Consider the following 72,089-nt stretch of genomic DNA (forward strand, 5'->3'; position numbering starts at 1 on the left):
TTGTTAGGTAATCCATGTAATACAGCCTCAACCGATATGAGTGTATTGTAAGGGTAGCCATGTACAGTGTAATACAGCCTCAACCGACACGAGTGTATTGTAAGGGTAGCCATGTAATACAGCGTCAACCGACACAATTGTATTGTAAGGGTAGCCATGTAATACAGCCTCAACCGACACGAGTGTATTGTAAGGGTAGCCATGTACAGTGTAATACAGCCTCAACCGACACGAGTGTATTGTAAGGGTAGCCATGTAATACAGCGTCAACCGACACAATTGTATTGTAAGGGTAGCCATGTAATACAGCCTCAACCGACACGAGTGTATTGTAAGGGTAGCCATGTAAAACGGCCTCAACCGACACGAGTGTATTGTAATGGTAGCCATGTAATACAACCTCAACCGACACGGGTGTATTGTAAGGGTACCCATGTAATGCAGTCTCAATCGACATGAGTGTATTGTAAGGGTAGCCATGTAATACGGCCTCAACCGACACGAGTGTATTGTAAGTGTAGCCATGTTATACAGCCTCAACCGACACGAGTGTATTGTAAGGGTAGCCATGTAATACGGCCTCAACCGACACGAGTGTATTGTAAGTGTAGCCATGTGATACAGTCTCAGACGACACGAGTGTATTGTAAGGGTAGCCATGTGATACGGCCTCAACCGACATGAGTGTATTGTAAGGGTAGCCATGTAATACGGCCTCAACCGACACGGGTGTATTGTAAGGGTAGCCATGTAATTCAGTCTCAGACGACACAAGTGTATTGTAAGGGTAGCCATGTAATACAGCCTCAACCGACACGAGTGTATTGTAAGGGTAGCCATGTAATACAGCCTCAACCGACACGAGTGTATTGTAAGGGTAGCCATGTAATACAGCCTCAAATGACATGAGTGTATTGTAAGGGTAGCCATGTACTACAGCCTCAGCCGACATGAGTGTATTGTAAGGGTAGCCATGTAATACGGCCTCAACCGACACGGGTGTATTGTAAGGGTACCCATGTAATGCAGTCTCAATCGACACGAGTGTATTGTAAGTGTAGCCATGTTATACAGCCTCAACCGACACGAGTGTATTGTAAGCGTGAGCCATGTAATACAGCCTCAAACGACATGAGTGTATTGTAAGGGTAGCCATGTACTACAGCCTCAGCCGACTGAGTGTATTGTAAGGGTAGCCATGTAATACAGCCTCAACCGACATGAGTGTATTGTAAGGGTAGCCATGTAATACAGCCTCAACCGACTGAGTGTATTGTAAGGGTAGCCATGTAATACAGCCTCAACCGACATGAGTGTATTGTAAGGGTAGCCATGTAATACAGCCTCAACCGACACGAGTGTATTGTAAGGGTAGCCATGTAATACAGCCTCAACCGACACGAGTGTATTGTAAGGGTAGCCATGTAATGCAGTCTCAATCGACATGAGTGTATTGTAAGGGTAGCCATGTAATACGGCCTCAACCGACACGAGTGTATTATAAGGGTAGCCATGTGATACAGCCCCAACCGACATGAGTGTATTGTAAGAGCTATAACAGTATTACAGCCGTAGGTATGATGACAATGTTATCCTCAACTTTGTCTTACAGACGGAGCAGCAGATATACTGAGACTAACCTGCTTATCTACGGTCAAGAATGATTATTGTAAGTAAACATCCAACTTTACATTGCTGAAAAGATAGCAAGGATATATACAGTGATCATCGTCTTCGTCAATCAATCAAACTATTAAAATTAGAAAAAATGCATTCAATCCATATATTTACATTAGAATAATTTATGAAAATAAAAAATATTGAAAGGTTACTATGTTATATTGAGAAACGAGATTAATGAAACAGCTGGATGAAAAAGTCGTTCCACAACGTCGGTTTTGAGGCTTTCGCCTTCCGGTCGATATTTTTTTTTTTTTTTTTTTTTTTTGCAAATGACAAACGATAAACAAGAGATAAAGTTAAAATAAGATTTGATTGACTTATTACAGTAAACTTTAGTTGATTCTATATCAAGAAACAACACATTAAAGATTATACATTAAGATATTGTGGGGGATTTTATTTACATTGATATGAAACTGACGTGATGTTTGAAATCAGCTGATCTATGCACGAGAATCGTTGTATTCATGGTGTATTCATTGGCAAATGTTTGTTTTCGTCAGTTAGTTGATTCTTATAGTGACGAAACACTCAGGATGTAAATATATACCAATGTAGCTTAGATTGCAACACTTAATTTAATAGAGTTACAGAAAAGAAAGGAGGCACTCTGTTATGTTTACTCGTGGAGAATTTATAACCTTATTATTTATTTTGTTTTAGCGGACTGGACCGTAACAAAATTCACAGAATGATCATTACGGTCGCATTCTTCTATCTAGGATTCGATGTTGATACTTTTAATGAAAATAAAATCTGATCAGCTATACTGCTTCGTTTGCTTATTAATTATAGGGAACGTTCAGTGTGGTAAATGCTTTTTCTGATAGAAAAAGTATAATACCTTTTCACGATTGACAGCTCTACCCCCATATCCAACTTTATTTAATCATGTTGATATCACTGTCTTCTGATTATGTGAAGTCACCCGAGAAAGCATCCTTACAATTATTTTTCCGTTTTTTTTTGTCCATGACTTTATAAAACCAAAATATATTGAGAATAATGCTAGAATTAGTAAGAAAAAACAACATTCTCTTATAGACATACTATTGAGGGCGATCTCTGTGTGTAATATACCCATACCAGAGAACACATTTAGTAATATTTTCCTAAGAGTGCGTTACGTGACACACACGGTCACGTATATAAAAGGGAACTACGCTGATTTAAGATGTAATCCACTAGTTCGGGTTTCGTTTCAGGCTACAAGACGTAGCTATCATCAATATACATTTAAGGAATGATATTTATTTTTTGTTAATTTCTGGAGTGTAAACTGTAATTTTGGTACAGGTTTTTCAGCAAGATGCGCGATATCATTCCTTATATTTACATTTCGACTGACAATATCTTTTAAATTGAGTGTTCCGATAGAAAAAAACCTTTATTAAAGATTACCATTAATGAAGTTTCCATTAAATCCCTTTACCATTAGTTAAGTTTCCACATAGATTACATTACCATTATTTAAGTTTCCACATTGATTCCATTACCATTATTTGAATTTCCACATATATTCCATTACCATTAGTAAAGTTTCCACATAGATTTCTTTACCATTAGTTAGGTTTACACACATATTCAATAACGTTTACACACATATTCAATAACGATAAGTTAAGTTTCCACATACCATTTACCATTAGTTTACCATTAGTTAAGGTTCAACATACTAGATTCAATTACCATTAGTTAAGGTTCAACATACTAGATTCAATTACCATTAATTAAGTTTCCACATAGATTTCATTACTATTTTTTAAGTTTCCACATATATTTCATTACCATTAGTTAAGTTTACACATAGATTCCATTACCATTAGTTAAGTTTACACATAGATTCCATTACCATTAGTTAGGTTTCCGCTTAAAATTCCATTACCATTATTTAAGTTTCCACATAGATTCCATTACCATTAGTTAAGTTTCAACATACTAGATTCAATTACCATTATTTAAGTTTCCACATAGATTCCATTTACCATTAGTTAAGTTTCAACATACATAGATTCAATTACCATTATTTAAGTTTCCACAAAGATTTCATTACAATTAGTTAAGTTTCAACATACTAGATTCAATTACCATTATTTAAGTTTCCACATAGATTCCATTACCATCAGTTAAGTTTCTACATAGATTCCATTACCATTAGTTAAGTTTCCACATAGATTCCATTACCATTAGTTAAGTTTCCACATAGATTCCATTACCATTAGTTAAGTTTCCACATAGAATCCATTACCATTAGTTAAGTTTCAATATAGATTCCATTACCATTAGTTAAGTTGCCCATGCCACATAGATTCCATTACCATCAGTTAAGTTTCTACATAGATTCCATTACCATTAGATATGTTTCCACATAGATTCCATTACCATTAGTTAAGTTTCAACATACTAGATTCAATTACCATTATTTAAGTTTCCACAAAGATTTCATTACAATTAGTTAAGTTTCAACATACTAGATTCAATTACCATTATTTAAGTTTCCACATAGATTCCATTACCATCAGTTAAGTTTCTACATAGATTGCATTACTTTTAGTTAAGTTTCCACATAGATTCCATTACCATTAGTTAAGTTTCCACACAGATTTCATTACCATTAGTTAAGTTTCCACATAGATTCCATTACCATTAGTTTAGTTTCCACATAGATTCCACTACCATTAGTTAAGTTTCCACATAGATTCCATTACCATTAGTTTAGTTTCCACATAGATTTCATTATCATTAGTTAAGTTTACACACAGATTCCATTATCATTAGTTAAGTTTACACACAGATTCCATTACAATTAATTAAGTTTCCACATAGATTTCATTACCATTAGTTAAGTTTCCACATAGATTCCATTACCATCAGTTAAGCTTACACATAGATTTCATTACCATTAGTTAAGTTTCTACATAGATTTCATTACCATTAGTTAAGTTTCCACATAGCTTCCATTACCATTAGTTAAGTTTCAACATACTAGATTCAATTACCATTATTTAAGTTTCCACATAGTATTTCATTACCATTAGTTAAGTTTTCAACATACTAGATTCAATTACCATTATTTAAGTTTCCACACAGATTCCATTATCATTAGTTAAGTTTACACACAGATTCCATTACAATTAATTAAGTTTCCACATAGATTTCATTACCATTAGTTAAGTTTCCACATAGATTTCATTACCATTAGTTAAGTTTACACACAGATTCCATTACCATTAGTTAAGTTTCCACATAGATTCCATTACCATTAGTTAAGTTTCCACATAGATTCCATTACCATTAGTTAAGTTTCCACATAGATTCCATTACCATTAGTTAAGTTTCTACATATATTCCATTACCATTAGTTAACTTTCCACATACTAGATTCAATTACCATTAATTAAGTTTCCACAAAGATTCCATTACCATTAGTTAATTTCCACTAGATTCCATTACCATTAGTTAACTTTCCACATTACATTCAATTACCATTATTTAAGTTTCCACATAGATTCCATTATCATCAGTTAAGTTTCTACATAGATTCCATTACTTTTAGTTAAGCTTACACATAGATTCCATTACCATTAGTTAAGTTTCCACATAGATTCCATTACCATTAGTTAAGTTTCCACATAGATTCCATTACCATTAGTTAAGTTTCCACACAGATTTCATTACCATTAGTTAAGTTTCCACATAGATTCCATTACCATTAGTTAAGTTTCCACATAGATTCCATTACCATTAGTTAAGTTTCCACATAGATTCCATTACCATTAGTTAAGTTTCCACATAGATTCCATTACCATTAGTTAAGTTTACACACAGATTCCATTACCATTAGTTAAGTTTCCACATAGATTTCATTACCATTAGTTAAGTTTCCACATAGATTCCATTACCATTAGTTAAGTTTCAACATACTAGATTCCGGTCAATTACCATTAGTGAAGTTTCCACACAGATTCCATTACCATTAGTGAAGTTTCCACATAGATTCCATAACCATTAGTGAAGTTTACACACAGATTCCATTACCATTAGTTGAGTTGCCACATAGATTCCATTACCATCAGTTAAGTTTCCACACAGATTCCATTACAATTAGTTAAGTTTTCACATAGATTCCACTACCATTAGTTAAGTTTCCACATAGATTCCATTACCATTAGTTAAGTTTTAACATACTAGATTCAATTACCATTATTTAAGTTTCCACATAGATTCCATTACCATCAGTTAAGTTTCTACATAGATTCCATTACCATTAATTAAGTTTCCACAAAGATTCCATTACCATTAGTTAAGTTTCAACATACTAGATTCAATTACCATTATTTAAGTTTCCACATAGATTCCGGGATAAAATTATTTCACAGTGGGTTTACAGGTTCGATTTCCTAAAATGGAACACCTGCTAAACAAGGGGTTGATAAATACATGTATTGTCATGTGTTCCACGAAAATGTGCATCACTTTTTATAGTAGGTGTTCATGTACGTGAAGTTGTTACATTTTGTATGTAATGGTACGTCTATTTTTATATGAAACCTGTTCGTTGAGTTGTGTCTAGGTATGTCAGGATGTGACGTGTGAAGCATGAGAGTTGGCACGTGACAAAGGGCGTGTTTGCGTGTGTATTTAAGTAGTGTGTAAGAGGGGAGTGGCGAATTAGCCAGTAAGACAACGGACAAAATCTACGGGTTTACGTTGCACGATATTATATCGAAAGACACGTCCTTTAATGACCCTGGCTGTAAATAAACCGTTAAACTAAAAAAACAACCAAAACTCAGATCGTTTTTCGGTTATTTAGTTTGAATAACCATTATTCAGTTTGAATAACCGTTCTTCAGTTTGAATAACCTATGAAGTGCTGACACCGGATTCATTATTCAAAATTGAAAACCAAATAATGGATACGTTTGCTGGCACCGGATTCGTCATTCAAACTCAAAACAATTTATCGTGGTATTTTTTGGAGGTTATGCAATTATGTGTTCGTCTATTTTTTATATTTTGAAATTTTTATTTAAGGTTCTGGCACCGGGTTCGTTATTCGAATCCCGAATCCGGTGCTAAATTCAGGTTTTCTTAGCCGTTACAGCTAGGTACGGTGGAAGTTTTGAGTCGGGAACTTTCCACTCTTTTCCTATATAGTACTTTGTAAAGTATGATATTTACCGATTTTTGATCTACACCTCTAAATCGGCTTAAGATGGTCCCTTTGTTTAGTAGCTGTAAATGCAGATTCGCTTCAATTTTAGCTCACGGTGTCCCCGCTATGTACATAAGAAAAAGAGAGAAACTTGTTCGATTAGCGAATGAACTTAATCTGCCAATAGGATTCTTTTTAAAAGGTAAGACAATCGGTTTTTTGGTAAAATATTGAAAAAAAAACAATTTCAATGAGATATTAGAGTGAAAAAAGCGAACATAAAACATGTCTTCGAGTAAGACATTAGCTAAGATTATGATAACTGTTCGATGACGTAGACATTATAGCTTAACATAAGAAGATACTTAAAGATGCTCCACCGCTGACAAATGGTATATTTTCACCATCAAAAACAGGAGCAGACGATTTAGTATATTTCTTCAGTTACAGAAGTTATTTACTTTACAACATTACCACCAATGAAAAGTTTGAGCTTCTAATTGTACTTCAAGTTAAAAATATGAAAAATAATTAAAATCAGTTGCACTATATCATACATGGAATGAAGTAATGATTGCACATGCACAAAAGGCGAAATAATTATTTTATGTTTTTTTTGTGTTAATTAGGCATATATATATACGATTAAACACCAATTGTTGTTCAAATGATGAATATCATTTATGCTCTGTCGGCGGTGGAGCATCTTTAAGTCGCATTCAATATCTGTGGTGGATCTATCCGAAAAGATACAAATATTTTTTTTACAAAATATTGATTGATTTTTGAACACTGTAACATATCAGGAAACGTTTTATTCGGCATCCTTTTATCGTTTTTCTTTACAATATTGGATCAGAAAGAAATTGAAACCATCAAATTTTCGAAATATGAATATATTGTTAATTTTTTTTATAAAGATTCGTATGTACGATGGCCCATTTCAGCCGACATGGCAACTGCTTTACGAAACTTTAGTTGTAGACACATTTGTGGTGATTGCCATGGCAACTTTTTTTAGTAAGAAGCACTTGCCAGCATGTTTTGTCATTTTACTCGTTTGGCAACTGCTTTACTAGAGTAACTGTTTTGTCATCTTTACGCATGGCCCATTTCAGCCGTATGGACGAGTGTTTGGTTTTGAGACAATTAACACTCCACACCGATATCAAGCCGAGTTTGACGCTGTACATGTGTAATGATTAAATGACCTTTGAAACCAAAACGATATTTTACGACACTTTTCTTTATAGAATCATTGGTAGGTGACGCAGATAATGGGGTTTATAAACTGAAGCAATCTGTGGCTAATGTTAACGTTGAAATGAAAGTATAGTGGGGGAGGAGAAATAGGTTCCCATGTACCCCTCTGGCAGTTTTTCGAAACATGTTTTTTTTAGGACCGGTATGATGTTTAGTTTCATTTTATGCTTGTTGCCATTGACAACTAATGTCCCATGGGGATCATATGGCGGCCAACTTGGATTTCAGGTATCAAAAAAGGCCAAAGTGACACATTCGCATATATGCGCATAATAGAGAACCAGACAACATTCATAGGCAAATAAACACATTTTTTGATATGATTGAAACATGCTGAATACGATTAAAACATAATAATGACGTTACGTCTTCTCATTTTTGTGAAATGACGGGAAAACAATGAAATTTTCGGCTTTTTTTCCCTAAAAAATCGATAAATGTCATAATTCTTATCACAAGTAAAAAAAATGATGGACAAATCACCTTGTAACAGTCATTTCGAATTGAACCATCCCTTGTGTAAACATATGTGTACTATAAAAAGTTAGATCGCATCAATGAGGTCGGAAAAAGAAAAGGACACCCCCCCCCCTAAAAAATTATCAAAATATGGCCAAAATGACACATTCGCATATATGCGCATAGATAGCGAACCAGACAACATTCACGGGCAAATAAACACATTTTATATATGATTGAAACATGCTGAATACGATTTATTCATAATGTTGACGTAACGTCTTCTCATTTTTGTGAAATGACGGGAAAACAATGAAATTTTCTGCTTTTTTCCCCTTAAAAATCGATAAATGTCCAGGACAATTGATGGACAAAACACCTTGTAACAGTCATTTCGAATTGCACTAACACTTGTGAAAACATATGTGTACTATTAAAAGATATATCGCATGAGTGAAGTGGAAAAAATAGAGGGAATCCCCCATCTCTCATCTAAAGATATTTCCTGATCCAGTTAGTATCCAAAGGCTAGTTCACATGTTTTATCCATAATTCAGGCAGTTCCCAATAACCGTAATAATGTATTTCTTTTTAGTGAAAACAACTGGGTTCGAACTATTCTCCTTCAATTTTGGATATACTTCCCCTTGAAAAAGGTGCATCATTGTGATGCCTGCTCGCATAAGTTAAAAACTACAAATACATATAATATCTGCTGAGGAGGAACAGTCACAGACTGGGCCGCAACAACGGGATCCTAGGAAAACAGTCAATTAGAATGAGAGGACAGGGACCGTAGGTAAAAGTCATTGAAAGTAGCCTGACCACGCCAAAAGGCAGCAGACATGATGTCCTGGAACCAGGACCCATTATGGAGAGCCAAAGAAGCCGCAAGGGCTCTAACCTCATAGACCATCTCCTGGCCTTTCGCCCCAGATTGATAATTAGACTGCCCATAAGCAATCCTGATCACCTGACATTTCCATCTGGAGATGTACTGGGAGGAGAAATCCTGCTGACCCTGTTTAATGGGCAAGAATAGTACATCGCCCCCTTGTTTTATCAAGGGAAAACCTAAGCGTCCGACTGGGACAATGCAGCCGATTATTCTCCTTCGACTCAATAGAGATTGTGAATCTTTACCAAAAAGGCAGGATCAGTGAGTAGGGTAACAGAGCTATATCTGGCCCAACGAAGCACGAAAGGTGAATAGATGGATATCACTCCTCCTACGGCCTGAGGCAAAAGCAAGCAGGAAGTCAAAAGTAAAAACCTTAATGGAGACCGACACCAAAGGCTCTTAAGGAGCCCCTTTCAGTAACACAAGTGCTAGATTCCACTGTGGAGCTAACTGCCGTACCCTAGGCCTGTCCAGACTGAACCACCTAATCAAGACAGACAAAGAGTTAGAAGACCCTAATTCTGGTTTACCATGAGAATACAGTATACTGGAAATAGCCATGCGATAGCCTGCAATAGTACTAGAGGCAAGTTTGCGTTCCCTAAACAAATAGAGGGAATTCGCAATCAGCTGGGCAGAGGCCTTGACCTGATCAATTTTTCTGTCGATGCACCAATCACATACGATCTTTCATGACTGTTAGACGGCAGGTGAGGAAGACTGATTGATCGGGCGATGCGAGCTGACACGTCTTAAGAACAGACTGACTGAGCGAGGCCTCCTGAGATAGCTTCCAGGCTCTTGAATGGATCTTCCGGGACCGAGGCTGGCGTAGGAGATTGGTTCTGAGTGGGAAAATCAGAGGAATATCCACCAACAGAAACGACAAGAGCTCCGGAAACCAGGATTGTCTCGGTCACTGGGGCGCTATCAGAAGGAGGGGAAAATGATGCTCCCGAAACTTCTATTAGAACCCTGCCCACCAGGTTGAATGGAGGGAATACATAAGCATGTATCCCCTCCCAATCTAGAGATAGAGCGGCCACAGTCCAAGTCATTTCGTCTGGCACCGGAGAGACAAAAGAGGACAATTAGTGGCGAAGTGGTGAAAAGGTCTATATGAGGTCTGTTCCACACATAGCAAATGCCCTCGAAGATCGGGAGATTTAGCTGCCTTTCTGTCACAACCGGCTTGCGGCGCCTGGAAAGAGTATCCGCCAGAACAATTAACCTGTCTGAAAGATGCTTGACTAAGAGAGTCAACCGCATTTCCTGACAGAAGAGAAGAACACGAATGACGAGGGCACAAAGGACGTGGGACTTTGCCCCCACCCTTTCTCTCCAGATACGCAAAAACCGTAGAGTTGCCTGTAGTCATGCAAATCACCTTGGAATGCAGAATCTTCCGAAAAGCCTGCAGAGCCAACCGAACAGCCTTATCTCCAGCACGTTGATGTGCTCGGAGACCTGATCCCCAGACCACTCCCACACTGGCAATGGCCGTCGAGGTAAGCCCCCAACCTGTCATCTGTCACCGCTCCAACGATTCCTGGACTCGGTGGAGTATGAGGGAATCGTCGAAATAGATGTGTAAATTTATTTTCCTGAAGTGATGAAATTCTACGCCAACCTGCAGCAGTTTGATGAAAACCAAAGTAACAGTCGTGACACCGAAAGGATTTAGTTTTGTGGTAATGAGCTGTGCTATACCATCGTGTCTTCGGGACAAAAAAATCAAGGATAATAATTCGAATACAGTGGTACGTTCCGTTCTGGCACAAGCCGAAAATTTATGAAAAATTCTATGTTTCCAGTTGTTCCCTAAAAGAGAGTGGATTATTACGGTTCTAACCACATTCTAGTTGTAATTGGGGCCGCGATGGCCGATTGGTATGATGTCTCGGCATATTACCATAAGCCCTCCAACTCTGGGTAGCTAGCTTGTTCGAACCTACAAGGGCAGTTGCCAGGTATTGACTGCTGGCGGTGTTTTTTCTCCGGGAACTCCACCTTTCCTCCACAAATAAACCTGGCACATCCTTACATGACCATGGCTGTTAAAAATATAATTGTAGTTTGGAACTGTCTGAATCATAGATCAGGAAATATGTAATTTATGTAATAATAATTATGATATTTTTTTCTCTATGAGTAGTGTTGGGAGGGGGGGATGTCCACGATTCTTCTGCTAAAGAAATAAAAATATTAAAAAATATTGAAATACATATATGTTTACACAAGGGTAAGTGCAATTCAATGTGATTTGTCCATCAATTGTTTCACTTGTTATGTAATTTATGACATTAATCGATATTTTAGGGAAAAAAAGCTGAAAATTTCATTGTTTTCCCGTCATCTCACAAAAATGAGAAGACGTAACGTCATTGTTATGATTTAATCGTATTCAGCATGTTTCAATCATATTCAAAAATGTGTTTATTTGCCTCTGTGTGTTGTCTGGTTCGCTATCTATGCGCGTATATACGAATGTGTCATTTTGACCATTTCTTGATATTTTTTTATGAGGGGAGGGGGGGGGGGGTTCCCTCTCTTTTTCCGACCTCATTCATGCGATCTACCTTTAATAGTACACATATGTTTACACAAGGGTTGGTTCAATTCGAAATGACTGTTACAAGATCTTTTGTCCATCATTTTTTTACTTGTGATATAAAATTAGGACATTTATCGATATTTTAGGGAAAAAAAACTGAAAATTTTATTGATTTCCCGTCATTTCACAAAAATGAGAATACTTAACGTCATTATTATGATTTAATCGTATTCAGCATGTTTCAATCATATCAAAAAATGTGTTTATTTGCCTGTGAATGTTGTCTGGTTCTCTATCTATGCGCATATATGCGAATGTGTCATTTTGGCCATTTTCGATACCTGAAATCCAAGATGGCCGCCATATGACCCCCATGGGACATTAGTTGTCAATGGCAACAAGCATTAAATGAAACTAAACATCATACCGGTCCTAAAAAACCATGTTTCGAAAAACTGCCAGAGGGGTACATGGGAACCTATTTCTCCTCCCCCACTAGGTAAGCTTTCAGTAAAGTACCTCAATATAGTGTAAATGAAAGTTTAATATCCATGTTTATTCATCTTTAATAATATCGGATATTATGTGGAAATTTCGGTTTTCCCTAGGTAGGGGCATTTAATGAGAGATTTAGGTGAGTTAAATTGCATTAAGTTAGCTTCCCTCCTAGATTGGCTACCAGTCTCAAGAATATTGAAAAAAATTGAATTGATTATTTTTGTCTCTACTACATGTCTGATTAAGTTTACTAAGTTAACTAGGGGAAGATACTCAAGTGAAGAGGAAGTCTACTGAGAAAGTAAAATCAACAACTTAGGGTCTGGTTGCCAGTCTACTTCCCTTTCTACCAGCTATCATTTGGCTGTCCCCCTCCCAGGAAAGTAGCCCCTCCCCATCCGACTCGACAATTATAAATGTACTTTATTTACCGAATATATAACTTGTTACCATCACGGGTATGTTATTTGTATATAACCGTAATCGCCTTTGTCTTAATGAATTTCCATAAAATATCGTTTTGGTTCCAAATGTCATTTCATCAGTACAACTGTACAGCGTCAAACTCGGTTAGATATCGGTGTGGAATGTTAAAGGGAAAATTCACTCAGGCTAATTCTGTTACATAACCAAGAAGCAAAATATGGCAGAAATGTATTGTTCTATATTTCTTATGAAACATATAACATAAAATATTAACAAATTCCACATCATTGTTTAGTATTTTAATTGGTACCTTTGTAATTACAAATCGTTGATCAATACGATTAAGCAGTTACAATACAGTATGTACGCTGTACCCATACCCCAGCCAAAGTCATGCACGTTAAACAAATGAACTACATAACCACTGAGGAGGTGATAAAATGATTTTAGGCAAGACAATTCAGGTAATAAGGTAAACAAACTACTGTCAGAGCGAATTGAGCAGTTTTAGACAAAAGTTGCATTACTCTAAGAGCAAGGGACAGGGTTCGGCATACAAGATGTTCGACCACAATGTGTAATGGCGGACAGCGAGCTAGTTTGAACATTTCACACGCATTTCACCACCATGGGCTTTCCTGGCATATTACATTAAAACCGACAGATCTAATTACCACAAGAACTGGGTTTTTCCAATATATGTACAAATTTTAATGTTCTCTTAGACTGCATTGTCCCTTTAATTGTATCAAAAGCCTGACACTCGCCAATACGCCTAATTTGGGCCACAAGTAAGGATGACAATACAGTTACTCTAGCAATGCAGTTGCCAAACGAGTAATATGACAAAAAATGTCGGTAAGTGCTTTTTACTAAAGCAGTTGTCATGACAATCACCACAAATGTGTGTAAAACTACAGTTTATCTACAGTTTAGTAAAGCAGTTGCCATGTCGGCTGATATTGGCCATCATACATATGGGAGCATATACATATATATATAATACATATTTCTGAGCATTATATTCTAGGCCTAAATGGTGGAAATCCACAATACCTGATCTAGATACTTTTTATACCCAGAGAGGTACGTTAAGAGTAACGTCATTGTACCCAAATTGATACCAATACACGTAGATTTCTGTTATATGATATTTGTTGTTTGGTATGCTTCATTTGTTTCTGTTTTGTTTTCAAAAAGAGCATACAAACTTTATTTTGATGCTTTGTTTTTCTTATTACAGTGCTTATTTTTATTGTTAGAACAATTAATATCATGTCTCGAAATTTCTAGTCTTGTCACATGATGTGTACCCAAATTGATACCCAGTAAGAAAAAATGTATAAAATTAAGAAAAATCAATTTATATAGATTTTTTGTGATTTTACTTTATAAAGGGGACGTAGTTGCGTTTATTGTAACAAGTTATACTGAATACAGTTATGCATTTTACTGTAAAAATTGTACAAGTGTTTTCACAACTGTACCTCTGCTAATTTGGTATCCCGTAACACCACGTAATGACTTGTGTGATATTTCAATGATTTAAAATAAGTTTTCTGTGGCATTCACCTAAGTTTATATAGTTCCAATGTGGTGTATATGTCAAAAGACCACTATCAATTATTTTTAACGATCGTAAAAAATTTCAATGTAAAAAACTACAAACATAATTATGAATCAATCAAGTTACAAAATACTTGAATCTAGTAACAATTTCAGTAAAAATTAAGATGGAGAAATAACGCTATACAAAGAGCAATTTGCACGTGACTAAATGAAAAAATAATGTGTGGCAACTATGTTTTATCTATTTCTGTTAAGTGTTTATATCTTAAATTTCATTAGGCCTATTTAAGGAAAGTTTCTTTGAGGAGGCCTTACGCTTTGAAAACAAAACACTATTATAGTACAAATAGCAATTGTCGCACGGCCATATTTCGAGGGATTAACACGTTTGAGACAGAGTTATCAATTTCAAAGTTATCTTTCAGAGAAAATAACAGAAATAGCTACATAAAATGAAGCGCAGTTATCAATAAATGATGCATCTTTGGTATCACCACTGAGAAATGAGGTTAAATTTAACAACACAAATGTTTTAGGTATTTTTTCAATTAGGGTATCAATTTGGGTACAGTATCAATTTGGGTACAATGACGTTACATGTAGTTATGATAAAAAAAACTAAATTAAAACAGAAAAAACGTCGGCAATAATTTCCCGACGCTACCTGTATTTAAATTCATTATCACAAAGAAGAACTGATACATTTAAACCAGGTCTGTAGTCGCCTTTGTCAAAGTTTTGACTTTTAAGACTAAAGGTAAACATTTATATTTTTTATTTTGTCTTTTGTTATAAAAAGTCATCAGGAGACCGTTTTGGAAATATAAATTGTTGAATCTTTTTTCGGAGTGATTAAAACACTCCAGTGTTGTCCAGAATTTGCAATTAATTATTCAAACATAATTTGCTTTGGCGAGCACACCGATATATTTGTTATGTAACCATGTTTGTTTTATGTGTTTCTCTTGATAAAGAGGCGAACTCCCATAAAAATTCAACTATTTATGTTGTCTATACGGTTACGATTACTTTCTTGTCCAAAAAACAGGAGCAGAGAAATTAGTAGTTTCTTCACTTACAAATGTTACTTATTTTACACCATTAACACTATTAGGGATACTTACAATTAGCGGTGTACCTATACGCTTATGTATACAGAAATGCATTGGAAGGGAAGCGACCTTTATTCAAAAGCAAAATAAATCATTTCGTACTATAATATAAGACATATACATACATGATTAAATTATAATTATTGTTCAAATGATGAGTATACTCTATCGGTGGTGGAGCATCTTTAAATTTATATGCAGTCTTCATCTAATGCCTGTGCAATTTTAGATAGCAGTGCTTTTATTAAATAAAACATCCTTTCTTACAAACTGTGTATTTGTATATATCTTGCTTTATCTATCACCCATTTTTACACACTGAAGATCTTTCTTTCTCTATCGTACATTATTACACACTGTTTATCTTTGTTTCTCTATCAGCTATTCTTACACACTGTAGATCTTTCTTTCTCTGTCACACATTATTACACACTGAAGACCTTTGTTTCTCTGTCAGCTATTCTTACACACTGAAAATCTTTGTTTCTCTATCACCCATTCTTACACACTGAAGATCTTTCTTTCTCTATCACCCATTCTTACACACTGTAGATCTTTCTTAATCACCCATTCTTAGACACTGAAGATCTTTCTTTCTCTATCACACATTCTTACACACTGTAGATCTTTCTTTCTTTATCACCAATTCTTACACCCTGAAGATATTTCTTTCTCTATCACCCTTTCTTACACACTGTAGATATTTCTTTCTCTATCACCCTTTCTTACACACTGTAGATCTTTCTTTCTCTAGCACCCATTCTTACACAATGTATATCTTTGTTTATCCATCATCCTTATATACTGTAAAAGTGCATTTTTTCTTTCGAGCGAGTTTTTAACATTCTCTGTCAATAAGATAAGATCAGATTGATTGAAAAAGAATACTGATTTAGGAAAATTAATAATATTAAGATAGAATATGTTACTCACACTTGAACCTTGTTATCTTACATTCGAATAACTTCTAGTCTAATTTCAAATAATTTGTGAGTGAGTAGAACTGTAATTTCCAATGACGCTATTCATTGTTTGCTATCCCAAATTGACTTAGATTGGATGTTGTGTTGTTGATACATACAGAAAATCAGGAATGATTTAGCGCTTTCATCTCCTGTTGTTAATTTCTTACAGATGTTTGGCTGGTAGGGTAGGCGATGGACTAACACTTACTGAACGCGAAAAACTATGAAGAATACAGCTAAAATAAACAGAAGTAAATATATAAGAGTTCATTTCCTTTTCAGAATACTGAACATTATACAGTTTTGAATTTTTCATACTGCATTTGACATGCTCTCGTAATTCTCTTAAACATTATTTAACACATTACAAAAATTTGTATTGTTTCCAACTGCTTGACAATATGTTCCATGTTCTTGACAAAAGAAAAGTGATGATATCAAGGCAATGTGCATCATTATCATTAGTCCGCTAAACCTTTCTATATTCATTAGGCTCTTTTAGGTCACCCGAGACGAAGTCTCAAGTGAACTTTTCTAATCGCCTTTTGTCCGTCGTCGTCCGTCGTCGTGCGTCGTCCGTTGTGTGTTCGTAAACAATTTACAGTTTCGACCTCTTCTTCAAAACTGCTGCAGCAAATTCAATGAAATTTTGCACAAACCTTCTGAGGCATAAGATCAATCAAAATTGTGAATGATATGGATGATATGGTTTCCCCAAGGAGCTGTGGGTGGGGCCAAAAAGGGCCAAATAGGCTAAAACTTCTTAACTCACAGATGTGGTACAATAATATATTCTTCATTGATAGAAAGGTAATAAGGCCAAAAAATATGAATTATATGACCCAGGGGTTTCCAGTTTCCCCTTGAAAGGGGGTCATATTTACTAAAGTTTATATAGGAAAACCCCATTTATGAGTATTTTTTGCTCACTTTTCATAGGAAATGAGTCAAACTTGATTAGAATTATCAGCCTGAGATAGTATTTAAACATCTAATCAAAATAGGTTCTGGCTGACCCCAAGGGGCCAGAGAGAGGTGCCATAAGGGGTCAAAATGGCTTAAATTTCAAAAACTTTCTTCACCACTCAAAGAGTCTTCATAAATTGAAAGGTTTCTAGGCCCTCTACCAAAAATTGTGAAATTTCATGGCCTTGGATCTCAGATTTTCCCCTGGGTAGGGGGTCAAATTTACTATAGTTTATATTGGAAAAACGCATTGATGAGTGTTATGTACTCAATTTTCATAGAAAATGAGTTAAACTTAATAAAAATTATTAGCCTGAGGTAGTATTTGAGAGTCGTATCAATATGGGTCAAAATGGCTAAAATTTCAAAAACCTTCTTTAGCATTAAAATACTCTTCATAGATTGAAAGGTCTCTAAGTCTTCTACCAAGATTGTGAATTTCATGGCCTGGGGTCTCAGATTTTTCCCTAGGTAGGGGGTATAATTTACTATAGTTTATATAGGGAAAACATTTATAAGCATTATTTGCTCAATTTTCATAGGAGATGTCACGGAATCAAATACTCTTCATACAAAATCTAGATTAAAAGGTTAAATCATCACTACCTGATGGGCCAATATATAGTACTTATATGTCTGTTTCATTCTGTATCCGAACTCAGGTGATAGAACATGTAACAGAATATGATATTTTAGATTCAAAACATAAAAGCTAATGCTAATTATCAACAATCAGCTGTTTATTGCGATTCAAACGATGATGAAGCTTCAGTCAGTGAAAGGGACATCTATGGCAGGCGTGGTGCATCAGTTTGAACCAAAAACGTGACGTAGGTTTTAGCATCAACTTCAACAAATAGATATGTACGTATGTGTAAGATCTATATTTATCACATTACTGACCCTTAAGAAATCATACGGCCATGTCATAAATATCAGGAGGGCTGAAGTTGGTTGCGAGTTCCTAGTTCCTAGTTCCGTTTAATAAACGGAACTAGGAACCAGACCCGAGTTCCGTTTAACTTAAACGGAACTAGGAACTCGCAACCAACTTCAGCCCTCCTAAATATCATAAGACATATGATAATTGTTTCGGTAGACGGAAACGTCAAGTCGCCACTTTTATAGAAACGTCCATAAATACTGGTTATGTAATAAATAGAATCTTACAATCGTGACTACGTAATATGAAATTTATTAAACTCGTTAAATACTTCGATATGCTACCCATCTAAAAAGTTCGCGTGGCATAACAAATCATCGAGCTCGTTTATTAAATTTCATATTACATAGACATTCATGTACCAAATGTAACAAATTATCATATTGATTATCTTTGGTACGAAGGTCGCCGACTGTTCAACAGTCTAGTCGTTCCTGCGTGCAAAGAAAACAATGATATGCAGACCCTTATGTTTTTGTAAACTAATACTTAGTATATCAATGTCTGAGAGGGCAAAGGACGCTCTTTACACAAAGTTCCGAAAATCAAAGAAACATATAGAACAGTTTTGTTATAAAAATCAGCCTTTTATTTTTCTAAAGTATAGCCATCAGCGGTAAACACGATTATGTACAAATAGTTTATAAATTATACTCAACATCCGTAGTAACTTTATTACTCAGCAACATGGGAATCTTTGCTGTGATGTTGCATGACAGAATTCATCTTCATTCCAATCTGAGATGTCACAATTTTAGCTAGTTTTATGTATATTGCTATCTTCTTCTAAAGGCCATGACGATAGATCGTATACATGTTAGACGATCGTAAACAGTTATATATGCAATGCTACTAACCAGAGACCTTTTCAAAGCCTTATCTCATTGATGATGACATTGGCCTTTGACCTTTGATTTTAACTAAGACACTTGAAGAAAAAAAAATATGTACGGAAGTATGACACAGTGAACCACAATTACAATATCACATGTAAAGAATACTAGCATCAACGGTGAAAGCAATACAAACAACAATTAATTATATTAGTCACTTACATTGTCAATATAAGCATAATAAGATGTTTTTAAAAATACTGGAGAACTTCAATTTAAAAATGTTTATCTGTTTATTTCAATACAACTTAACGCTGTCACCACAGCCTTTCAATGGCAGTAAATAAACTGCCGAAGAAGCAGTGCAGCCAATCATAGTCGACAAGATATCGACATGTACTCCACAACAAACACAATACCATTAAAATGATGTCAGATCTAAAAATCTAGTTTTACATTAATCGCTGGAGTTTTCGAGGAAATTAAATCCACGATCAAGTTCATCTCCGGTTCCGTTTAGACTATGTACGCTTCCTCGATGTCCGCGCCATGTCCGGCAGCCTTCACCGTGGCAACGGCTGTCAACGCTGAGGCTAGTATATGGATAAATCCGGCCAGGATATTTATTCCGAATGGGAAGTTAGCTGAGTGTGTTCCAGTAGCCAGATCATTAGCTAGCGAGTCGTACAGGGCTGCAAACACAAATGCACCTCCGAGAGCAAACAAACCTACAATATAAGTGTAATGCATTTAGTAAAATCTAATTATATGTATATACTGTATCTCACGCACCTTGCACCCTTTTTGAGCTTGTAATGCTTGTTTGACAAGGTTGCAAAGACAATGATGCAAGAATATAACTTTGTTTCATTTTTTTGGTTTTGTACATTTTTGCTCCTGTTATTATTAATTGGCATAAGTATCAACAGTCCAACAGAGTCAACATATGTCATAATAATAATGCATACTACCACTCAGCGAGTCAACATTTCTTGATAAACGCAAAACATTCCAAAGCAAAACCATGAGAAAAATAATGAACTTGGTAAAGTCTTTTCCATAAATCTTCACTATAGCAACAAGTTTAAAGAGATCCAAGAAGTATACTAGCGCCCACCAACGAATGATCTACGTCTGAAAATGAAAAGAGTGGTCTTTTCTCTGCATTTCAAACTTTGACTACAAATTACATATGACATTTGAGAAAGATCCCTCAAGTACGTTCTGAGATATAGCAGTAACAAACCTCAACTTTGAAAATCCAAGGTGGCGACCATTTTGCCGACTGATTGGTCCCAAAATGCAATATGCACAACACAATCAGGATCCTACGGGAACCTATATACAGGTATGATATTTGAGATAGATCCTTTCAGTACTCTGAGAATTAGCGGTAACAATATTCAACAATCAAAATCCAAGATGACTGCATGTATTGTTGACCGATCGATCTCAAAGCGCATCATGTACAACTAAGGTCAATGGGGAGCTTACATATCAAATTAAAGGTAGATCCCTTTAGCTATTTATGAGGAAAGCGGTAACAAACTTCAATAACACAATTCAAAATGGCGGCTTGTTGGCTATCTTGTCATTCGATCGGTCCAAAAATTCAATTTATCATCTATGACTTTAGGTATACCTGAATATCAAATTTGAGAAAAATTCCTTAATTACTTTCTGAGGAAAAGTGGTAACAAACTTCAATTATCAGATCCAAGATGGCTGCCTGTCGGCCACTTTGTTGACCGATCGGTCTCCAACGTTTTAAAAATGCACAACTAGGGTCCTCGGGGAAATTGCATATGATTTTTAAGACAGATTACTGTAGTGGTTTCTGAGAAATAGCCGCAACAAACAAACATCGATTATCGCAAGAGATTCAGGAGGGATTTTGGCGCCCACCAAAGAATATCTATGTCTGCCATTGTAAAGAGGGATCTTTTCTCTGCTTATCAAACTCTAAGATGGCGACCTGTCGGCCATGTTGTCGACCGATCAATACCAAAATGTAATATTTACTACTAGGGTCATATAAGCTACCATTGAATTTTGTCAACGAACCAATTTAACGAGACCAGTGTGAATTTTGTAGCACTATGACAGTGAACCTGTAAAATACCTATAAAAAGATTCAAAAGACCCAAGGGGCCTGTAATATGGATGATTCAATGTTGCCCTCCTAAAATATACATCAGGGTTCTTTTGTTGACCCAAACTATATCAAATTAATGTTCAATTTTGATATCCTATTTCAAGGCTATATTTTTCTATGTGCGGCTTAAAAATTTGGAGGCCTATTTTTAGCAATATCAAATTTTCAACAAAATGGTACACCCAATTCCGGTTCTTATACAATACAAATATTTTGCAATTATTTGGACTATACTTTCAACCAAAGATGATGAATTTGGTGAGATTGTCATCTAAAGATAAAACTGTTGGAAGGTCAATTTTTAGAAACTTCAGACAAATTCTACGTCTTTGCAGGCCAATTTATAATTAATTTGCAAATCGATATTATTTGTTTTCAAACATATTCATAATAACATCACTGAAGTTTCATCTAATGTTTAAAACAATATGTATTGATAGATTTAGTGAAATAACCGCGTAAGGGTACCTCAATCAGAACATGTAAGGAAATTATGAGGTTTTTTCACTTTTTCGAATCTGCATTCCAATGGCTACCTACTTCCGATTATTGCACACCTACCCATAGTCAAAAGTTAGTCATTTCAAGGTCAAAACTTCCGTACATTGTATATGGTCAATTAATACAAAAAATCAATATCGCATTCCATGCTGTTCACAAGTAGGGTCTTAGGACAGTCTTCATATAATTTTTTTAGACAGATCTTTCCAGTACTTTCTGAGAAATAGCGGAAACAAACTTGAATTATTAAAATCCAAGATGGCTGCCTGTCGGCCATCTTGGAGGTAACTATCAAAATCAGAGATGCCTGTCTACCGGCCATCTTGTTGACCGATCAGTACCAAAATGCAAATTTGAACAACTAGGTTCCGATGTGATTTTTGAGAAATAGCCGTAACAAACGTCATTGTCAAAATCAAAAATGGCTACCTATCAGCCATCGTGTTGACTGATAGGTTCCAAAATGCAATATGCACACGTACATATGAAATTTGCGAAAGATCACTTCAATATTTTCTGGAAAATAGCGGTAACAAGAATTGTTAATGGATGGACGGAAGGACGGACGACGGAGGAAAGGCGATTTGAGTATATTAATCATAGCTTACTTTAAGTAAAAATGACTTTGTAGTTGACACCAAAATCAATTCAAAACTGTGTCTCGTTATAAGCTATCGCTATGTTTTCACAAAATTCATCAATCCGTTCTCAAGTTATCATCTGAAAATGACATCTGGACAGACAGACAGACAGACAGACAGACAAGTCTAACATTATAATCCCCTCCGGTTTCACTGACAGGGACCTGATCAACACGAACCTGCAGCCCCGAGGAGGTAGATTGCGACTGATCGGACTCCTTCCTTCCTGACAGGAAGATACAACACGTGTAGAAATAGTGCCAGGATACACAAAAAGCAGGCGAACACTTCAAATATCCGGGAGATGAACAACCATTCTGAAATAAAAAAAATTATAGATGTTAAAACCGTCTTACACAAAATAAGTACGCATTCTACCTAGAAAATGCGTAATTTTCAATAGATATATAGTCAGGTCAAACTAAACTTCGTCTTACATCAATTGATACACTCATGCAACTCGCATTGTATAAGGTCCGGTCCCACTGAAGAGCGGATTAATTACGGATGAATTTAGTTTACAAACTTTTGCCGTTCGTTGTCATCCGCAACAAAATTGGCTAAAAATAACAAATTTTCAAGTATAAATTACGGATATGTTAATAATATTCTGCGAATTTATTACGAACAAATGCGGATATTTCACGAATAAAAACGAATACGATAACGGATGCTCTCCCGTGTGGGGTACAATCGGTAAGATTACCCAACAATGCGGATACGTAACAAACAATTACGAATATATAACGCATATGTTGAGGAAACAGATCGGAAGTATAGCGATTGTTACGGAAATATAACGAATCTATTAATAATGCATTGCGCAGATGTAGCGGAAAGAACGGTTGTATTGCGCATGTTGGGCATCTGAATTACGGTAAGAAAAGAAGAGCGCTCGGGCCTTTCGATATCGCTTTTCAAACAACACGACTGCAACAAAGATAAGCAAGTTGCAACTTCCATCCTACATCCTCCAGATACAAGGAAGGTCTAGTCTGCTTCAAATTCAAATCAAAGCAAAAAACTTTTTCTTTTCTGTCTTTGAATTAATTTCATGACTTGAACATTCTGATTAATTTGTTGTTGGATACCATTGTTATGTTGTATTGGTATTATTGCCGAGGACCCATTATTACACCTGTATTTCTCGACGGACTGGAAATAATAGATAAATATGTCGATTTTTGCCATATTTATACAGTAGTTTTGGTTTACGCAACACGTTTGTTATACATTCGCAAATTATTCTCAAATCAAATGCAAAACAGACGCAATACAAATGCTGAACTCAATATACATTCGTTACAAATTATTTTGATTCGTGATGTCAACGTGATAGGTATGCTATTTATTCGTTTTACACACTGTCCCAGTTCGCTATAAAGCCGCAAAACCCTGTCAGTTGCGGATATCAACGAATAACAGCGGATATACAGCGCATATAATAAGCATGTATTGAGTATATATTGCGAGCGAATAGCGTATCTAATGCGAATGATTTCTGTAATCAAAATTTTGTGCACTTCAAAAATCCTGGGAACGGAAAAAACACGCCATTGCGGATAATTACGGACGTGTGCGGATGTTGGGCGACAGATACAAGTACGATTAAAGTGAATAGTCGGGCAAAGGAAACCAGTCTAAATGCGTTCTTTGGCCTTCCAAAAGTCATTGTATACCATAATGATGGTCAAGTTCTGCTTACGGTGTCCAGTTTTGACCATTGAAATTTTGGGGAAGCCCCGTGTAAATTTAGCACAGTTCTAAATATAAATTCGCCAAACTCTTTGAAAACGAGGCTGCGTGGAAATGTCAACATGGACATGTGTTTCTCAGTCGTGTCGGTTTCGTTTCGTGTGATAAACCACTAATGCGGTATGCAAATTGTTGTTTTGAGATGATACATTTGATTGCAAATGAAGTATTCTTACATTAATGACAATGCTTTGTAATAATTTTTCGATAAAAGCATCTTGTACATGGAAATCGACACAAATATTCGGCCGATGCAGAGATGGGGCCCCGGCAAGGGGCAATTATTGCAGCATCGCATTCGTCGTATTTTACATCAACCGAATCATGAAGGTTAAGTACAAATAATCGTAACATAATTTCCCATTTAAAACCACACGAAAACGTTCCATAGAACGTCCATGCATGTAGCTGTCAAAGATGTGAAAATAAATTAGCTCATACATTGATATTTTACAAGTACAATATATGTGTTCAATTATTCGTGTAGTTTTTTGCAGAGATTTAATTAAATTATCTATGTCTCTGTTTTTTTTTTTTTTTTTTTTTTTTTTTAAACAATATTTGAGTTCTGGAGAGAGATGACATGAATGTCCAGCTGGAAGGAAAGAAACTTTTATGATGTATATGTATCGTACAATGTATATATGTAAACGTACATTCCATGTAGCTGCTATAGAATTACAACTAGGAAATTCTCTCAAACATTGATAATATTTAATTCTTCACACTCATGTAGGCCTATGCTGTGAGAATTAACACATCATATATATTTCCAGAAAACATATAGGCCTACATGTATGTTACTTTCCTTTTCTGTTGTTTCCTGTTCTTTTTGTGCTCTGGAGAAAAAGATGATTGAGTTGAAGAAAAGTAATTAATTAAGAGAAATGTGTACCACAGTACTTTGTCTGTAGCCGAGGGGTTCTATACTGTTTTAATAGTCCAGTAATTAATAATTAAATTGAAAATTTCAAAATTAAAGATGAAATTGTAAATTCCATTTTTGAATGCAGTGGTTCCCCTCCTTTGAGAGTACACAGTGTGTATACCCTTTTTGGTTTTTAGGAATAATACCTGAATAGGAACCTGAAATAACATGACAATCAATCAGGTATGTGTGTGTTGGGGGGTGGGGGTGGGGGGGGGTGGGGGGCTAAAAGACAGAAGAATCATGAGGTTGGGAAGTTGTAACTTGAGTGGGGGGTTGAAATATATAAGAAATAGCTACAGATAACTGGAAGTGGAAGGGTGCTTTATCATTGATCTGGTCATTGCATATTTGGGGTTTACATGGCTTTTTTTTTTGGTTATTTAATTTAGTCTCATTGATTTTGGAGCAACTTTGAATCCATATGGTACTGTATATCTTTCTTTTTTCCATGTGTAGCTATTTCTTCTGTATTTCACCCTCCGCCCAAGTCACAACTTCCCAATAGGTACCACTTTTTTGTTTAGAACTCAAATCAAAGACCGATGTACATAGTACTACATACTACATTTTAGTCTATGTGTTTGTAATCACTGTTACTACAGTATTATACATAAATGGTCTATGTACAAGTTTTACATAGACAATAAATGTGAAATTTGGTTCAGACAAAAAGATTTTTAACATTTCAGATAACTTGCTAGTTTTATGGTTTTATTTATATGTTGAGTCTACTCTCTTGTAAAGTAGAATTTAGAAATGCTAAGACAATGGTATCTATATTGCTATATGTAAAAAAAATTCCTTATATTTTAAAAGTAATTGAAAAGCTATCTCACAAGCCCTGACAAACAAATGAGCCGGCATATGGATGCAAGAATTATAATCACTGGATCTAGAGGACTAATATAAACAAATATTTCTACAAAGTTAAACAATGAAAAAGTATTGCATCATAATTTTATTTAATGATTACACTTGAAAGGAACATTTAATAAATTAATACTGTTTAAATGTTCTGTTCATGATCTTCTAGGTCCATATTGGAAAAGTTTACTTTCAAGAGCACTCATATCAACATTCTTCAGTCTTCATATGATGCTAATTGTATGTATATGTATACATATACACTTGTATACAGGTCCAAGGGATGAACTTTCTGTATTCATGTCACTATGCATGCATGGTGCCTGAAAAAAAGAACCAACAATTTTTTATATCTGTTGAATATGACAAAAATTGAAATGATCAATTTCAAATATATATAAATGAATAAATGTAGGTTCATTCTACAGGTTTCTTTTATTTTAGAGAAAACATTTTATAAGTTGTGAATGTGTCACTGATGCATTTGATAGAATCAAATATTGTTTCAAAAAAGATACAAAATTCATTATCTATAGTTCCAAAAAAAAATTCAGAATAATTATAAATGATACATGGCTGCAGTACATTTCAACTCTGTAAAGTTTGTCATATACACATGAACCAGGTACAGTTGTAATAAATATACAAACAATATCTATTATTATGACCAGAAATAATACTGTATGTGTCCTCCAAATATATCTAAAGAACAAGCTAAAACCTACATGTACATATGTATATGTGTATATCAGAACATATACAATACAATTTTACCAATTAACCTACAATGTAAATCCTATATACAATGTATGTGTATAACACTACCAGAACATGTACAGAACAAAAATTTACAAATTAAAAATCTATAAATATATACATCAGAACTGTATGAATTGACCGGTAGCATAATATTATAGATTAATTGAAACAAATCTTAGCTTGATAATGCACTAGCGGTTACATTCTAACTGTACATGCATTACAACGGTACATTTTATAAATATACAGGGCATTCATTACCCCTAAAGAGGCCCCACGAAAGAACCGCTATTTACCCCAGGGTTACGTTTTACGCGATTGGGGAACAGGTATGAAACATGTGACCATATGTGACCACTCATTTATGAAAAAATACTGCTAGGGACTATTTACATAATGATCAAAATACGAAGACTCACTCACTATCAGCTGAGCAGGGAGTACCGGGTAGTAGGCCTAGGTACGTACAGTAGCGGTCCGGAGCCGCGTGCTCGTTTGAACTGTTCTCTTCACTATAACAAGTTGTATTAACACTCTCCATGCGTCGTAATGTTTACCGAGTCAGTTGTAGGGATTGTCGCTGCTCCATTGCCTTTCCTTTCGCATTTTAGGTGAGTCAGTTGTTGGTTGTTTTGGCGGAAACCTGTTGGTTCAAAACTACGGTAGCCATGTTTTGTTTACTACGGAGAGTGGTGGATGTTGCGCATGCGTTAAGATTGACCTGCACTCATAGCCGGTCGGGAGGACTTTTAGGATTCCCATAGATATTATTATTTTCTTCGCATGTACAGCGATTTTGACGGAAAGTTTTATTTTTCTTATTCATAAGAAATTATACCGGATATATTAATACCATTTTTACCGATTTTACAGTCACTTGCCCGACTATTCGCTTTAACGAATATTGCGTATGTTCAGCGAATATCAGCCAATTTTGTGCGCAATGCGTTCGCAAATCTTCCTAAACGCCAGTGGGACCGGGCCTAGATAAGTCGTCTGAAGAACAGAAATGTATGCCATTTATTTGCCAGCTACATTTATAATAGTTTCATTTTGGCGAAATACAGCACGGGCATAGCATACATTTTGGCTTCACATATCGGGAGATTTTACTATAATCTCTCACGATGGTTACAATGGTTTTTGGCGTCATTCCATGGAAAGGTTGATATTTACCGTAATCTCTTTCGATTTTTCCCATGCAGGAAATAAATTACATATAGAAAGTTCATAATCTCATAACCAGGGATTTGACTTCACATACAAGGAGATTTCACACTTACCATAACCCCCCTCGATTGTTACCAGGGATTTGACTTTACATAAGGATATTTCACACTTACCTTCATCTCCCTCGATTGTCACCAGGGATTTGACTTTACATTTAAGGATATTTCACACTAACCTTAATCTCCCTCGATTGTTACCAGGGATTTGACTTCGCATACAAGGATAGTTCACACTTACCTTAATCTCCCTCGATTGTTACCAGGGATTTGACTTCACATATGAGGAGATTTCATTACTTACCATAAACTCCCACGGTTGTTTACCAGGGGTTTGAACTTCACATATGAGATTTCACACGTACCATAATATCTCCCTCGATTTGTTACCAGAGGATTTAACTTCACATATGAGGAGATTTCACAGCTTACCATAATCTCCCTCGATTGTTACCAGGGATTTGACTTCACATTTTGGAAGACACTCTACAGTTTGGAACATGCCCACGGTCTTGGTTCTGACCACGGAATTGGCTGTAGATCCGACATATCGATATGACCACCAATTGGGGAAAAAGAAGGCTAGGTACTGTAGTGCCGACGGACACAATGGTCAGTACCCAGGGCAGCGATGTCCAAGGGGGGCTAGACGCAGGAACACCATGGTATCCACGTATCAGTAGCTGTATTCACAGAGCTGTCCACTTTATGCCACTCTTCACAAAGACAACAGAATGTTTATCCACTAATACCGTACGCGTGTTAATGTACACAAAGTGTCATCAATGCGTTTTGACAAACGATATTTTGCTTCAAAGAATTAAAAAAAACCAGCTTTATTAATAAAGCTTAATATCCCATTGAGAATCCAGCAGAAAACACAGATACATTTTACGGTGCTCTCTGTATTTTCATTGCCGCAGTTTCTTCCCTGTCCCTCGCTCCCTAAATCTGTGACGTCATCATGGACTCGTCATGTTTTGTAAACAATGCTTAGTTATACTTATCGAGCTTCTAAGTGGATCGGAAGTCAGATTAAGGCCAAACTATGTTAAATATCCGTTTGTTCGTACATACAGCCGCGTTTGTGACGAAGGGTCAAACGATGTAGAATTAAACAAATACAAACAATTTTCTTTTATATATTTTGATTTTCTGTGGCGGTAATATTTCAGGAAGAGGGTTCTCGCATTATCTTTTATTACCAACATACAATCCGGAAGCCATGAGTAATATAATCTTTTCTGCATAAACAAACGTTTTCCATTTATAAACGACGTGATTACTTACATCAATTTCTTTGTCGTGGGCCCAATACACCGGGACGCGCTCGGAGCTCGTCTGGGCGGAAGGTTGGAAACAGCTCGACATTGTTACCGTCCACTATAGTCTTTCCGGAGCACTTGGTGACGTGAGAGTAAAGCCGGAAGTACGGAGCTCGTGCAGATAGGCGCTTTGGATACTTATATCCCCCATCACGTTCTTATTTTACTCTCATACAAAACAAAAATCATCTTCAAATCTTTAGAAAGAGGGGATAAAGATTCGTCATTGGTAAACTTATCAACATAGTCCATGATAGTATACATGTACATGTATATATACACGTAGTAGTCTATTATAGTCTATCACAACGTAATCTGGATTCCTTTGTGGAACATCATGGGTATACCTGGAAATAAGGCTATCTATACTGAAAATTAAATCGATACATTTTATTCTTTACAATTATTAGTCAATTTCCAATCGAAGTAAAGCAAAACACTGGAATTAGCACCATCTCTCTTTTAAAAAACAATGACATTGACCTTTATCAAGTTAATGATAAATAAACTAAAAAAATAATACGTTACAACCACAGGGGTCTGAGAATTAGTTACAGATTATATAATCATGGACCCACCAGACACAGGGGTCTGAGAATTAGTTACAGATTATCTAATCATGGACCCACCAGACACAGGGGTCTGAGAATTAGTTACAGATTATATAATCATGGACCCACCAGAGTGCCCCAAGACCATTTTAGACGTTTTAGAGGTCTAGATAAAAAAACGATAAAAATCATACTCTACAGTGTACTATATACGAGTATAGTGCCCTGTAGAGTATGATAAAACGTCTAAAATGGTCTTATGGCACTATGGTAGGTCCATGATTATATAATCTGTAAGTAGCTATAGCTATATATAGGCCTAATGCTCAGATCCCTGTGGTTACAACCATCGGATTACCACAAGAGAGCATAGAGGTCATCCATCACGAGAATATCTCCGTTTGTCCTTCTTTGAAATATTCAATACACTAAAAAATTCAAAACTTCGCGCACATTTTGCATACCAGTAACATATGGCTACCTTCTGCCTTGTTGTGTTTGGATTTGTTCCAAATCCGATAAACAGAGGCATAGACTTAGTAGACCATACTGAGGAAGACTTCTTCAGTGATTACTAGAAATTAAGTGCCAAAAAAACAAACAAACAAACTTTACATTCGCATTTTAACAAGAGGCCCAATGGCCTTAACGGTGATCTGACTACCTTAGCAACAGTTGCACAGGAAACTAATTAGATAGGTTGTCATGATGGCCATCTTCGATTTGGGATCAACCCAAATGTAAGTGTAGTGTTTGTATCATTTGATAACAATTCATAAATGCTCCCTCGGTATACTTGAAATAAGTATGCTCCCGAGCATCTCTTGCGCAAGGAGAGTAATAAAAGCAAGTGGACACCAGCAATGGCTTTGTGACATGTGTTTAATCACGACTGATTAGATTCGAATCTGAAACCATCCCAAATGGGAATACAACAGTAAGGATCAACCCAAGATGTAACAACACTTTGCCGGGAACATGTCAGGATCATTTAAGGCAAGTTTCAGCGAATCGCACTTGAAGATTTTGAGAAATTCAAAATGTGTTTTAAAGATGGCAGCTGTGGCGGCCATCTTGGATATCAGATCGACCCCAAAAATAACAGCACTTTGTAAGGACCATGTCAGGATCATTTCCAAGTTTCAGCCAAATCGCACTGGTAGAACTGGAGGAGAAGTTCAAAATGTGAAAAGTTTACACACAGCGGACAGCCTACGGTGGATGAAACATGATGACTATAGGCCACCATGACCCTTCGGGTCAGATGACGTTTCAAAAGGTAGGGGGCCATTAAGAGACGGTTCTTTTAATGACTGAGTTGCTCGATATTTGTTATTAACATAAAATTCACAACTTATTCAACAAATCAGTGTATTAAACACACAACCAAACCAGAAGATCTAAAAAAAATGTTTAATGGAAAAAAATAATGCCAAAATATTTTTCTTGCATCAGTAGGCATTTTGAAATATTACCTTATAGTCAATTACACATCTACAAATAAATCTACAAATAAATAAAGTAAATGACTTGATATACTTATTTTACTCATATCTTTCAAAAATGGCACAGATACAGATACAATGAAATTTCCTCATGTTAATAAAAACAGCTGTAACCAGGAAAAACCAATTCTTATATACCATCTAAGAACAAAACATACCAATCTTGTATCAAGTCGTCATTGTTTTCATTTCAATCACTGCTGGATATTATGTATTACTATTATCAAACATAAAACAAACTTGTAAAATTATGTGTTATCAAGACAGCTGTCATAAATATCACCAAGTTATCATTTCGTCACACTTTAAACAAAAGGATTACTTTTATTTTGTTAAAAATGACATGAGATTAAGTTGGGAACATTTTAAGATATAAAGCATTGCATCACTACTTTTACAGATTTATCAAGGTTCTTGTTTGGGCGTTAACAGAGCTGCATGACAGTGTGAAGAAAGATAACTTTTATTTAGGGCAGATAAATCTACATCAATAAACTTCCTTAAACTCTTGTAATTTTTCAAATTTTACATACAGTATACAGTAACATGGTGAGTAGGGTTAGGTCCAGCACTAAGATCTCTCTACAGACAAAGAATAGCACCATTAATAGTTTCACCATCTTCAAGTATTCGTTACAATGTGACACGAGTGCCCTGCACTTCTGGAAGACAAATTTCAAATAATTATTACAAATACTGTTTGTATTATACAATAAACGTTGCTAACATAATTTACCTCTTTATCATACTTTTCAGAAATGTATTTAATACTAATATCAATCAATATTGTAGCTCAAAAAAAATGAAAACTCTTAAAATTAAAAATATGTAACAAATATTAACAATAATTTGTATTTATTTGTGACTTTCAGCTTAGATCAACGTTACTGGTAATAGTATATTGTGCTAGTTACCAAACCCTCTTTATAAAAAAAGACCTGCCAAAACGTATTAATTTAATTAATTTTTTTAAGGCCTACTAATAGACAATTTTGGGTGTTAACATAAAAATTCAACAACTCGTATGTTCTCAACTTTTATCTTACATATTGGATGTAAAATTAAATTTTAAAGTTTTGAGAAAGAAAGAAATAAGACGTAAAAATAAATCTTTTATAATCATTAGAAATAAGTTTTACAGAAACCCCGAGATACAAAGTGGCATGGTCTGTCTGTGAAATCTAAGGTTTTGTTACAGCCTTCGTTTTTATGATTTATTTCCAATTCTGAAAAAGAAATCGAGAGCTTCTTTGACAAAAGCTTATAACAAAACAATATAATTACCTGATCAAAGAGAAGATAACTCTTGCTGACTTAACATTATTCTTAACAAAACACTAAGTAAGATTCTACAAAAATCTTACAAAACATGAAACAATGACCATGAAAAGCTGGCTGGCTATAACTTAACCATAACAAATTATAACTTACTAATATACACAGTTTGTTACAAAACATCAGGTTTATGGTATATACATGATAAAAAGCGACATTCATCAATTTAAAATATGCTCCTTTGGCAAAATAAATGAACACAACCAAAGTCACCAAAGAAAAACAAACTTTGAAGCTATCAAATACAAACAAAAACATCAGTATTTCCTTATCAAAATTATAACCTTTCATTACCAACTCAACTGACACACACACTACTGTTCCCGTGTATTATAATGATTGTGTTAAGTTGTAAAAATATCAACATATTTACACGAGATATGGATTCCTTGACCGATTTACAGGTATGGGTGTATTTTTATAATGATTATTTATATGTATCTTTTTTATTTAGAAATAAAACTGTTCCTTTTAACCATGTCCTTCAGAACTATACTTTATATAATCTCTTTCGTTGGTTTAGAAACATTTTTTATATTTAATTTTGTTCCCAAGAGGAATTCAAATTCAAAACTTAGAAAATATGGAGGGCTAATGGTACCAAATCAGCCACAATGATATTTTTTAAACTCCTGATTTAAGTTAAGAATTCATTTTAAATATCAATACATTATAATCAGAACAAAAAAGCAGCATTATGATAGCCAGATTTTCTTTAACATATCAAATGTATTCTAATTAAGATTGTGTCTTGTCACCATGTGTGCACCTCCTAAAATTAGCTACGTCATCCATTATAATAAGGTTTTAATTAAAAACATAACAATTTCTTTCAAAAGATAATTTCAAGTAAATTTCTAAAAAAGGGCACACAATATGTTGAGAAGAGAAACATATCTGGGACCGATTTCTAGAAGAATCAGCAAATGGTTGGGGTATAATCAAATACGTTAAAATCAAAATGGTGAGATTTAATACTCCCAATAAAAATATAAACTTAAATAAAAAAAAATATTAAAATAAAAATCAAATAAGTTTAAAAAGTCAAATTTGTGCTTTTTCTAAAGGCAGTGAAGACAATATGTGTAAATATCAGAAATGTCTTTGTTTATAAGTATATCTACTGCTACTCGACTTGTCTATAATGATGGATTTTGCAGATCTTTATTAAGTATATTTTATAATATAAGAGTACTTGTCCTTTTGAAACTGGAGGAGCAGCCTACAAATAATGCCTGATGTACCAACAATTCTGTACTTATTAATACTTGTACATGAAAGATGTTAGATAAAGGTATAAAGCTCTAAGCTGAATTAAATCAATATAAACCAATACAAATGTATATGACTTCAGGTGTCTGTGATGCTGTTGAATGTAAATGGTTATTTGAGGCTATCTTGATCAATGAATTATACATTATCTGTAGATATCAGGATGATAAAATACCAGATTTTATGCTACTATAGGTATCAAACACATACACCTTACAGGTTTACCACCACACACGTCACACTACTCTCATTCAAATTATTTTAACATGTTATTCACTAATGATTGCTTCACAAACAAACATTCTAGAGATCTTGACTTTTAGGTCGGATTTCTTGTCCTACACAGCTCCCTCTGCCTATACGTCTCCATCTGGTGTCTCTGGAATTGTCTGTAAGTGACCTCTGACCCCAGATGTCCTTGAACTGTCACTGTTATCAGACTCGAACACATCATCAACATACTCGTTGAGGAGTCTCCTTTGAGGTCTATAGTTGTTGCGACGTGGAAGTCTGGAGTACCTATCAGGTCCGCGGTGACCATGGGACAAACTTTCCAGGAGAGGAGACACAGGGGAGCCTTCTGAAATCTGGTTGAACTCCTCGAGAGACGCCGGGACGTATCCCGAAGGCCTTCTATGTATCACCACATATTCTCCTTCCATTTCACCTGTGGAAACACATCCTGTTTATTATATTCACTATTACTATTCTAAAATGAAAGTTTCGAAATTTAAAATTATTATTATTAAAATTATCAGCAGATAATGAGCAGATTCTAGACATAATCTTTGAGTGAAACAATCATGTCACGCTGATGATAAATAAGTCTATTAATTTAATAAAATTAATAAAATAATTTCAGGAGGACCATGTGGTAGATAAGCATATAAATCCATCCTCAATAAATAAAGTTTATTATTATAATAACTTTTGAAGAGTTAATTTTTAAGGCATATAATCAAACTAACATAAATTCAATACTAACAGACATTGGCTTTGCAAAATTATGAGTTCTTATAATTATGTATACTGAGAAACCAGCTGGTGTCCATGACTTTTCAAGGCAAGGCCCATAAATCACTGCAAAGAATAATAAATTTCATGTTTACATACTTTATAAATAAACATTACCTCTTTCTGAAGTTGATGGTCTCCTTGTCTTTGCCTGACGGTATTTCAAAAACCTGGCGTAAGTCACAAAGACGATCACTGTAGCTACCACAACTAGTAAACACAACACTCCGATGAGAGAGAATGCTAGCTGGCGCCAATGTTCCATGTCACTTTTTTCCACAAGGTCATACTTAGGCAGAGTTTTATTGTTATATGCTTTATCCTCAGGTACTGCATGCTGAGATCGCTGCGATTCCTGAAAGGAGAAGCCTTCAAATGGTCCACATATTGTGTCTTTCAGTGGAGAACACAGTTCTATAACAATAAGATCTGACGGACACTCTGTTACAGTTGGCACAGCTTTTATCTGGGAAGCATGGCATAGGAAATGAAGAGACGAGTTTCCCAACATATACACCTACAGATTCCAAGGACATGCAGAACGATGAACGACATCAGCCGGATACAGAGAGATGCTGGAGCTCCAACCCAACCCCGCAAGAAGAAGTATGTAAACATCGACAGACGCCTGGCAACCCTGAAAGACCGCTACCAGACTGTAACCATCGACTTGATGACAGCTGCTGCATCTTGGTTAAATTAGCTAGAAATGAAATATTTTGCATACCATATGTACATCCAAATGTATATGAGACACTTTGATAACATATCTTATCATTATAGATTATTTTGGAAACCATTGAATTACTTTTATAAAATCAGAAACATATATATATATGTGTTTCTGATAAAATATATGATGATTTAATAAAACTTTAAATTTTATTGATTTATGATTTTTTAAAATAGGCTTTGAGTAAAATAGTGCTTAAATTAATTGCTATTGTAAAATATAGATATTGTGCATTGTGTATTATCATATGATTATTTTGGGAAAATATAGTAATAATTGATACAAATACTTAAACTAATAGTTGCAATTAACAAAATTGTACATTTATTGAATCTTATAATGTATCTTATATTAGTTAAAAAATTACCTAGTTCAAAAGTTACCTGAGTTGGTATTAGATTTTGAAACAGACTATAACTAAACTTCAAAGGGTTCCCTACATAAACACCTCCCTTTGTCTTTACCAGAGTTGGTGTTCGGGGAATTCGCCATTGAAATACAGGTAAATCTCAAGTGACTTTACAGGTGAAAATAAAGACAGCTTATATGAAACAGTATATAATTGCCTTCCTATTGTTTCCTAAAACAACACCTACCTGTTGTTGATAAATATGTTGGCGTTAAGAGAACACCCCTTTGTAAGACTGTGCCAGGTGGTAGAGATTAGTTCCGCTCGAGTGATCACACAATGCAAGTGAGAATCGGGAGTATGTTTATGTAAGTTTTAATTACTAATCTCTGATGATTGTTGATAAAATATAACTCAGGATAATTGCTAAACATTTAACCGTTTTCTCCACGTTTGTTGTAGATTGAAACAGCTTTTGAAGTGCCGTTCTACGGAAGAATTATGAAAAAGAAATCGGCATTTTCATCGATCTACAAATGAAGTAGTCCAAAAAAATCTCACTTCGAGTTATACGAACATTTTATGTATGATTTTTGTCATTCGGACCAAAAATACTTCGTTAATTACGTAGTTTACTGAATACGTTATATATATTATCAGAACGTCAAGCTCCTGTAGTATAGGCCTACATGTGATGAAAGTGGCTAAAATGTTTTAAGTGACAACCTCTATACGTGCTTTAATATGTATATATAATCTGATAATGTATACACGTGCTTATAAAATTATCGATAATTATGGATGTGGTAAATATTCATACCTTATTAACTGCCGTAAGTTGGAAGATTACGCCAGCTTGAACATTTAGAAAATGTTCATCGTCTCTCACGCGCTATTTGATCAGTTTACAAAGTTTATCCTAAATTTTCTTAGAGTTGTCTTTCTTCCATTGTGGATTTACACGTACATGTGGCATAACGCAGCCGTGATAAACAAATCTCCATTTCGTCCTGAGATTTATTTGCTCCCGAACTAATATGATTCAAATTACAAAAATCATTATTGTAAAAATTTTGATGTTTGAGGTGAAACATTGATTTCATTTTTCCGTTGCGGGATAATTGTCACTAGTAGGGACAAAACGCGTGGGGCGAAGCGAAGCATTTTCGGGACGAAACGTCTTCATGCATTGTTAACAACATTTTCGGGACGGAAAGTCTAGATACATTGTAAACAATTCAAGTGAAAATTTTCAAACCTAAGATCATTTGGATAGTGTATATGGTAAGGATATGAAAGCAGTCATCTACTTCTCCTATTTCAACATTACAGATACGCTTATTTCAGTAACTTTCATATTAAAAATTTGCTATTTAAAATTCCCGGTAAAATCAAAGTTGTTGAATACACTGCCGTTAGGAGCGCTAGTATCTGCGAGCAAGTTCTAAGCCAATCATATTGAGGAAATTGACTGAAAGAGAATTTTGCAACCACGATCACAATGGCGAGGTGATCCTCGCCAAAAATCAAAACTTCAAATAAAAAATATGACACTTGACACGAAAACCATAAATAAACATCCTTAAATGGCTTCAATTATTTGCTGGAAAATGTGTTCATGAAATCCTCAGAATGCAGGATTTTGCACCATTTATTCGAGAGCTTCTTGGGGCCTAGGCGGCCCCCAGACCCCTCGCCTGATTTGCTTTGTCCCACGCCCCCTCTAACCTCAAAACCTAAATCCGCCCCTGGTATCGTATCGTTTCGTATTCGTAAAGTTTCGGTATCTTCCGTCATATGTATATCAATGTAGATAGTATCTATTGGTCGGTTTTATTATATGACGTAATGTCCAAATGTAATGTTTTTATTGGTTATTCGGTTTTGGCGCCAAATCGCCCTTTCCAGTCATTGTATAGATCTATACAGTAGCGCATTCCTACGATTGACCACTAGACGGTCACACCTATTTTAGAGCGCCTCTACACATCAAGGACAATCATGTAATGTAAGTCGAATATTTTCTTTTGATATCTAAATGAGTTTATTGTACGTATATCTAGCTATATAATGCAATCTGTATTTCTATAATATAGAAGTTAATAATTGTGTATTTTGTATTAAAATAGACGATCGTTCTGATGTAATATATTTCGTTATTTGATTAAAGTAAATTATCTTTTGATAATATCGTACGCTACATCAAGGGTATATATTTATCAATAGTATTATATTTATAATTTACAGATACACTGTACGCATCCGTAAGGAACCTAACTGAAATCGCACCGTGAATGCCACAGGCGACTTTGTGCCACACATAGGTATATATCTGTATTTTTACTATTTTATTAGCTACATTAGTAATATTGGCTATTATGTTTTAATGTTAAAAAGTAAGCGTCCGGCTATTTTTTGGACGCATCTCCTTTTTGTATATTATGTATAAGTCTTGGTTAGAATATACTAACCTTTGAATTCATGTATAACGCCATATTGTTAAGTTAAAATATAAATGTAAGCGGTACGCTGTAAAGTTTGATTTTAATTGTGATATTATCTGCAACGTTTTGTCAAAGTATTTATTGTGTGTATTTGTTCGTTTTGTAGAGTCTCTACGTTGTTTGTAACCAATAAAAGGAAAAGTCGAACTACCAATGAATGGCTTGCGTTAATTAATCAACGTTAAAACCATCTACTACACTACCTGCACGCTACCAAGGAATAAAGGTTGGAAACGCTCTTAGGAATACCGCAGCTCGTGCAGATAGGCCGGGTCCGGTTTTTGTCCATGATAGTATACATGTACATAATGTATATATACACGTAGTAGTCTATTATAGTCTATCACAACGTAATCTGGATTCCTTTGTGGAACATCATGGGTATACCTGGAAATAAGGCTATCTATACTGAAAATTAAATCGATTCATTTTATTCTTTACAATTATTAGTCAATTTCCAATCGAAGTAAAGCAAAACACTGGAATTAGCACCATCTCTCTTTTAAAAAACAATGACATTGACCTTTATCAAGTTAATGATAAATAAACTAAAAAAAATAATACGTTACAACCACAGGGGTCTGAGAATTAGTTAAAGATTATATAATCATGGACCCACCAGACAGAGGGGTCTGAGAATTAGTTACAGATTATATAATCATGGACCCACCAGACACAGGGGTCTGAGAATTAGTTGCAGATTATATAATCATGGACCCACCAGAGTGCCCCAAGACCATTTTAGACGTTTTAGAGGTCTAGATAAAAAAAACGATAAAAATCATACTCTACAGTGTACTATATACGAGTATAGTGCCCTGTAGAGTATGATAAAACGTCTAAAATGGTCTTATGGCACTATGGTAGGTCCATGATTATATAATCTGTAACTAGCTATAGCTACAGTGGAACTTGGTTGATACGAACTCGGATAATTCGACAACCCGGCTTAATACGAAGTACTTTGCCGGTCCCGGCTGAATTCCCTCTTTATCTTTGTTTAAGGAACTCGGATAATTCGAATTCGGAAAAACTCGAAGAACTCGGATAATACGAAGTAAATTTTGGGTCCGAATTAAAAAATCATACATAAAATGTTCTTATAACTCGAAATGAGATTTTTTTGGACAACGAGCTCGCCGAAAATGCTGATTTTTTCCTCAAAAATCTGCTGTAGAAAAGCATTTCAAAATATATATCTCGGTTTTATTGTTATAATTTTGCAACTACAATCGGCGATTTTTACATCTCTCTTGTTCACATCATTTTACGACATGGAACTCTGGTCTATATATACCAAGTAAAGAGATCGTCATTAGACATGAGAACTCGCTTAATTCGAACACTCGGATAACTCGAAGTTTTATCTCTCGGTCCCTTCGAGTTCGTATTAACCGAGTTCCACTGTATATATAAGGCCTAATGCTCAGATCCCTGTGGTTACAACCATCGGATTACCACAAGAGAGCATAGAGGTCATCCATCACAGAATATCTCCGTTTGTCCTTCTTTGAAATATTCAATACACTAAAAAATTCAAAACTTCGCGCACATTTTGCATACCAGTAACATATGGCTACCTTCTGCCTTGTTGTGTTTGGATTTGTTCCAAATCCGATAAACAGAGGCATAGACTTAGTAGACCATACTGAGGAAGACTTCTTCAGTGATTACTAGAAATTAAGTGCCAAAAAAACAAACAAACAAACTTTACATTCGCATTTTAACAAGAGGCCCAATGGCCTTAACGGTGATCTGACTACCTTAGCAACAGTTGCACAGGAAACTAATTAGATAGGTTGTCATGATGGCCATCTTCGATTTGGGATCAACCCAAAATGTAAGTGTAGTGTTTGTATCATTTGATAACAATTCATAAATGCTCCCTCGGTATACTTGAAATATAGTATGCTCCCTGAGCATGCGCAAGGAGAGTAATAAAAGCAAGTGGACACCAGCAATGGCTTTGTGACATGTGTTTAATCACGACTGATTAGATTCGAATCTGAAACCATCCCAAATGGGAATACAACAGTAAGGATCAACCCAAGATGTAACAACACTTTGCCGGGAACATGTCAGGATCATTTAAGGCAAGTTTCAGCGAATCGCACTTGAAGATTTTGAGAAATTCAAAATGTGTTTTAAAGATGGCAGCTGTGGCGGCCATCTTGGATATCAGATCGACCCCAAAAATAACAGCACTTTGTAAGGACCATGTCAGGATCATTTCCAAGTTTCAGCCAAATCGCACTGGTAGAACTGGAGGAGAAGTTCAAAATGTGAAAAGTTTACACACAGCGGACAGCCTACGGTGGATGAAACATGATGACTATAGGCCATCATGACCCTTCGGGTCAGATGACGTTTCAAAAGGTAGGGGGCCATTAAGAGACGGTTCTTTTAATGACTGAGTTGCTCGATATTTGTTATTAACATAAAATTCACAACTTATTCAACAAATCAGTGTATTAAACAAACAACCAAACCAGAAGATCTAAAAAAAATGTTTAATGGAAAAAAATAATGCCAAAATATTTTTCTTGCATCAGTAGGCATTTTGAAATATTACCTTATAGTCAATTACACATCTACAAATAAATCTACAAATAAATAAAGTAAATGACTTGATATACTTATTTTACTCATATCTTTCAAAAATGGCACAGATACAGATACAATGAAATTTCCTCATGTTAATAAAAACTGCTGTAACCAGGAAAAACCAATTCTTATATACCATCTAAGAACAAAACATACCAATCTTGTATCAAGTCGTCATTGTTTTCATTTCAATCACTGCTGGATATTATGTATTACTATTATCAAACATAAAACAAACTTGTAAAATTATGTGTTATCAAGACAGCTGTCATAAATATCACCAAGTTATCATTTCGTCACACTTTAAACAAAAGGATTACTTTTATTTTGTTAAAAATGACATGAGATTAAGTTGGGAACATTTTAAGATATAAAGCATTGCATCACTACTTTTACAGATTTATCAAGGTTCTTGTTTGGGCGTTAACAGAGCTGCATGACAGTGTGAAGAAAGATAACTTTTATTTAGGGCAGATAAATCTACATCAATAAACTTCCTTAAACTCTTGTAATTTTTCAAATTTTACATACAGTATACAGTAACATGGTGAGTAGGGTTAGGTCCAGCACTAAGATCTCTCTACAGACAAAGAATAGCACCATTAATAGTTTCACCATCTTCAAGTATTCGTTACAATGTGACACGAGTGCCCTGCACTTCTGGAAGACAAATTTCAAATAATTATTACAAATACTGTTTGTATTATACAATAAACGTTGCTAACATAATTTACCTCTTTATCATACTTTTCAGAAATGTATTTAATACTAATATCAATCAATATTGTAGCACAAAAAAAATGAAAACTCTTAAAATTAAAAATACGTAACAAATATTAACAATAATTTGTATTTATTTGTGACTTTCAGCTTAGATCAACGTTACTGGTAATAGTATATTGTGCTAGTTACCAAACCCTCTTTATAAAAAAAGACCTGCCAAAACGTATTAATTTAATTTATTTTTTTAAGGCCTACTAATAGACAATTTTGGGTGTTAACATAAAAATTCAACAACTCGTATGTTCTCAACTTTTATCTTACATATTGGATGTAAAATTAAATTTTAAAGTTTTGAGAAAGAAAGAAATAAGATGTAAAAATAAATCTTTTATAATCATTAGAAATAAGTTTTACAGAAACCCCGAGATACAAAGTGGCATGGTCTGTCTGTGAAATCTAAGGTTTTGTTACAGCCTTCGTTTTTATGATTTATTTCCAATTCTGAAAAAGAAATCGAGAGCTTCTTTGACAAAAGCTTATAACAAAACAATATAATTACCTGATCAAAGAGAAGATAACTCTTGCTGACTTAACATTATTCTTAACAAAACACTAAGTAAGATTCTACAAAAATCTTACAAAACATGAAACAATGACCATGAAAAGCTGGCTGGCTATAACTTAACCATAACAAATTATAACTTACTAATATACACAGTTTGTTACAAAACATCAGGTTTATGGTATATACATGATAAAAAGCGACATTCATCAATTTAAAATATGCTCCTTTGGCAAAATAAATGAACACAACCAAAGTCACCAAAGAAAAACAAACTTTGAAGCTATCAAATACAAACAAAAACATCAGTATTTCCTTATCAAAATTATAACCTTTCATTACCAACTCAACTGACACACACACTACTGTTCCCGTGTATTATAATGATTGTGTTAAGTTGTAAAAATATCAACATATTTACACGAGATATGGATTCCTTGACCGATTTACAGGTATGGGTGTATTTTTATAATGATTATTTATATGTATCTTTTTTATTTAGAAATAAAACTGTTCCTTTTTATCATGTCCTTCAGAACTATACTTTATATAATCTCTTTCGTTGGTTTAGAAACATTTTTTATATTTAATTTTGTTCCCAAGAGGAATTCAAATTCAAAACTTAGAAAATATGGAGGGCTAATGGTACCAAATCAGCCACAATGATATTTTTTAAACTCCTGATTTAAGTTAAGAATTCATTTTAAATATCAATACATTATAATCAGAACAAAAAAGCAGCATTATGATAGCCAGATTTTCTTTAACATATCAAATGTATTCTAATTAAGATTGTGTCTTGTCACCATGTGTGCACCTCCTAAAATTAGCTACGTCATCCATTATAATAAGGTTTTAATTAAAAACATAACAATTTCTTTCAAAAGATAATTTCAAGTAAATTTCTAAAAAAGGGCACACAATATGTTGAGAAGAGAAACATATCTGGGACCGATTTCTAGAAGAATCAGCAAACGGTTGGGGTATAATCAAATACGTTAAAATCAAAATGGTGAGATTTAATACTCCCAATAAAAATATAAACTTAAATAAAAAAAAATATTAAAATAAAAATCAAATAAGTTTAAAAAGTCAAATTTGTGCTTTTTCTAAAGGCAGTGAAGACAATATGTGTAAATATCAGAAATGTCTTTGTTTATAAGTATATCTACTGCTACTCGACTTGTCTATAATGATGGATTTTGCAGATCTTTATTAAGTATATTTTATAATATAAGAGTACTTGTCCTTTTGAAACTGGAGGAGCAGCCTACAAATAATGCCTGATGTACCAACAATTCTGTACTTATTAATACTTGTACATGAAAGATGTTAGATAAAGGTATAAAGCTCTAAGCTGAATTAAATCAATATAAACCAATACAAATGTATATGACTTCAGGTGTCTGTGATGCTGTTGAATGTAAATGGTTATTTGAGGCTATCTTGATCAATGAATTATACATTATCTGTAGATATCAGGATGATAAAATACCAGATTTTATGCTACTATAGGTATCAAACACATACACCTTACAGGTTTACCACCACACACGTCACACTACTCTCATTCAAATTATTTTAACATGTTATTCACTAATGATTGCTTCACAAACAAACATTCTAGAGATCTTGACTTTTAGGTCGGATTTCTTGTCCTACACAGCTCCCTCTGCCTATACGTCTCCATCTGGTGTCTCTGGAATTGTCTGTAAGTGACCTCTGACCCCAGATGTCCTTGAACTGTCACTGTTATCAGACTCGAACACATCATCAACATACTCATTGAGGAGTCTCCTTTGAGGTCTATAGTTGTTGCGACGTGGAAGTCTGGAGTACCTATCAGGTCCGCGGTGACCATGGGACAAACTTTCCAGGAGAGGAGACACAGGGGAGCCTTCTGAAATCTGGTTGAACTCCTCGAGAGACGCCGGGACGTATCCCGAAGGCCGTCTATGTATCACCACATATTCTCCTTCCATTTCACCTGTGGAAACACATCCTGTTTATTATATTCACTATTACTATTCTAAAATGAAAGTTTCGAAATTTAAAATTATTATTATTAAAATTATCAGCAGATAATGAGCAGATTCTAGACATAATCTTTGAGTGAAACAATCATGTCACGCTGATGATAAATAAGTCTATTAATTTAATAAAATTAATAAAATAATTTCAGGAGGACCATGTGGTAGATAAGCATATAAATCCATCCTCAATAAATAAAGTTTATTATTATAATAACTTTTGAAGAGTTAATTTTTAAGGCATATAATCAAACTAACATAAATTCAATACTAACAGACATTGGCTTTGCAAAATTATGAGTTCTTATAATTATGTATACTGAGAAACCAGCTGGTGTCCATGACTTTTCAAGGCAAGGCCCATAAATCACTGCAAAGAATAATAAATTTCATGTTTACATACTTTATAAATAAACATTACCTCTTTCTGAAGTTGATGGTCTCCTTGTCTTTGCCTGACGGTATTTCAAAAACCTGGCGTAAGTCACAAAGACGATCACTGTAGCTACCACAACTAGTAAACACAACACTCCGATGAGAGAGAATGCTAGCTGGCGCCAATGTTCCATGTCACTTTTTTCCACAAGGTCATACTTAGGCAGAGTTTTATTGTTATATGCTTTATCCTCAGGTACTGCATGCTGAGATCGCTGCGATTCCTGAAAGGAGAAGCCTTCAAATGGTCCACATATTGTGTCTTTCAGTGGAGAACACAGTTCTATAACAATAAGATCTGACGGACACTCTGTACAGTTGGCACAGCTTTTATCGTGGGTACGGTATCGGTTTCCACTGCATTCCACTGGAGGGCCTTGCTCATGTGACTCTCCCCATTGTCCTAGCACCATTGATGTGTCCAGGAGAATCAGAAACAAGACTAGCCATACAGCCATTTCAGGTATTCTCCTCAGTTAGGGCTCTGGTCAAGAGAACAAAAACAAAAGGCTGAATCAGTGATTAGTTAGTTTATCAGTCTAAGCTAATGACAAGAATGAGTGTTCGCGATCGGGTGCATGTGCACGTGGTGTAGTGGTTAAGTCACTCGCCTTTCACTTGGATGACCAGGGTTTGATCTCCAGCATGCTGACAGACGTGAAAAGGTCATCTGCCCAATCTTAAAGATTTTTTTTCGGGCATTCCGGTTTCCTTCGACTTTTATCTTCCAACAAAATTGTATTTTAATCAAATTGAAAAGGAATTGAACAATAGGCAATATGCCTATGTAAGTTCTCTCCCTTACTCCTTTAACTTTAAGGCCCCTAGCTACTAGCTAGCTCGCACGGGCATGTTTGCATGTACATTGTTTCGCAATCGATGTAAAATAAACAGAATTTACTTTTTATTTTGCAAGAATGTCACAGTTCACCATTAGTAACGCTATAGTTGACTATATAAATATATCTAGCTTTGTATGGCAAGATGATTGGTTCACACCATGATATGAAGGTCATGATATGACACGTGTCGTAATTCGTGGCGTGATACATGAGAAACTGATGACTATAGTCTGATTGTGGTAGGCTGATTCAGCTGTGTCCACTTTCATTACCAACGACATGTTTCATCTGTTTCCTACAGTTTTTGCTTGGAGAGGATATTTGAATTTGAAAAACTCTGACAAGCAGCTCTATCAAGGTCAGTGAAAGAGTTAAATATTACATTGTAATACACACAGATGTATGAGGAGTTCCGATTAGCGCTGATGATACTCTTTGGAAATATACTTACAACTTTTCAGGTATCACAATACAAATTGAGGATAAATTTACGATGCCTCAACGCACCAATCTGTGATCCAGTAACGTAACATTGATACATCAGTGATCAGGGGGCAGCAGTGGCCGAGTGGTTAAGATGTCTCGACATATTACCAGGCCACAAGCCCTCCACCTCTGGGATGGGGGTTCGAATCCCACGTGGGGCAGTTGCCAGGAACTGACAGATGCTGGTCGGTGGTTTTTCTCCCGGTACTCCAGCTTTCATCCAATAAACCTGGCACATCCTTACATGACCCTGGCTGTTAATAGGACATTAAACTTATAAAACCCTAAACCTGCATCAGTGAACTTTGAAACCAGTGACCTCTATTGACTAAGTCCATGCATGTACATGTAATTGCATTACATGATGCTCAGACCTGATCATTGGAGTGGTCAGCAGTGAGAGCACTGAATAAGCAATCGGGATTGAATCATTCTGGTCCATCAGGCCTTCTAGATTTATTGACATAACTAAAGGGAAATTCCCTCAGCGCAAAGCTAGAAGGTGACCATTCATATCACTACGACCCAGTAAGTGCCTTGGGTGCTTCAAAAATTGAAAATAAATAAAGGGGCACTTAATAGAATCTCTGGACAATCCTTTTGCAAAAGAAATCAAATAAGAAAGCCATATATAACATACTACAGTTCATTTCTCATCACGGTATGTCATTGTAATACAGTTTGGAACCACATGTAGGCCTAGGCCTGTGACCACTTAATTAGCTTTATAAGTAAGAGTGAAGCTCGAAAATCGAAGCTCTGCTCCGGTAACATGTACGTAAGCAAAAGTACATACAGTCAAACCTCGATGATTCGAACTTCGATGAATCGAATTTCTCGCTGTATCGAACTTTTTGTCTGGTCCCGAATTTCTTCACTATATAACATTACTAACTCACCCATGTATGAAAATCGAAGTTTAATGGATCGAAGTTCTCGATGTATCGAACTTTTTTCATGGACCATTTGTTATAGAATCATAGGTAACTGACACTCGATGATTCGAATAAAAATTTACCTGTACAGATCAGATGTTCGCCGATACCCCGCGGCATGCTGTCACACCTACTTGCAGCTGTCTCGCGACGGCCCTTCGCCGGACAAAAGGGATTATGACAGCTTGTGTTGCTAGTTTGATATCATCAAGATAATTAATATCACTAACCATGCCGATACCCGGTGCTTTGTTTTTACAAGCTGCGTTATTAAATCATTAGTACGGCAAAGATTCAGTTAGTTGCTTTTGATGTTCGCCGCCGCCATCGGTAGCAATTTGTAGAATTTACGGAAAGGTTAATAGCGAGCCACATTATTGGTAACTCATACTCAAAACTGTTACATTACACAACTTTGGCATAAAATCTGGAGCAAATCGATCATTCTAAATCGAAGTATTTTGTAGGTGTTAAAGCGCTTTTGGTTCCTCCTTTTAAGTTTCGTTTTTACAACGTGTTTTCGTTTTTATATTCATTCCGTAATATTAACCATCGCTTAAATAGTCACAAAAACGAACACTTGTACATGGGTTAGGCCTAGTACACGTAAGTCTTGTTTATAATATATGTATGCATTGCTAACAATAGCAATACATGTGATTAATTGCATACTTCGTTTTTATTTTGTTTTGCTTGTGGTAAATACAATGATTATAAAGTTTACGGAACGGAAACGACATGTACACAACTACCACAGTTGGTCATGGTAAAAAAAACCAACATCGGTCTAATTTCAACCACGAATAATTCGAAGTCTCGATGTTTCGAAGTTTTTCTGACGGTCCCTTGAACTTCGATACATCGAGGTTTGACTGTATTGAGACCTGCATGCATGGAGGGCTAAAATTTTTCATACTTCCAGTTTAACCTGTTCTGGTTGTCACATCACGTCAACAAATGGCGTGAAATGGGATTCGCATACACGGCAACCCAGGCCTATGACACTGCATTGACACAGAAAATCAACGTCCAAATCCAAATCTTTAAATTTTGTTTAGATTAAAAGTTTTACTATATATATATGCTTGACAACCATTATATCACATATTACTATTTTTAAATTAGATTTATGTCTGCTACAATTGAACTGGAAATAAACAAGGAGAGGTTCGCTCTTCGCATGCCGTGCATGATATTAATTAGCTTACTCCTTCAGGCCTATGAGGCCTTAGTCCGCTAAAACTGACCATAATCGCAGGCTCAAAATTCTGACTGATCGCCTGTTTATGGTCAGCTACCTACTGCTCTTGAAAAGCCGGGGATTGTAGTACAAATCTGGCGACAGCGATTATGGGACTTCTGTAGGTTTAATTGGGGTCAGAAAGGTATTGACAGTTAAAAGAAAACATTTGGCACTCACTTTAATACATGTCACATCCCAACTCAACACATAAATGATGCTATGTCCCTAGTTATGGTCGAGACGTCCTAGAATCAATGTTTGGGTAGCCATCTTTGAAGACTGAAAGTTAATTTTAACACCCAATCAGACAGCTGGGATCGATTTCCGGTGAAATTCGACGATTCTAATTGGCTGTTAAAATTAACTTTTGGTCTTCAAAGATGGCTACCGAAACACTGATTCTTGGACGTCTCGAACATAACTAGGGACATAGCATCGTTAATGTGATGAATTGGGATGTGACATGTATTAAAGTGAGTGCCAAACGTTTTCCTTTAACTTTAAAGGCATATTTGACCCCAAACCAACATGCAGAATTCTCATAATCGCTGTCGCCAGATTTGTACTACAATCCCCGGCTTTTAGGTAGTAGGTAGCTGACCATAAACAGGCGATCAGTCAGAATTTTGAGCCTGCGATTATGGTCAGTTTTAGCGGACTAATGAGGCCTTAGTACATTGGTTGGATATTCGATACCACGTAGGCATGTTAATTTGTCTCATCGTGTTGTTACTCATTTAGTACAGTGTATCATTAATGCTAACACAATATACTGATAAGTCAAGTGACAGACCATGTGTTTGTAACATTATAGAGTACATAATTTGTACAGTTTAAATTTTAAGGTTCATGTAATGGCTTTAACCAGTGATATTTTGCAAGCCTAAAACGCATTACTGTGCTGCAATTGAACAGAACTAATTTCATTAATTGTTGGTATATACCCTGGCTAACTGTCAGTCTTACTGTTGATAAGTAATTTGTGAAGCTGCTTGTAAATTTCAATAAAATAAGAGAAAAATGTATATTTCTGGAGAAGACATAGAACTCGTGTGAATTGCATTGATGGCACCAAATAAACATGCTATCGTGTTCAGTAGTGACTATGCCAGGTACTCCAACAGTTTGTTTGGCAAAATCGGACCAGCGAATAGCGCAGGAGCCTATTGTTGTAAATGCAAATGGCTGCTTTAAATGGCGGATCACAAATATAGCATATAAGACGACATTTTAATTGATACAAGTGCTCTTATATACACTATAAGGTACTCTGAACATGACAAGAAGAATATTTACGAAAAAAAATAGCTAAAATGTGGACTTTGAGGCTCTTTCCGGAAATTTGCATTTTTCGCCCCAAACAGATTGTTTGAACTATTTTTTTTGTGAAGAGTCTTCTTGTTATGTTCTGAGTACCTTATGGTGTCTATAAAAACATTTGTATCAATTGAGATGGCTTCTGATATGCCGATATTTTCGATCTGCCATTTATAGCAGCCATTTGCATTTACTACACTAGGCTCCTGCGCTATTTGCTGGTCCGATTTTGCCAAACAAACTGTTGGAGTACCTGGCATATTCACAACTGAACACGATGGCATGATTATTTGGTTCCATCAATGCAATTCACACGAGTTCTATGTCTTCTCCAGAAATATACATTTTTCTCATATTTTACACGCAGCTTCACAAATTACATATCAACAGTAAGACTGACAGTTAGCCAGGGTATATACCAACAATTAATGAAATTAGTTCTGTTCAATTGCAGCACAGTAATGAGTTTTAGGCTTGCAAAATATCACTGTTTAAAGCCATTACATGAACCTTAATTTGATAATCGACTGTCGGGGATCATTGACAGACGAATTAACCTACAGCGGGAATGAAACTATCGATTATGGTACGACTATCCTCGAAACATTATTTGATCCGCGATCATTTACCTGATTTAACCATATCGTTGTGTCGTTATGTAGCTATAGAGGTCCTCATTTTCATAGCTCTGACAAGCCTGGCTGAATTTTCTGAAGGTAACCGGAAATGGAGTTATCACGTGGTAGCTATAGGCGTTTCTAAACTGGAAATTTTTCCGGACTGAGATTCCGTAAAATATGAAAAATCGCAGCTGTGCAATCCGGGTTCAATATCATGTTTGAAAAATGCGATATACTGTACATATGTACATGTACATATTATCGACCCCCTTAACAATGTTTTTAAAAGTTGCTCTACTGAGAAAAATGAAGTCAACGTCATTAAAAGCACAAAGCTGCACACAGTGAAAGAGAAAACGAATCAATCACTCTCTTTGATTATCACAAATTTTCGTTAGAATTTGGTGATAAAAGCTTGGCAATAATCGTTTATAATCCACTTGTTACATTTTTTACCCATGTATATCATTTTGCTTACATCTGCATGTTAGTTAATTCTTCTGTTCGTTTTTTTTAGTAGATGCAAAATACTTTACTACACATAAACAGGCCGTCTATTTTAAAGTAATTGCATAACTTGTAAAAATGTAAAATAATTACGGTGTACAAACGTTTCTTTATGTTTTTGAGAAGGTCTTATGAAGACTAGCTGAGCTTATATATATTTGCTAAGCTGTTCAATAACATAAATTAGCAACATTCGCATGCATAGTAGGTTTTTAATAGTTTAACGTTATATTGATAGCCAGCGTCATTTATATGTAAGGGCGTACGTGTTTGTTGGTGAAGGAAAGCGAGAGCACCCGGAGAAAAACCACCGACCAGCGGATTCGAATTCGTGACCAAGAGGTGGAGGGCTGGTGATAATATGTCTGGATATCTTAACCACACGGTCAAGTGTGTCGCGGCCCATTCTTATAGGAAAATTTATTTTTGTCTCTTTGACATGATTATATATCATAAAAAGCCACATTGATAACGTTCATCAAGCAGAACTATTATCTTCTGTCATCCCAACTACAGTACATGTATTTACAAAATGTAGTTTATGTAGTTACCCAACTTACATTTAGAAATCAACACCGTTTTAAATTTGACGACGAATATGTAAAAGTAGACAAAATATGTTTATATATGGATTGATTTTTTTTAATTCTATTTTTTTTATAAAGGTGGGGTGTCACTTTTGGTCGTCTTACGGCCAATCAATGATAAGCAAATTGTCTTACAGGAAGACACATTAGGGTCAGCTGCATATTTTATGCTATTCAGAATATCCGATTTTTTCTTGGCTCGTGGTAATTTCAGAGGTCAACAGTCAAAGGCTGAAACATTACATCTTCATTGTTTAAGTCATTATTAATTAAATATTAAAACAGAGATAATATTTTTTTTTCAGTTTTTGTCTGCAAATCTTGGGTTTTTAAGTAGATCACAGTGACCTAGTTCAGTATTTATTCACTTTTTTTGTATTAAAAACCTTACTATTTATGCTGAAAACTAGTATTTTTCAACGATTAAGGAAGTCCCTCTATTCATTCCAACAACGTACATATTATATATTAGGTAGCTAGATTACAAAATCAGAGCGTACATGGTTTGTTATACCAGATTTTGATGTTGAATTTCTCAAGAATATAGTTTGTTGTAGTGATATGCTAAAATGTATTTGTTATTCCTTTCATATGATTTGATGAAACTCGTCTGAAAGTTTTCATTTTTATTCGCTAATGTTCATAAAGACCCAACATTTTACAATTTTACAGTTCTACATTGTAATTCTTCTGTGGATTTCTTTATATATCTTTTCCAGAGTTCACTCCCGTACAGCTTACTTGAGTATACGACTGACTTGATAATATTGAAATAAGTTACAGGATTTAGCTATGCGGAATAACGAAAAACTTTACACCTGGTCAAAAATAAAATCAAACAGTTATTCGTATTTTAAACGTAACCTGTTTTGACAGATGCAGCAGAATTGAAAATAGTAAAATTGAGTTAATTTCGTTTATTTACTATACTTTACGGAGATTTCAAGTATTTTACATATATAAAGCACATATGTATATAAATCATCTGAGAGTTTTACTCTTGATACAAATTTATTGTCTGATATAAGTTGCGCTACAATTCATTTACTTAAACTTTGAAAGTAACGGTAAACTAAGGTTATTAGCAGTATTCAGCATCATTTAGATCCTCTACACCGGAATCAAATATACAACTTGGTAATGGTTAGAGTAAATATGATTGTGACCACAATTCCAAATCTAAAATATATCTGATTACTATTTTTATTTCTACGTATTTAGATAGTCTCTTAAATTTGTTATTCATATACATAGTTCGTCATTAATCAGGAGTCAACGTTTCGGATGGAATTCGTTCAAGGTCACAGGTGTTAAGGATGTACACCTCTGAGAAGTCAAAATTTTCTTGTATTAAACTTTTTTTCTCATATAGATTTTTGGAAAAAGGAGTTCATACCATAAAAGAAAATGGAAGAAAAAACATATGTTCGTGTGCTCGTTATTGAGCTATTGTCACTCAAAGATACCTAGTTGACAAAATATTGGATTTTATGGGAATTTTGCCGTTTTGACCATATAAGATAGAGATTAAAGCCATAATTTCCTAATGGGGTGTTTGATATGTATGAATGTTTGTAGAATTCATTTTCTAGTAGTCTTCTTTAAAAATATATCAGTTTTGATCAAATAGACTAATATTTTTTCTCAGAATAACAACATATGCTACCCCTACCCCTTAATTTTGAGCTAAAAAATGCACCATTTGCAGCCATTTTTGCCAAATTTAACCCTTTACAGAAAAAGTTCTGGTATTAAACTTTTGTTATTATTTTGCATATCAATAGGGAAACGGTTGTTCTTTCTAAATCAGGAAGAAAAATTGGGGGTCCGTGTGCTTACTTTTTTGCCCTATTTGAATTTTTGTTATTTTTCAGTATTTTAGAGAAAAAAATAAAAGTGCCAAAATTATCATTAAATGTAAAAAGAAAGTCACAAAAGTGTATCATTTCACATATTAATGCTAAATATTTTAATTACTACTAAGCTAGTAACGATTTGCAGCAAAAATTAGTTAAATACAGCTAAAAATGATGGCGCAGTGATGATTTAAGTAAAAACAATTTCAGGAAAAAATGGTAAAACTGTGGCTCTACTTGAAGCGAAAAAAGACACAATTTCAAAATGGCCGCCAAATGGGCCATTTCTTAAAATCCCCGTATAAAATAATCTACTAAAAATAGAAATGTAATTTTTTGACAAAATTTGCATCTGGCAACTTGCTACATATACTGATAAATTATATTTGAAAATCTCATAACTTCTTTGGTCTATGTTGAAACGAGACTTCAACGGGACTGAAACCTCAGAAGAATACATCCTTAAATAGTTAAAAAAACAACAACAACAAAACGAAAATAACAACTGTCTTTTGCACGATATACTGTGTCGTATAAACATATATTAACATATGCCCCTATATAGTCAACGGAAGAGAAGATGCGTTCATGAATACAACGTCAAATGATAATCTAAATAGATTTACTTAGTCTGCATTGTACAATGTACATTTTCACAGTTTTGCTTTGATTAAATCTAATTAAACTGAACGACGTTTTCGGTCTTATAGGGATGTAAAGATATTTATCATCATGCGCCGTGGACAAAATTATGGTTTTGAGTATAAAATGAAATGAGGAGGGAATTCTACAATGAAACGTAAACAAAGTCAGAATTTGATGTATTTCAAAATAACAATAATGAGTTGCTATGGACTTCATTAATATATGATTAAGTTTTGAAATTAATAAACAATATTTTAAAAACAATTGAACGTTATCATAGTTACATTTTTAATCAAATGGCAGGTATAACGTTCAACAAGCGGAAGTATATATATCTAACTACCGCGGAGTTTCCCAACTTGGCAACCAACACCGTTTTGAATTTGACGACGAACATGCAAATTATGTTAATATGTAAATTGAACAGTGTTGATTGTGTTGAAGGTGGTGCATGCATAATCATAGGAGGATGCAGACATATTCTACATGTAGCACTAATGCAATCGAAACTACGATTCATGTTTTATTTACTTTGAGTCTGCTGACTCATTAGCTGGATATACATACATGTATACATTAATACATGGCATTCAAACGGATCATATATATAGTACATATTGTACAAAGATACAGGTAGACAGTGCTACATTCGGAAGAGTATAACTAACTGATTAATAAAGATCGTTTTGCGTTCGCAGCTTTTAAGTATTTTGCTAAATTCTGTAATTCTTTCACATCTCTTACATTAAAAATGTTGTATTAGTTTATACATACTTGGGTTTTTTAAATAACATTTTTTCATGAATTTTTGACGGATATCCGAGTAACATGGACATTTAAAAAAAAAATCAACATCGTTTAAATTACACAAAGTGCATATTCTTAAATAACTCAATTTTGCTTGTTACGAGCATTTTCAATGGCTTAAAAATCTAAAAAATGGCGTCGCCGTTTGTAACGTCGCTTCTGATTGGCTGAGATGACGGCGTAATAATTTCATAGACAAAAGAGTCCCAAAATGAATCTTAAATGTTGAAGAGATTATCTTTAGTAAATTGAATTATAAGGATTAATTTGAATAGATTTTTTATGTTATGGAGATATAACACAAAAATCTGAGTGTACTCTCATCATAAACCGCTTCGCGGTTTATTTAGAGTACACTCAGATTTTTATGTTATATCTCCATAACTTAAAAAATCTATTCAAGTTAATCCTTAAATGTTGTTGTATAGTTTGGTAGCCGCCCTTTTCTACACTGTGTGCAGAGATTCTTATTTTGGAAATTTCTCTGAGAAGATCTTTTAAGATTTGTTTTCTTAAATAGTTTTGTAAACCAAAATCTTGGGCAAGACACGAGTAAAACAATCCTTTTGAAGACGTTCTTATCTGTACACTAAGACAATCTTGTTTATATATGTCCATTATTACCTTGAATACATCACGTCTGTGTAATGATGTCCTCTGACTCGTCACCGTGTGTGTCTAGCACTGTTGGTGGTGACCACTCCATCGCTCGTCCCTCTTCCTCCAAATCCAGCCTGATGCCGCCTCTACCTGTCTGCTCACTGCTCCCATCAACTTCTTCCTTTCTGCCCCTACGACCCCTAACAATCTCAAAGTTCTCCACAGTGACTGGCCGGGGAACCCTTGACATCCGACCTCCACTGGAAGGCACCATATCCTCAAACCTTGTTCCTGGCAATCCTCCACGAGTTGCTGGAACTTCAGCCTTTTCCTCTCGCGTGCCTCTTCAATCCTGTCCTCCCATGGTACTGTGAGTTCAGTCATAAGGACCTGCTTGGAGTTCCGGGACCACAACACAATGTCTGAGCGAAGGGATGTTGACACGACTTCCTCTGGAAATCCTATGCGTTGGTGGATGTCAGCCCTCATCTCCCAGTCTGCTGCCATTGCTAGTATCCCACCTCCCTCCACGCCGCTCTTTCCCTTCGCTCCCTCCGTCACAAAGTTGATGAACTTTGGTCCTTTCGTCAATGCCCTTTTTCTTCTTTCAAGCATTGTCAAAGCTCGCAGCTATCTCCTTGAGGACCTGGTCGTGGCGCCATGTGTACCTCCCGTCTGAGAGGGGAGGGCAACTGTACATGATGACAACACATGTGCCAGGTTTGCTGGTCGTCCACAGAGTGAACATGCTGCACTTTCCTTGAGGCCCATGTAAACAGGTTCGTTGGGCTTGGTAGCACGTCGTACGTCGACTTCAAGAGGAATCCCAGTCTGTATCCCTCCATCTTCCAGATGCCACCCCACGATATTTTCCGTTGTCTCGCGCCTTCCCAATGCAGCCAACTCCCCTGTTGTCCTAAGCTGACAGCTCGCACCTGTCTGGCCTCTTCCTCCATCTGTCTGATATCTGCTTGAGTCATGTCCCGTTGCTCCCTTGAACTTGCACTGCGCCATGTAGATCTAGATATCGTGCCCAGCCCTAGTCGTCCCACTGCAACCGTCCCCACGATTTCTCCATGCTGCAATCGTTCTTCTGCCTCTTTCACAATCTACATATATGTACTTTGCGTTCCACTTTCGTCCTGTACGTGTCTCGACCCTCGCACCCCTGGCCTTGGCGTCCACGCTGTCTCTCAACATGATGACCTGTCGTACCATCGTCACCTTGAACTCTTCCGTTACTGGCTTGAGTGGTAGCTGGAGTTTTGTCCCCAAGCTGTACAAGCCGCGGGGCTGAAGCTCCGTGGTACGCCAAGCCAACGCCGAAGGTGTCCGCTGATCATCGCTCCAGCGCTTCTACTGAAGAGAGTGGTACTTCGTAGACCAACAAAGGCCACAGGAGTCTGGGAAATACGCCGTGCTGGTAAATCCAAGCTTTAAACTTCCCTGGGAGACCACTTCCGTCGACAGTCTTCATCCACTCGTCAGCTTGCCTACGCATTTCCACCACACTGTTTCTGTTGTTCAGGCTGTTGTCGAACCACTTTCCAAGGCTCTTCACTGGCTTCTCGGATACTGTCGGTATGTCGCTGCCAACAACCTTGAATCTTTCTTTCTTCACTCTGCCTGCCTTCAGGACGAGACTTCGAGACATTAATCTTTGTCGGTTTGAATTTCATTCGTGCCCATGTGACCATGTCCTCCAGGTCCCTCAGGGTCCAACGTCATTCAACGATTGTCTTTGTTGACACCGTCATGTCGTCCATAAAGGACCTTTGTTTAATTATACAATAAGTACTCTTATCTATATTATCTGTTTGCAAAAGATAACCAAAACATATTCTATACAATTCATTTTTTTATATTTATCACCAATACGTCATTGTGGTCGAACATTTCTTGATAACATGATTTCAAAATACAATTTTGAGTTTCCATCTGCTTCAACCAATACTTGAATATTCTTAATTTTCTTAAGAGCACCAAAGGATATCTACCAAAGTCTAATAAAACCATAGCATTACAAGTATTTTACGTACGCCAAGTAAACGTTTTCAAAGCATAGTATATGTATCTTTTTAGGTCAGGCTCTTTATGAAAACCCCATATTTCTGAGACGTAACTTAAAACACTATTGACATAAGTATCAAAAACTGATACTTGAGTTTCTACATAAAATTTTTTTACGACATACGTTTATAACTGCAAATAAGGCTTTTCTGCTTTTCTGCCTCGGTCTTTTTTTTTTGGTGAGTTTTTCTAAACTTTTCATTAGAATTTAGTAAAATTCCCAGGTTACAAAATTTATTGACAATATTCAAATGTCATCCATTATATGTCCAATTTTCATTATTTTTCAAAATTCCAACATTTCTAAAAACTATAACCTTTGTTTTACCTGTATTGACTGTTAAATCCCACATTTTATTGTACCTTGCTAATGAATTCAACATATATAAATGTATCTTGTAAGCCTTCTGGTGTTTCTGAGAAGATCACCATATCATCTGCGTTAATAAGCAGGAATAGATTTAAGGTATGGATTTCTATAGATGGACAATTGTCAATTAAAAACTGCATCGCACAATCATTAACATTTAATGAAAATAGTCATGGTGACAAAATTTCTACTTGAAGTAATCCGTTTTCACAATTGAAATAATTAGATAATGAATTATTATGCTTGACACAACATTTAATATTTTCATATAAGGATCTAATTTATATTAACAACTTTCCATCGATTCCCTCTCTTATTAGCTTGAACCATAAATTTTGCCGGTTGACAAAATCAAATACTTTCGAATAATCTATAAAGCAAGAATATAACCTTTCCTTGTTTTTTTTTAAACTCCTATTATTTAAAGAGTGAAGATAAATATAGCGTCTACTTTTGAATGGTTAATTCTAAAACCAAATTGAGCATCAGTTATTTTATTATATTTCTAATATCAAAATTTATAAGTCTATTATTGATAATTGTCGTAAAAATTTTCCTAAGCAACTTACTAGAGTAATGCCACCGTAATTATTAACATTATTTGGATCTCCTTCCTTAAAGACTGGTACACTATTACCTTGAGACCACGAGTCCGGAAAATGCCCGGATGTAAGAATTTTGTTAAACAACATAATAAAACATGGCATTAAAATATCCTTAAAATAAATCATATATTCATTTAATAAGCCATCAGGACCGCATGCCTTTTTTTTAACTTCCTAATTACCTGAATTATTTCAGCCTTTGTTATATTAAAGATGCTCCACCGCTGACAAATGTGTTTTTTTCACCATCAAAAACAGGAGTAGACGATTTAGTATTTTTCTTCAGTTACAAAAGTTATCTATTTTATACCATTACCGCCATTGAAAAGCTTGAGCCTCCAATTTTACTTCAAGTTAAAAATATGAAATATAATTAATTGCATCCCGAAAAAATTACGTGTCACTATATCCTATATGGAATGAAGTACTGATTGCGCATGCACTAAAGGGGGAATACATTATTTTATATTATGTTTTGTATTAATTAGACATATACACGATTAAACACCAATTATTGTTCAAATGATGAATATCATTTATGCTCTGTCGGCGGTGGAGCATCTTTAACGTCTAACTCTTCAAATGTTACATTCGACAATCTGATATCATGTTCTTGTAAAAAGTCGTTAATATTCTCGTGTCTGGTTGGATTGTTCTCGGCTAACTTTTGAAAATGATTGAAGAAATCTCCTTCATTCAGTTCAAATTGTATATTGTTGGTTTTTCGTTTTTTAAAGTGCTTAAAATGATTTTGGTTTGTTTTTTCTCATATAATTCAGCATGTTACCCTGATGGCTTTTGTATTCCTTATTAAGTCTATATTCAACCTTTTTGTACATTTTTATCTTGTTTGACAACATGCGATGATTTTTGTGATTTTTTTACGGTTTAGATATGTAAAGAGCTTTTTTGTAGTCTCTATATAATCTTTTACAATTGTTATCAAACCATGGTTTATCATCATACTCTTTTCTATTACCTGTATTGTTGATACTGTTATTTGTAAATTTCTTAACACGTGAACAAACCGGCATCATAATCTTGTTAATTTCATCTGCAAAAGCATTTACACTCAATATTGTTCTTACTATTAAGAACATTCACCTCATGTGGACTTTATAGCCCGCATCTGTTGTGGCGAATATAAGACCCATATCACAAAATATGCATACTATTAAGTATAATTAGAATCATGTGATAAAATTTGGTTATATACAAATGAAAATTAACTGTTAATTTATAGAGTTACAATAAATATGATCAAAAATATATGGCGTTCCTCATCTAGGAGTTACCTCCCCTTGTTTCATAAACCTCACCATGTGCATGTGCCTAGTACACGTAAGTCTTGTTTATAATATACATGTGATTAATTGCATACTTCGTTTCTATTTTGTTTTGCTTGTGGTAAATACAATGATTATAAAGTTTACGGAACGGAGACGACATGTACACAACTACCACAGTTTGTCATGGTAAAAAAAACATCGGTCTAATTTCAACCACGAATAATAAGTTTTTTTCTGACGGTCCCTTGAACTTCGATACATCGAGGTTTGACTGTATATATGATTTATATAATTGTTTGTTTGTACCACCAATATCAGGAGAAGACTAAGATAGGCTATGCCTGATGTCTTATCCAATTGACACTAACATCTTTTTGTCAATAAAATATTTGGATATTGAAATTCACCTCGCAAATATCTATTAAATTATCAATATTACTATCCAACACAATCTTAGCTTTCTCTCTGTTTTCATCCTTCCATTTCACATTCATGCTATTTCTTTCGAAATTTCGTTTTCTAGAACTCTCACTCGATCCTTTCGATACGATACGGTTATGTACACCAAGCGATATTGTAACTGGACAGTGATCAGAGAATGTGTTATATATAACGGCTTCGAGACTTGTAACAATATCAAAACATGATTAATGAATTAACGCTTGAGCCCCTGGCATTATAAAACGTAACATTTACCAAAACACATCATCTGCATGTCTGCCATTTAAAATACGTAAACCGGTCGTTTTACATAAGATATCAAGTGCCTGCCAAACTGATTGACAGTCTTATACATACTTTTCGGGTTTTTTCCCCATACCTGATCAGGTAAGTAAGTACATTGGTAGTTAATAATATTGGAAAGAAAATTACAACTTATATTGCTAATCCGCTCAGTTGTAATAAAATCATCAAATTCACCAGTTCGGCTATTAAAATCACCAATGGCTTTAATATTACAAGTGTCATTATCTGAGTATGCAGAGATGCTTTCTTCCAGCTTCACACAAAGAAAAAGGTCTACATCATGTGTTTCATTGTAGATGCTCTTTGCTTGGGGGGAGGGGGTAATAATTGATAAATAAATATATATCTTTTTTATCAACCGAAAGCTCTCTTGATATTTTGAAAACGACAATGCTGTCTGTTACATTTTCAATAATATTACAATAATCTTTTAAATCATTCTTATAAAAAATAACAATGCCACGCCTTTTTCGTATGTTCTCTTAACGACATGACTTGTATAGCCAGGTAATTCTATCACATCATCTTTTTTTATCCAACATTCGTATAGACTTGCATAGAATGTCCAGAAAACCATCTTCACACAGTTTGTCAGTAAGAGATCTACACGCATTCCAAGATATTACTGTCACACTCTCCCGGTTGTCCTATCTTGCATTTAGATTGTTACAGTGCGCTGACCTCTATTAAAATCCGTCGTCATCGTTAGGCCTATCATGTTCGCGTCCGTTTCCCGTCGCCGTGCTCCGACCGTTTGCACCTTATTGAATCTCATCTTGGCGATGCTGATTTCCATTGGGTCGCAGTATCGTGCGGAGCCGTCCTCAATGGTAGATATCGGTATTCTTGCGCGCTCATTTACATTATGTGGAGAAAACCGTCTGGCGCGAGCTTGTGGTCGTTCGGACCTGTTTGGAGTAAATGGAATCCTTCCACGTTTCCTTGAAGTGGGTATTTCCATATGTGTCGGCTGTTTCCTAACTCGGCTGGTGATTCATTGCATCTTTTGGGAAATATGTTGAATATGTCTGTATCCCATTGCGTTCATACCACCTTTAACGCAACCAAGTCACTACGTTCATCTGGGTTTGACTCATAGCTAGCTCCATAGTAGCTTATAGTCTTACTTTTTTTGTCAACGAATAAGGACAAACATTTTTTGTTATTTTGTTAAGAGTATGGGTCAAATAAAAAGTGTTAAGTAATCCATCTTGAACGTCATTCACACTTCTATACGGACAAAAACACGGAAATTATTTACAAGAATACGTCTACAAGCTACAGTTTGATAAAAAAATGCTTATAAATGTATGGTTATAAACTGATATTTTGAAGAAAAAAATCATTGAACTTCATGCATAGCTTTGGGTGTTTAAAGAAAGATCTTACCTGCCAGACCGACAAACTTCATGACATCTTTACAACGATATTTTCAAAAAATATCTAAGCTAAAGTACATAAGCTTCGATTGATTGTGGGTGACACAGCTTCAGCAGAGATCGGAACAATGACGGTAGCGGTGGAGATTAACCTAACATTGGACTGAATGCGTGGACTGAGCGACCTTCTTTGTGTTATATTTCCAGTGGGAAAATATTTCATGATTTTTATCGGCGCTCAATTAAAAGTATTTTTGTAGTTTAAGTGAGATTCACTTTAACTATTTCATATTTGTTTGGAACTATTAACGGTTTAGTGATTTTGGAAACCCAGATTTACGTCGTTTTAATTCCGTATACAATATATTAACTACATACGTAAACTTTTTTTCGGTATTAAAAACGTTAGAATGACATCTTTTGTAATCTTAACTTCATGTTTCGTCAAGCTCGCATATACATAGAGCCGTCTCCTGTTCGTTTTGATTATAAACATCACAGTCAACAAACCGCTTGTCTGCAACATCTAAGTTACACACCACGCCTGTGTTATTGCTGCAATGCAATGCACTTTACCTGTTATTGTCAGTCCAACGTGAGCATTCATAACAACATTTTAAAATATATTAATAGTGTTGATAATTGGTGATAAAAGGTATTAGTGGTTTTGTGACTTTTTTGTTATTGTTTAAAGTAGATGTGGCCGCTCACAGACAAACTGAAAAGAACGCTGGCAATGACTGTCGATTATGTGTTTTGAATCCCGATTAACTGTTCCACAGTCAGCGGAATGTGGATCACTAGGGTAGCCAGAATCGTATCCGTTTAATTCAATCAGATGCCAAACCGAGTAGTCCAAGGTGCTGCTATCTTCCCACTCCCAGTTACTGTTCTTGTTAGATAACCCTATCCAAAATGCAACTGGGGTACTTCCTGAAGAGAAGAATATTTGATAAAAGATAATATTTAATAAAATAGTTCCATCATTCAAACATTCATAAGATAGATATATTTATCTGAATGTGAACTGAACAGTAGTTTTCACGACCAAAAACAATCAAAGCTGAACGTTACAATTCCGAATGTGCATATTACAGAGTTATCTGCACTTGCGGACAGGTATTGATTGTGACGTCATATGTTTGCGAGCGCAACGTCATACGTTTCGGAGAAAACGACCTGAATTGCGCTCACAAAATAATGACGTAACAATCGATACTTACTCGCAAGGGAGCTTATTCTGTAATATGCAAAGACGGAATAGAGGATGCAAACTTAGGATAAACTCCGGTATCATTATACTAATGTGACTTTATTTATTACCTGGCATTTGGTTCATAAAGTATTCAACTTGGTCAGTGGTTTGAATGACAACAAGTCGGCCTTGATCCTCTTCACATGCTGTTCGCGCCTCAAGCCATGTCAGAGGTGTCTCAAACAATTTGTAACAAAGCGTTTCCTTCATAGCATGTACATATCCAGATCGCTCACAGTCTATTAAAAAGATATATTGTAAACACAAAATAATAATTCAAAAGGTCAAAATGGCCTCTATCAAACACATAGAAGGGAAATATCGTTCACGTGGACCTACATTTGTATGTACATATTTAGGAATGGTACAGCATGCAGGATATCTAATATGGAAGTGAATGACTACAGAGCTGGCGCCTACACTACATCTTGATTAGGCGACTACTTTGTATCATGTTTAGACGCCTATTTTTAATTTACTTTGTATCATGTTTAGGCGTCTACTTTGTATCATGTTTAGGCATCTACTTTTTATTTACTTTGTATCTACTTTGTATCATGTTTAGGCGCCTACTTTGTATCATGTGTAAGCGCCTTCTTTGTATCTACTTTGTATCATGTTTAGGCGCCTACTTTGTACCATGTATCAAAGCTAGATTGTGTTTTAAACAAAAGACAAAATACGGGTGTAATGAATGAAAAAGAAACATACTATAGACCTTAAGGTAGCTGGCTCGACCGTTTGAAAGTAATTAACTTTTTTTCATTTATAGATATTTTTAATTGTATGGTCATGCTGTGTCAAAAAATGGACAAAAAGTGTGTGTCATTGTGCTAGTATATTTGCTAGCCTCGTTTGAAAAGTGTTACCTTGACAACGACTTAACCAAACCTTTGTGCAGAAATATAGCACTACTGGACATGTACTTGGTAAATGTAATGCAATAAAATTATATGGAAATATAAGATTTTTTCATTTGTTCTTACTTTAATGTATTTGTATGGATGTTTTGTGACTATTAATAAATATAAAACATAAATCAATGTATTAATTGTTTCCTAGCGTCGATTTAAAAAGTGTCTCCATGGCAACGTTTCCCTCATTTTTCAGTACTGATATATAGCAAAATGAGTTGTCCATTTTAACATGATAAAAATATATGAAGGAATAATTAACTTTTTTCCAAAGATGCTCATTTTGCAGAGGACATCCATATCTTTATAAAAATGATGAGAAAATGGCATGTCATTGTCCAAAGAAAAAAGTTATTGGATGTTAAATCCATAGCAACCGTTTTCCTTAGCAACATTTTTCTAAAATGTATAAATAGGGTTGTTGTGTACATTTGAATGTAACCTAATGTATATTTTTTTCTGATAAAGACATGTTATGCATGTAAAGATGATAAAATATTTGTTTTTCAATGAAAAACTATATTTTGGTTAACTTTTATTAGTAACCAACCGTTGCATAGCAACCAAGCAGTATTCTATACAAAAGTCTTACCTGGATTCAGTTTTGCATTCTATTCAAAGTTATTTGATATTTATAGCATTTAGACAAAAGTTTTTCTTTGAGACATTCATAAATTTTCATAACTTAAACAATTTTGTGATGAAAAAGTACTCTATGAAAGGTTGTGTACCCTAGCAACCACTTTCAAATATTCCCCCTTCACATAACTGAATACTTCATAGCAATACAATTGCATATTGCATTTTCATACATAGGAATGCTCAAATTTTATGGTTTCTAAGTTATTTTAATCAAAGATCTCAATTTTTATATTAAATTATTAGCATCAAGGGGATATATGAATGTAAATTTTATATATATGTAAAACAACCACTGATAACAGGGCTGAGGTCTTTGGTCACATGACTTCCAAGATACCTGTTTGGAGGTCAGTGATTTTTATCAATGTACTATGTCTTCCCTCCATTTCCTAAACCTGGTACATACCTTAATGCCCCTGGCTGCTTAAAGGAAATTAAATAAAATCAAACTTAAAAACCATAAGAATTCCACATAAAAATCTAATAGAAGCAAGTAAATAACAAATATTGTTTATGAATTATTTCCCATACATGTATGTAAGTTTGAATTGAATTCCATATCCAAAGATCAGGAAAAACATGTAATGGCACTCTTATGATGACAACAGACAAAGCACAATAGCAAATTGGTATCCAGTCTTTGATGCAACATCATTTTATAGACTTATCTTTTATAAAAAAATCATCTTTTTAAAATTTATTAAAATTTAGGTATCCTTAAATGATGATTACACAACATCAATTCCTGTAATATTTGATTTATTCAATAATGAAAGAAAGATATCAGAACTTGGAGCATGCATAATTAATATAAATATAAGCATGGTGATGTATTAGGCTGCTCATTGAGAAGTTGATGAATTGACATAATCACATAATATGACATAAATGAAAACTTTACAATAAATTCAGAAAAGTTCTGGGACAAAGGAAAGATTATCATTTTTAAAAAACTATACACATTGATATTAAATGTTTTATCTATACATATCACATAGATGTTACAGGACTAAAAATCCAACATTTTAATCATAATGTTTTTGGTTCTATATATCACATGAAAGAAATGAATCAATCTTTCAACACTGTTATGTTGAATTGATTACCAGCAACACTACATATCAACTAAGACTTCATCACTTAATACGTTTTCTGTAAACATACTTTCAATAATTTGCTGCAGTGAATCTAAGAGCTTGGTTTATGGTCCCCTCTGAAAGCTGCAGATTCAGTTCTCAACTTATGCATGACAGGAAACAGTTCAACTTTCTTTTGAAAGCAACAGACATAGTGTTCCTTTAATCACAGTTTGGCAGTTGGTGACAATGGTCAGTTTATTTACCAATCATGGAGCAGTGGTCCTAAAATTCAATCAAGGGGACATTCATTATACAATTAGGTACATGTAACAGGATACTGATGGATTCAAATAACAAGATTAATCTGTCTCAAGTTTGCATCCATATGTGCCTTTTATCCTTTGAGACGCCATTCTTATGTCTTGATTCACATGTAAAAGACTTGCAAGATCATGCAAAATGGAATACAAATCACAAGTAGTATGGGGGCATTTTTACAACTTCAAATGTTTTTCAGAAAAGGGAGTGGCGCTTATAGGGGGGGGGGGTGGCACCAATTACGTACATATATATATTTTACAGAATGCTGCCTTTTGTGTAATTTTGACCTAATAGATTGTTTTCAAATATACACACCTCTAACAACATGTGAAAGTGCTCTTGTATTGTCCCTCTTCTGTCAATCTCTCTCTCGAATCCTGAATCCTGATAAAATAAAGATGGGTTTGATACATGACAATTTTATCGATTTAATCATTCTCATAAATTGTACTGGTCTATTACATGAATTATACAAAATCCACACAAAATGGGTAAATGGATACACTGTTATTGTACATTTTATCAAATTTTTTAATTCATTGTGACAGGCATTTTTTTTTATCTAGGATGTACATGAAGAAAATAGATTTCTTTTATAATATTTTATCCCTTCAATCTTGATTGTGGATCAAGATAATTCATTTGAACTGAAGTCCATGACCAGTATGCTACAGATCAATACATACAATGAAATGTACATTGTAGGTCAAATTAATTATGAACCCATACATGTATCTCTTTATTATGACTCAGTAATGTAGAAAAGTATAATTATATAACAGTAATTGACAATATAACCTACACAGACACATGATTAAACTTGTGTTCACTTTATATAATTCATTCATTCATTTATTTCAAAATTTCATATTGACACAATTCAAATATGTATTATGATATCAACCTATATATTCATATGTCAACTTTTGTACACATGCATGTTTACAAAGCTTCCTCAGAAAATCACTTACAACATGGGTATTGGATAACTGCTAGCAGATCACAAAATGTCAGCAGCTACATATGTCAACATGTGTCACACCTATAAATTAAAAAACAAGATTATTAGTTTAGATAAAAAACTAAATCAATTTAATATTTTAGAAAAAAAGTATGTTACATGCTAATAAGCAACATGCACAAGTGACTGTACATGGTGAATTCTATAATGATGTGATGTATAATGGCATATTACAATTATATGTAATAGAACTATGTAGCTGGCCCCGAAGTGTCACTCATGAATACCCTTTATGTAGGCTTACATGTACACATAACAAATACATGTATGTACTATACATAAATGTAACAACATCTAACCTGGATATAATGTAGATTAATATGTTGATGTGACTCATGTATTTTTATCTGTTTATGTCATTTGCATAGTTTTTGTATCTTGTTTCCCCCTAAGCAGTGCACATATAGATGCTATACACGCAGAGAAATATCTGAAATCGTCGACTGCAAGTTATAAACAGACCAGGGCATCCAGTAGGATCAAAATCTGAAGAGTCCCTTGGCTGTAAAATCCTGCAGGGTCAAATCAAATTCCTGAGGGTCAAAATATTAAACTTAAGGGTCAATTATTAATCGCGTTAAAATTCAGTTATATTTAAATATTAAATTTTATAACCAATAACATTGATAATGGTTAAAAAAGTTAATATGACTTATTATGTTTCTATAGAATAAGTAAAAAAAAAAAAATGATAATAATTATTATATAAAATATTGATTAACTTCAGTATTCATGTAAATATTTTAAATTTTTAATTATATTTGATTATCTAAATTCTGGAATATTTAAAGGACATTTTTGAGCTTCTGATCATAAATATATTATTTAATCAACAACATCATTTTATAAAAAAAAAAAAGATTTTTTACAAAAAAAAAAGTCTGTTTTATAAATCATAGTTACAACTGCTATTTTTTGTTTGAAATCAAATGTTATTAATTCAACTGTATTTCTAAAACGATCTTTTAACAATAAAGAAATTGTTTTTATTTATTTTGTGTTGCGTTTCCACGTCAAACCACTTTTCATATTTGCCGCCAAAAACAAATTAGAAACTGTAACAGGAACGATTTACGCTTCTCACACTCCAACACTGATGCTTTGTGGGTAATGTACATGTAGGGTTATTGAGGTTAACAACAAAATGGCTACTGCAGCATGCATCAAACATCTACGATCTCATCTCTGTTGTATACCTGCTTACAAGTTATATAACATTAATGTATTGCAATTGGAATCTAATATAGCTTTGATTAAAATGTGATTGCTGATAAGAATGTGCAGTTTTAGCGGATTGGAGGCGGGTAGGTACTCAGTACAGGTGTGACTTCTTTACCTGTGCTCCAATTAGCAAATTACGATCGGACTATGTCACAGTTGAGTGAATCTTTTAATTGGCTTGGGGTATTCTACCAATTAGTGTCACTGACCCTTGCTAATATACACTTTATTGGGGGCTGGGCATCACATAATACACACATACACAACTCTGATGGGCAGTGGTAGTAAAAATGTGAAGCGTCAGATTGACGCACGGCATGCAATAAGATTCGTGCGTACAAAATAATTTTTGCTGCGTCAATGACGCGAGGTCTCGGGTTAATGGATGCCCTGCAGACTGTTGATCTACTGAATTTCTTGAAATATTAGAGAAGGGATCGAAAATAATTTAGGTCCAGATATGGATTATTTATTCGCTTAATTTGATTAAAGCTTAAAGATAATCAATATATCTTACCGTGTCCGCTTTGTGGTCTTCCTAATGCATGTCAGTGGATTTGTTGTGATTGTTGCTCGGCCATCGGTAGCGATTTGGCACTTCAACTAAAACTTCCAAATCCCCGTTTTCTATGCAATAAATCATTCTCTCATCTTCCTGTGGGTCTCAATAATCTACCTTTTTGGTTTTTTAAACGACCTAAATTATTATCAAATGCCTCTACTCAGCATGATAATAACATACACACACTCGTCTGGTCTTGGCGTCGATAGTGACCGCCATAACCGGAAGTACGTATCATTGTCGTTATAAAACGGAATATATTTTTCTTAAATTCACGTTTCCTGCATGTAATTTGACTGACTTATCAATAGTATAGTTTACTGATTAAATCAGATAAATTATTAACGTGTTTTTTTTGGATTTATTTTGCGAAAAAAATATACGACAATCGTGCTGGTTTACGATGCGCGCGCGCATTCAAAATCGGCCGAGCCAACTACCTTAATAATTATCCGCGAATTGTACCATAGCAATTTTGGCAATGAAGCTTATCAGAAACAGATTTATACATCGTTTAGATTTAATTTGCACTACACTGATGTATAACTACACTGTTTGGGAATGAACTCATATATCTTAACAATATATCGAGTTATAAATGTGAAAGTATGTGAAAAAATGTAGGAAATGTTGATTTTTATGTAAATTTTCCTTTGTCCGTGAAGCATGTCCAAGCCCAAATTGCCGATCGCAATCTTTTTGCAGAATATTCTCCAAAACTACTAAGATTTCGTACACGAGAGTACGTACACAATGAAATAAATACAAATACACAGATGGTTCAAGGCTATAAATTGTAAGGATTGAATAATAATATAACCTGTTCTACCCGGAAAATATGCCTGAAGTGGCAAGATTTTCTCCATCTTTCCGTGAAGCATATGATTTTGAGACACGTGATTCCCCACCCTACGTGTATTTACACCTAGTGTCTTTTAGGGATGGCCTCCAGTATATCCGGCGTGTTGTGTGTCTGAGGAAGGTGTGTGTTTAAGAATGCTGTGGTATAGTCGTGTTGTGTGTCTGAGGAAGGTGTGTGTTTAAGAATGCTGTGGTATAGTCGTGTTGTGTGTCTGAGGAGAGTGTGTGTTAAAGAATGCTGTGATATAGTCGTGTGTGTGTATGAGGAGAGTGTGTGTTTAAGAATGCTGTGGGTATAGTCGTGTTGTGTGTCTGAGGAGAGTGCGTGTTTAAGAATGATGTGGTATAGTCGTGTTGTGTCTGAGGAGAGTGTGTGTTTAAGAATGCTGTGGTTTAGTCGTGTTGTTGTGTGTCTGAGGAGAGTGTGTGTTTAAGAATGCTGTGGTATATTAAAGGTTGCGTGTCTGAGGAAGGTGTGTGTTTTAGAAGGCTGTGGTATATTAGTGTTATGTATCTTAGGAGAGTGTATGTTTTAGAAGACTGTTATATATCCGTGTTGTGTGTCTGAGGAAGGGGTGTGTTTTAGAAGGCTGTGGTATATTCGTGTTTTGTGTCTGAGGAGAGTGTGTGTGTTTTAGAACACTAGAATATTCGTGTTATGTGTCTGAGGAAAGTGTGTGTTGTGGAGAGACTGGTATATTCGTGTTATGTGTCTGAGGAGAGTGTGTGTTTTAGAGAGACTGGTATATTCGTGTTATGTGTCTGAGGAAAGTGTGTGTTTTGGAGAGACTGGTATATTCGTGTTATGTGTTTGAGGAGAGAGTGTGTGTTTAAGAATGCTGTGGTATATTAAGGTTGCGTGTCTGAGGAAGGTGTGTGTTTTAGAAGGCTGTGGTATATTAGTGTTATGTATCTTAGGAGAGTGTATGTTTTAGAAGACTGTTATATATCCGTGTTGTGTGTCTGAGGAAGGGGTGTGTTTTAGAAGGCTGTGGTATATTCGTGTTTTGTGTCTGAGGAGAGTGTGTGTTTTAGAAGGCTGTGGTATATTCGTGTTTTGTGTCTGAGGAGAGTGTGTGTTTTAGAACACTAGAATATTCGTGTTATGTGTCTGAGGAAAGTGTGTGTTTTGGAGAGGTGTGTGTGTGTGTGTGCGCGCGCGGAGAGTGTGTGACTTTACCCATTGAATTACACTGAAGGGGAAGTAACTCTAATCGCTCTCCACTAGGACGTTACTTTCGATGTCACAAGTCAGAAAGCGCCGGTAATTTTGGATTAGGCCTAAAATATTGCTTTCGACTATATAGAAATCGTTTATATGCTTTTGCATGATATGTGCGTGATTATGGATTAACGGAGGACTGATGCATGACTATGACTTAGGAAAAAAAGAAAAAAGGTATATTATTGTGAAAAATTAACTTTAATCGAGGTGGGGGTAAAAAATCCAATATGGCGACTGTCGTCCCATTCTCTGTTTTATAGTAAATATCCCGATTTTTTAATAATTTTTCAAATCTCGTATTTTTTGAAAATAAAATCACATGACTGTCATATGTACTCATCAGTCTATCCTCCATTTACAAAAAATGTATGACAATATCCATTTTCATAGAGTTGGTCCCCTGTGGTATATCCGTGTTGTGTGTCTGAGGAGAGTGTGTGTTTAAGAATGCTGTGGTATATCCGTGTTGTGTGTCTGAGGAGAGTGTGTGTTTTAGAAGGCTGTGGTATATCAGTATTATGTGTCTGATGAGAGTGTGTGTTTTAGAAGGCTGTGGTATATTCGTTTTATGTGTCTGATGAGAGTGTGTGTTTTAGAGAGACTGGTATGTTCATGTTGTGTGTCTAATGAGTGTGTGTGTTTTAGAAGGCTCTGGTATATTCGTGTTTTGTGACTGAGAAGGGTGTGTGTTTTAGAAGGCTGCGGTTTATTCGTGTTGTGTGTATGAGGAGGGCATTCCTCACAGGGACTAGCTCTCAAGGTCAACAGTGAGATGAGACGTTAATAAGAAAAGAGTCAGTTAGAAAGAAGAGAAACGATTAGATCCACAATTTAGTCGCTTTTTACTATCACATAACAGGGGCAGCAGGTACAATACTAACAACCTACAGGGCAAAGAGTGGTAGGTACGTTAGGATGGACACATACCATTGAAGCTGTAGGGGAAATATAAAACGCTGTCATATAGTTTATATACAAT

General features: G+C 35.1%; 4 protein-coding genes and 1 long non-coding RNA gene across 5 annotated transcripts; all 5 read right to left on the reverse strand.

The window, feature by feature from the left end:
- Positions 1–19,063: 19,063 nt before the first annotated feature.
- On the reverse strand, positions 19,064–29,128 carry LOC138329600 (uncharacterized). The gene is made up of 3 exons (XM_069276690.1): positions 28,595–29,128; positions 22,807–22,944; positions 19,064–20,058 (listed from the first exon to the last, which is right to left on the reverse strand). The coding sequence occupies exons 1-3, from the start codon at positions 28,662–28,664 to the stop codon at positions 19,847–19,849; spliced, it is 420 nt and encodes a 139-aa protein (XP_069132791.1). The 5' UTR covers positions 28,665–29,128; the 3' UTR covers positions 19,064–19,846.
- A 2,309-nt stretch (positions 29,129–31,437) lies between these two features.
- LOC138329602 (uncharacterized) lies at positions 31,438–35,568 on the reverse strand. The gene is made up of 2 exons (XM_069276691.1): positions 35,282–35,568; positions 31,438–34,817 (listed from the first exon to the last, which is right to left on the reverse strand). The coding sequence occupies exons 1-2, from the start codon at positions 35,427–35,429 to the stop codon at positions 34,507–34,509; spliced, it is 459 nt and encodes a 152-aa protein (XP_069132792.1). The 5' UTR covers positions 35,430–35,568; the 3' UTR covers positions 31,438–34,506.
- Positions 35,569–41,246: 5,678 nt separating this feature from the next.
- LOC138329603 (uncharacterized) lies at positions 41,247–50,684 on the reverse strand. The gene is made up of 3 exons (XM_069276692.1): positions 50,557–50,684; positions 45,091–45,588; positions 41,247–44,626 (listed from the first exon to the last, which is right to left on the reverse strand). The coding sequence occupies exons 2-3, from the start codon at positions 45,560–45,562 to the stop codon at positions 44,316–44,318; spliced, it is 783 nt and encodes a 260-aa protein (XP_069132793.1). The 5' UTR covers positions 45,563–45,588; positions 50,557–50,684; the 3' UTR covers positions 41,247–44,315.
- Positions 50,685–55,627: 4,943 nt separating this feature from the next.
- Positions 55,628–56,164, reverse strand: LOC138329776 (uncharacterized). The gene has a single exon (XM_069277068.1). The coding sequence runs from the start codon at positions 56,162–56,164 to the stop codon at positions 55,628–55,630; it is 537 nt and encodes a 178-aa protein (XP_069133169.1).
- Positions 56,165–66,534: 10,370 nt separating this feature from the next.
- Positions 66,535–69,194, reverse strand: LOC138328813 (uncharacterized). The gene is made up of 3 exons (XR_011209363.1): positions 68,980–69,194; positions 67,192–67,262; positions 66,535–66,604 (listed from the first exon to the last, which is right to left on the reverse strand). It is a non-coding gene; the product is annotated as an uncharacterized lncRNA (long non-coding RNA).
- Between the last annotated feature and the right edge of the window lie 2,895 nt (positions 69,195–72,089).

Source organism: Argopecten irradians, chromosome 8, assembly GCF_041381155.1.
Source record: "Argopecten irradians isolate NY chromosome 8, Ai_NY, whole genome shotgun sequence".
In the NCBI taxonomy this organism is placed as follows: Eukaryota; Metazoa; Mollusca; class Bivalvia; order Pectinida; family Pectinidae; genus Argopecten; species Argopecten irradians.

Coding starts and splice junctions, on each gene's coding strand:
- LOC138329603 (XM_069276692.1), bottom strand. CDS start 45,562: ATGGCTGTATGGCTAGTCTTGTTTCTGATTCTCCTGGACACATCAATG. Junction 44,627..45,090: donor ACCATCAACTTCAGAAAGAG/GTAATGTTTATT, acceptor GTGTTTCCACAG/GTGAAATGGAAGGAGAATAT.
- LOC138329776 (XM_069277068.1), bottom strand. CDS start 56,164: ATGCTTGAAAGAAGAAAAAGGGCATTGACGAAAGGACCAAAGTTCATC.
- LOC138329600 (XM_069276690.1), bottom strand. CDS start 28,664: ATGTTCCAAACTGTAGAGTGTCTTCCAAAATGTGAAGTCAAATCCCTG. Junction 22,945..28,594: donor AACAATCGAGGGAGATTATG/GTAAGCTGTGAA, acceptor TTTTTATTTCAG/AATGGTTGTTCATCTCCCGG. Junction 20,059..22,806: donor CTACCTCCTCGGGGCTGCAG/GTTCGTGTTGAT, acceptor CTTATATTGTAG/GTTTGTTTGCTCTCGGAGGT.
- LOC138329602 (XM_069276691.1), bottom strand. CDS start 35,429: ATGGAACATTGGCGCCAGCTAGCATTCTCTCTCATCGGAGTGTTGTGT. Junction 34,818..35,281: donor ACCATCAACTTCAGAAAGAG/GTAATGTTTATT, acceptor GTGTTTCCACAG/GTGAAATGGAAGGAGAATAT.